Source organism: Nicotiana tabacum, chromosome 20 (assembly GCF_000715075.1).
Source record: "Nicotiana tabacum cultivar K326 chromosome 20, ASM71507v2, whole genome shotgun sequence".
Lineage (NCBI taxonomy): Eukaryota > Viridiplantae > Streptophyta > Magnoliopsida > Solanales > Solanaceae > Nicotiana > Nicotiana tabacum.
In genome coordinates this window covers 165,020,362-165,092,450 of record NC_134099.1, presented here as the reverse complement: position 1 = coordinate 165,092,450, position 72,089 = coordinate 165,020,362, and the positions used below count along the sequence as shown (strand labels likewise).

Sequence of the window (72,089 nt, the reverse complement as noted above, 5' to 3'; positions counted from 1 at the left end):
TCAAAAATAGTCACAGTTTCAAAAGTAATCGAAATTTAACCATTTTTCATATAAAGATAAATCTGAATGAAAACACTGAAAATCCGGAAAAATACTCCAGTATATACTTATGCTGGAACTCCAGTATAATATACTAGAGTTCCAGTATAATATACCGGTCCAGCATAATATACTGGAGATTGGAGCACCGGTGCTCCAATCACCGGTATATTATACTAGAACTTTCTGCGTGTTGGAGTTACAACATAGTATGCTGGAAGTTCATACACAAGTGCATCAATCTCCAATATATTATGCTGGAATTTTCCATGTTGCAGCAAAATAGTGGCTATTTTCAATGACTTTGCAAATGCTGGCTATTTTTGAATGACCAATCCGAAAATTGGCTAGTCCGTGCTATTTTTACATGCACTTATGGTGCAAAAATATATGCACAATTATATGTTTTAAATAATCTTGCAGGTAATTATGTTTAATCAATATTTGATTGATAAGTAATTAAATTATCTTAATAGTGTAAAAATTATATAGTAGCCACACCTAATGCCCATATCGAATTTGACCCGAGACAATGGAAGAAAAAACACAAGTTGGATTCAAATGCACACGCATTTTTTCAAAGTGATGACTTTAAATTTATTTATTTTTTATTTCTTACACTAAGGAGCAATTCCGAATTAGCCGGGTCCAAATTAGATACCGGACAACGGGTTGGATACCACCCCAAAAAAAAAAGACAATTGACAATTCTATTAGTAGAGAAACTGATTATGTCAAGAACTCCTGTAACTCCAAATTGTTGCAAAGATAAATAAATCTACTAGGTAATGACTTATCTTTTGTATATAAATTGTTTATACTTGTATAAAAGTATGAACAAAAGGGACTCTGATTGCCAAAAAACATTGCAATAGGGAGAAATGTCCTTAGTACATTAGACAATGGCAATGACATAGGAGCTTAGCCAACTAGCTTTAAATAATACAACCCAATAATCTGTAACTACTCTAATGTAGAAAAAGAATAATTGAAAATACTAATATAGTTTATCATATAATATGCCAGTTTCATCAATGGTTAAGTCACAAAATCCCAGTGCAACAAACATTCTTACTATCGTTGGCGTCTACTTCTTCAATGATCTTTGTATTTGACTCGTCGAACTCCATCAACTGCTTAACGAAAAAAACAAGAACACATTTTAGTCTTGAATCAAGAATGTAATCTTCAAATCTCGAGATGAAAATCCTTTCACTCCTTCGTATGCAAAAGATGTACTTATCCAAACGAGACTGTTATAGAGAGATTTGACTGTATATTTGTTGGGAATAAACCCCCACAGAAAAAATATTTACGGTAATAAAAGCGGAATAATAATGTAGCACCGAGATACGGTAATTAACAAGAATAAAAGAGTAACAACGACACCAAGAATTTTACGTGGAAAACTCTTTTAATAAGGGAAAAACCATGGTCCCGAGAGGAGCAACTGATATCACTATAGTAAGGAATTTTACACTTTGTAGGTCCGAGTAAAATACTTCAAAGACTACTTCAACACTCAAAAGAAATAACTCTCTTTTGATATTCTCACCTCACTACAATATCGCTCACTCTCTATTTTCCTCACAGACTATTTTCTTATACCCTGTCTGTGAAACCTCACTCTTTCTTTCTCTCTTTGTTGGTGTGAAGAAATGAAAGTTGAAGCTCTCCTTTTATAGTCAAAGCTTCACTCTCTAAAGCCTACAATATTTGACAATTTACACACACTTTTCACAATTCAACAAAGTTGGCTACCAAACTAAAGAAATTCAACAAGGTTGGCTACCAAACCAAACTAATTCAACAAGGTTGGCTACCTAACCAAACCAAGTCAACAAGGTTGGCTACCAAAGCAAAGAAACTTTTATTAGGCACATGCATAATACTTCTTCAATGAGATGGACATCATCAATCTCCCCCTCCAGTCTCATTCATCTAGAGGAGGTAGCATTGTCTTCTAGTTTGAGTGCATGTCGACAAGTTCTTTGCATAGCTCGAACTTGTTTCTTGGTACCACCTTGGTCAGCATATCTGCGGGATTCTCACTTGTAGAAATCTTCAAGACTTTTAGAGATTCATCATCTACCATTTCTCGAATCCAATGATATATCACATCAATGTGTTTGGTCCTTGAATGATACATAGAGTTCTTGCTAAGGTCTATTACACTTTGACTATCACAATAGACGACATATTCCTTCTGATGCAATCCAAGCTCTTGAAGGAACCGTTTGAGCCATACCATCTCCTTGCCAGTTTCTGTAGCGACAATGTACTCTGCTTCAGTTGTTGAAAGTGCAACACACTTCTGCAACTTAGACTGCCATGATATAGCTCCCCATGAAAATGTAAACAAATATCCAGTAGTGGATTTTCTGTTGCCAATGTCACCTGCCATATCAACATCTGTATAGCCCTTCAAGATTGGATCAGATCCTCCAAAGCAACAAACAATCTCCCGTGGTACCTCTCAGGTACCTGAGTATCCACTTGACTGCTTCCCAATGTTTCTTTCCAGGATTTTCAAGAAACTTGCTAACAACACCAACTGCGTGAGCAATATCATGTCTAGTACATACCATTGCATACATCAAGCTTCCGACTGCTGAAGAATAAAGAACTCTAGTCATGTTCCCTTTCTCTTCCACTGTTGTAGGATGCATCTTTTTGCTCAACTTTAGATGACTAGCAAGAGGTGTGCTGACTGGCTTAGCATTTTTCATGTTGAAGCGTTCTAGTACACATTCAATGTACTTCTCCTGAGATAGCCACAACTTTCTACTTGTTCTCTCTCGAACTATCTTCATCCCTAGAATTTGTTGTGCTGGGCCTAAGTCCTTCATATCAAATGACTTGGACAGATCTCCCTTCAACTTTGCTATCAGCCCCTTGTCTTTTCCTACAATTAACATGTCATCCACATACAACAACAATATAATAAAGTTATTCTCAGAAAATCTTTTGAAGTATACACATGGATCAAAATAGGTCTTTAGGTATGTTTGACTTTTCATGAATGAGTCAAACTTCATGTACCACTGCCTTGGTGCATGCTTCAATCTATAAAGACTCTTATTCAATTTACACACCATGTGTTTCTTTACAGCTACTTCAAATCCTTCTGGCTGCTCCATATAAATCTCCTCTTCCAAATCTCCATGAAGAAATGCAGTTTTCACATTCAACTGCCCCACTTCAAGATCTAAGCTAGCTGTTAAGCTCAAAATTGTTCAAATAGAAGTCATTTTGACAACAGGTGAGAAAATTTTGTCAAAATCAATACCTTTCTTCTGTTCGAAGCCTTTAACCACCAATCGAACTTTGTATCTGACCAGCTTGCCAAATCCATCTTTCTTGAGTTTAAAGACCCATTTGCATTTGAGTGGTTTTTTACCCTTTGGAAGTTCAACCAGCTTGTAAGTGTCATTTTTCTGTAGAGATTCCATCTCTTCTTGCATAGCTTTCATCCACTGGTTCTTTTCTTGATGGGACAACACCTCCTTAAGACTTTCTGGCTCCCCCTCATCACTGATGAGGACATACTCTGTGGAAGGGTACCTGCATGACTCTACCCTTGGCTGATCTCCTCAGAGGTTGAGGTTGTTCTTCTCCCTTAGTGGGGTGCTCCACTTCCTCGACACCTTCATCAAGTTGCTCCCCCTGCTCAATAACTTCACCAGGTTGCTCCCCCTGCTCGACAACCTCGTCGGTCGTACTTTCTGCACTTGTGGGATTGTTAGAAGTAGAAGGAATAGTAAATGTCATTCCTCCTTTTTACGCTCCCGCGAGGGGACAAGTGAGTTTTTTCCAATTAAAAGACAATCGAAACGGGATTTGTTTATTTATTTTCAGAGTCGCCACTTGGGAGATTTAGGGTGTCCCAAGTCACCAATTTTAATCCCGAATCGAGGAAAAGAATGACTCCATATTACAGTCTGCGTACCAGAAATCCGGATAAGGAATTTTGCTAACCCGGGAGAAGGTGTTAGGCATTCCCGAGTTACGTGGTTCTAGCACGGTCGCTCAACTGTTATATTCGGCTTGATTATCTGATTTTATACAAATGTGAACTTATATGCAAATTTTAACTTTTAACCGCTTTTGTCGTTATTATTATTTTACAAGAATTGCAACGTCGTGAAAACATATCTCGAACCACGTTACATCAATGCACCCGTGGTTGTTGACATATCTCGACTCGGTTGAGATTTAGATTTGGATCACATAAATGTGCACCCAAGTTTAGGGAGATAACATTATTAAACACGCGCCTAAAGGGACTATCACGTTATTATTTTGAGAAGGCCGTGAAATTCGCTAAACGGCCCTCCTGAATTCTAAGTAATTAACACATATATTTTGTGAGGGCCCCGCAATCTGTGTGTTTTATTTGGCGAGGCTCGTCTCGTTTTATTTAAAAGGATAAACCTATAGTGACTACATTTTTTCTATTAAGTTCGTCTCTAAAAATAAAAGAAAATCTCTTAATTAATTACATGCTGAAAAACGTAACTTATTAGTTATTAGTTTACGGCTAATGCGAATGGAAAATTGCGATCGAGTTTGTACAAAGAAAAACTGCTTTCATTCTATATTCTATTATTCAATAATATTAGAACATGAGATTGACACACCATAATATCAAAACAGATTAACTATTCTTCGATTAATTTAAACTAATCATTTATTATATGAAGAAATTATACATATGCAAGCTCATTACTCGTTAATCAATCAACTACATTTTTATACAAAGAGAGGAAAATTAATTCAAACACAAATTCAAACAGGAGGAATCAACAAGAACAAAGCCTGATTAATATTTCATTTCGCTTCAAGCCGAAAGTGTACAAATGTGTACCTGGAAATGGCAGTACAAGAACAAAAGAAGGAGAAGTCAGCAGCAATAATAACACAGCACCAGCAGGTTCAGCAACACCGCAAACCAGTAACAACCAGTAGAATAACCCAGCAACGGATTGAAAAAGCAGCAATGCCAAAGTGCAATCACAGTCAAAGCAGAAGAGAGAAAAGATACAAGATGCAGTAGTTTCCTGATTTTGAATAACACTCGAGAAAAGCAACCGGAAATTATTCAAGTAGAAGTTCAAGTTGTCTTTCTCTTTTACTCTCTAACACTCTTGAAATTTTTCAGAATCTCTTACTCTCAAAAATATTCTCCCAATAATAATCTCTAAGTCCTCTCCCCTCTCCCATTCAAGTCCCCTTTTATGTCAAGAATAACTCTTATTTATAGCAAGACCTTGTCTTGAATTGCCCAACCCGAAATTATTCTCCCAAGGCATGCTTTGTCCCACTTATTAATGTTTTCTTTATTTTAAACTTTGTCCCCCATGCCTACATTAAATAAAAACTTCCACCACAACCCATTACAATTTGTCCCCCATGCTTACATTAAATAAGTACAATATTTCTCCCCATTATGTTTTGTCTTGTCCCCCATTATATTAAACAAGTACATCAAAACCCCACCCCATTATATTTTGTCCCTCGTGCTTAACATAAAGAATCAAAATAATGTTCAATTACTAAACTACCCCTCCGACCTTATTGTAATTACAACTCTACCCCCGAATGCAATGCAATTTACCAAATTACCCCCATCAGCTCTAAACACTCAATTAATCATAACTTGACCAAAATATAATCAAGATGACCAATTTTTCAACAATCTTCGACAACAAATCACATGAACACGATGAACAACACAACTCAAAATTAATGGAACGAATCAACCATATCGGGAACCAATCCTGGTTAATTTAGACTATGAATGTATGAGTTAGGATACAACAATACAAACAACAAAAATATATGATTCAAATTAAATCAACAAATCAAAAACAAACATAAACTCACATTAAATCACTGGATTTAAACATGAACTTCAAACAAAGATGAACATGAACTAAATCAATTTTTTAAGCAACAAAATATGACGGATTCACATGACTCAACCAACACTAATAATTTCTGGAAAATACATAACAACATGAAACAAATTGAAGAAATAATTAATTAAATTTCAATTTGAATCTAACAAACATTAAACTAGCAAATATTTATCTAAACAATGATACAAACATGAAAAACAACTAATTAAACTTTCATTTGAAATCTGAAAAATTAATTTAACAAAGCACATGAACAAACTAAAAATTAATTCAAACGATAGACAAACAAAACAAGAATTGAATCAATTATCGATTTTTGATCCGAAAAACAACGAACAAAAATATGGACGAAATTTGAAACATAAACCAACTAACCGATTCAAAACAACGACGAAGAAACGAAGATGACGGAGCAGCATGAAGCAGTAGCAGCGACGTAGTAGAAACGAAGATGGGGGTGCTTTTGGTTTGGTCGCGCGAAGGAGATAAAAGCAGCCACAGCAGCGTGGCCTGCTTGGTTGCGACGCAGCAGCGGCGACGGGGGAGGGGGGCTTCGAACTAGCTGCTCGACGGGCAGCAGCAGTAGAAGTGTCTGGTCGTTTGGACGTGAGGTTGAGTATTGGCTCAGCAGTAGAAGCGACGGAGGAGCTAGAGCCTGGAAGGAGGGGTCGTCCATAGCGGCTGGTTGTTGGCCATCGGCAATGGCGGGAAGGCAGTGGTTGTTCGAGCTATTCGCAGTCGAAGACGAAGCAGTAACGGAGGTCGTTCTGATGGGGAAGATGAAGCAGAAGGCAGAAGCAGACATGGATGAAGATGAGAATGGAGCAGCTACGCGGGGAGGAGGAAGGCAGCCATGGACATAGAGCTCAAGCTCGAGCTTGACGCCGGACGACGAAGATGAAACAGAAACAGTCGCGTGGTCGCCTGGGCTGCTCATGGTCGAAGACTAAGCAGCTGCGACCTTGGTGATGGTGAAGCCGAAGGCAGCGGGGTGGGTCATCGACGGTGAGGGTGAAGGGCAGCCATGGTTGTGTGCTTGGAGTTTGGAGAGGATGAAGAGAGGGGGCGGATGAGTTAGTGTTTTAGGGTTTTTGGGTTTTTTTATTTTTTTGTTTTGTTTTGTGTTTTGACAAAATGAAGAACGGGTGTTGGGTATTTGGGTTAATGGGGCGGACCGGGTCGACCCGATCTGAAGTGGACTGGGTCGTGGGGAAGATTGGACAATTGTTTGGGCCTGGGGTTGAAATTTGAAAAAGTGGCCCAATCCGATTTTTCTTTGTATTTTTGTTATTTTTTCTTCTTTTATTTTTCTAAAACTAAATTATAAAAATACTTAAATGATTATTAAGAACTAAATTAAGTTATAAAAGCGCAAATTAACTACCAATAACAATTAACGCACAATTAAGTAATAATTAAGCATAAAATTGTATATTTGGACATTAAATGCTAAAAATGCAAAAGATGCCTATTTTTGTAATTTTATTTTTTGTAAAATTAATTTAATTACTAACAATTGTAGAATTAAATCCTACATGCAAAATGCGACATATTTTTGTATTTTTTATTAATTTAACAAATAAACAAACACAGACAAATACAAATAATTATCCAAAAATATCACAAAATCTCACAAAATTGCACACCAAGGAAAATCATTTTATTTTTGCATTTTTTGGGAGTATTTCTCATATAGGGAAAAAATCACGTGCTTACAACTGCCCCTCTTTGCCCGAAGACACGAAGGGTTTTCGCGCAAAGATAAAGCAAGCGATTTTTGCCCATCTGAGTACTCCGTGTGAAACATTTTTTGAAAAAGATTTAACCGAACCTTTGCTTCAAAGGTTTCCTACATATCCCTGGCTAAAGGGGAATCAGGTTAATGTAGTTCGGGAAGTTTTGGTAGCTGGGACTACCATGGGACTGCAATGTTACTGTTGTTGCCTGCTGTTATCACTGCTTACCGATCTCCTTGTTACACCGTGCTTAAAAGAAAACAAGAAACTAGGCTAGACTGAAATTTGTTCTTGTGGCCTTGCTTTCTTGTCGGCTTGTGTTTCCTCCGGTGCTTTTCTTCCGTGGACTTGGGAATAACACTGGCCTTTTGCTTTTCTGAATACCAGTTTTCATCATTTTGCTTGGTCCGCTAGGGACATGGCTTTCTTCATCAAGCTTTTCGGCGGTTCCTCTGGTGGGTACGGCTCTTCTTCATCATACTTGTTATGCTGGGCATGATTTAATGTTCACCAGCTGCTTCTTTCAAAACGCGTCCTTTCTTCTTTTTGACTCAGGCGTTTGAATTTGTGCTGGGACCTCTTGTTGCAACCGTCTGTTTCCCGGTGCTGGGGATTTTTATTGTTTCCTATTGGGGATTCCTGTTGTAACCCTCTGTTTTATTATCTTCTGACTTGATCTTGAAATGTATGCCTATGTTGTATGGGCGGGCTCCCAACTTCAATACTTGAAAATAAAAAGACTGAATGTATGCCTCTGTTATCTGGGCGGGCTCCTAACTTCAACACTTGAAAGTAAAGACTGAATGTATGCCTGTGTTATATGGGCAGGCTCCCAACTTCAACATTTGAAAGTAAAGACTGAATGTATTCCTCTGTTATTATGGGCGGGCTCCCAACTTCAACGCTTGAAATGTAAAGACTGAATGTATGCCTCTGTTATCTGGGCGGGCTCCCAACTTCAACACTTGAAAAGTAAAGACTGAATGTATTCCTCTGTTATTATGGGCGGGCTCCCAACTTCAACGCTTGAAAGGTAATGACTGGAATGTATTCCTCTGTTATTATGGGCGGGCTCCCAACTTCAACGAAATGTAAAGACTGGAATGTATTCCTCTGTTATTATGGGCGGGCTCCCAACTTCAACGCTTGAAAAGTAAAGACTGAAATGTATTCCTCTGTTATTATGGGCGGGCTCCCAACTTCAACGCTTGAAATGAAAAGACTGAATGTATGCCTCTGTTATCTGGGCGGGCTCCCAACTTCAACACTTGAAAAGTAAAGACTGAATATTCCTCTGTTATTATGGGCGGGCTCCCAACTTCAACGCTTGAAAAGTAAAGACTGAAATGTATTCCTCTGTTATTATGGGAGGGCTCCCAACTTCAACACTTGAAATGTAAAGATTGTAATGTATTCCTCTGTTATTATGGGTGGGCTCCCAACTTCAACACTTGAAGAGTAAAGACTGAATGTATTCCTCTGTTATTATGGGCGGGCTCCCAACTTCAACGCTTGAAATGAAAAGACTGAATGTATGCCTCTGTTATATGGGCGGGCTCCCAACTTTAACGCTTGAAAAGTAAAGACTGAATGTATGCCACTAGTTATGTAGGTGGGCGCCTAACATGAAAAGTAAAGACTGAATGTATTCCACTCGTTATGTAGGTGGGCGCCTGACAAGAAATTTAAAGACTAAAAAGTATTCCACTCGTTATGTAGGTGGGCGCCTGACATGAAATTTAAAGACCGAAAAGTATTCCACTCGTTATGTAGGTGGGCGCCTGACATGAAATTTAAAGACTGAAAAGTATTCCACTCGTTATGTAGGTGGGCGCCTGACATGAAATTTAAAGACTGAAAAGTATTCCACTCGTTATGTAGGTGGGCGCCTGACATGAAATTTAAAGACTGAAAAGTATTCCACTCGTTATGTAGGTGGGCGCCTGACATGAAATTTAAAGACTGAAAAGTATTCCACTCGTTATGTAGGTGGGCGCCTGACAAGAAATTTAAAGACTGAAAAGTATTCCACTCGTTATGTAGGTGGGCGCCTGACAAGAAATTTAAAGACTGAAAAGTATTCCACTCGTTATGTAGGTGGGCGCCTGACAAGAAATTTAAAGACTGGAATGTATGCCTCTGTTCTATGGGCGGGCTCCCAATTTCAACACTTGTAAAATAAAATGCCATTCCTTTCTTTAGGTCGGCGAGATTTCAACAATTTTTTAAAATAAAACGCCTTTCCTCTCTTCAGGCGGGCTCCTGATTTCAACAACAACTTAGGAGGAAATGCATCTCCTATGGGTAAAACTAAAACAAACTTAGGAGGAAATGTCTCTCCTATGGGTAAAATAAACTTTAGGGGGAAATGCGTCTCCTATGGGTAAAATAAACTTTAGGAGGAAATGCGTCTCCTATGGGTGAAACCAACTTAGGAAGTGCGTCTCCTATGGGCAAAACTAGACTTAGGAAGTGCGTCTCCCATTGGCAAAACTAGACTTAGGAAGTGCGTCTCCTATTGGAAAAGACGTGGAATGTATTCCCTTGTTATACAGGTGGGCGCCTGATGGTAAAGACACAAAATATATTCCCTTGTTATACAGGTGGGCGCCTAAAATATGAAATGAACAGACAAAAAGTATTCTTCTCGTTATTCAGGTGGGCGCCTGTCTCAAACAACAACTTTGAAAATAAGATCCTATTTGAGGGTGGATGAACCCGACATATCCTATTTGAGGGCGGATGAACCCGACATATCCTATTCGAGGGTGGATGAACCCGACATATCCTATTCGAGGGCGGATGAACCCGACATATCTTGTTCGAGGGCGGATGAACCCGACATATCCTGTTTGAGGGCGGATGAACCCGACATATCCTGTTTGAGGGCGGATGAACCCGACATATCCTGTTTGAGGGAGGATGAACCCGACATATCCTGTTTGAGGGCGGATGAACCCGACATATCCTGTTCGAGGGCGGATGAACCCGACATATCATGTTCGAGGGCGGATGAACCCGACATATCCTGTTCGAGGGCGGATGAACCCGACATATCCTGTTCGAGGGCGGATGAACCCGACATATCCTATTCGAGGGCGGATGAACCCGACATATCCTATTCGAGGGCGGATGAACCCGACATATCCTATTCGAGGGCGGATGAACCCGACATATCCTATTCGAGGGCGGATGAACCCGAAATATCCTATTCGAGGGCGGATGAACCCGACATATCCTATTCGAGGGCGGATGAACCCGGCATATCCTATTCGAGGGCGGATGAACCCGACATATCCTATTCGAGGGCGGATGAACCCGACATATCCTATTCGAGGGCGGATGAACCCGAAATATCCTATTCGAGGGCGGATGAACCCGAAATATCCTTAAGACTTGAAAATGTCTTACCTCAAATACTTGCTGGGGATTATTTTGCTTGGGATGAATTTTCCCTTTCTACCTTCCCCATTATGGGTTGTCCGACCCTCTTGAAATTTGGTCGAAAATCAGTCGAAGATGCTTCTACATCTCGATGATCCGCTGGGGATAACTTTGCTTGAAGATAACTCTGCTGAGTAAATATGTTATCTTACTCCTTCCAGAACTACTTCCTTTTGAGTAGGATGCTTCATTCTCCTGCAAACTACTTCCCCTTTTTATTTTTTTATTTTTCATTATTTTTATTATTATTATTATTATTATTATTAGCTTCTTCCTTTGAAGACTAACTCCTTTGAGACTCGTTTTGCCTTTCCCCGAAAGGAACCGCTGAGGATACCGATTTTCACCAAACTTGTGTTGGACTCCTCGAAACTGCTAGGGATAACACTGTTGGGGAATTATTTACTTACCTGTTGGGGGGTAAAATGTTATCAGCTGGGGATAACGCTGTCGTGGATAACACTGCTGGGGGATTCTGATTCCTTCAGAACTAGTGCTTCACTGAGCTCAAGTTTCATCTCTTTGCTGGGGGACAACTTCCTCCATTTGAAACTTATTATGTTGGGTCAACACTGGTTCTAAGACCACTTCCCTTGAGACTGGTGTTATCTTTATTTTTCCCCCGCATGGGTACCTGACTTCCAGAAAATTTTCTAAATGGAAGGAAAATTTTCTGCCCCAGTTTGATAATATCCCTTGCGGCACGCATTTTTGTCATCAATGCCATTTCCTTTACCTGTTTCAAATCAAACAAAATTTGTTAGTTTAAAACATGGTGGTTGGTTGTGATACTCCTACTGGGATGGCTTTTCCCTTTTTCCTTCCCTGCTCTGCGTTCCAAAACTTGTTGGGATGATATTATTTGCTGGGGATAATCCCTTTTTGCTGGGGATATCCCTCTTCTTTTGTGGCATAGCTCGGAAACTGGCATTTCCCCGACCTTTTAGTCTAGTATGAATTTCCCCAAATCATGCTCACTGCTCACCTTTCTTTGTTCAACGGGCCTTAGCCTTGAGGTTTATAACCTTTGATTTCGGCAAGGGTATCCCTCTTGACACTTGTCAATCCTTTTGTCAATTCCCTTTTGCTGGGGATATCTTTTTTGACACTGGCCTCACATTTGTTCCTCGCTGACTATACCACTTGGATGTACTAGTCAGATCTTATTTTGCATAATTGGAAAGCTGATGGCATATTTTGAAGTCAATTCACTTGTTCTGACCAGACAGACTCTATTGGGGAGTTTTTCTATGAAAGAAAAAGGATAAAAGGGAACAGAATAAAAAGACAAAGGAAAAAAATGACTCTTTAACAAAAGAAACTATAAATAAAAACCTATCAAATGCAGATACCGACTCTAATGGTCATGACATGCGTATGTGGCCTATCCTCCGCTGTCAATCATCTTTCAAGATCTTCAATTGGCAATTCCCCATCTGATTCTCAATCTTATTCGACTTGTAGTGCCCGAAGGGTTTTCGCTATCAAGCCTCTCTCATTTTGGTTTTTCTCTCAACTTCCATCGCCTTATGGCGCTTGTGAAGGTTTTCACCAATAAGACTCTCTCGTTTTATATCTCTCTCCAGCTGGGGATTTGGAGTGTTGTCGGTATGACTCTTTCTGTTGGAGATTAGAGTCCTTTCTGCTGTGGAACAGAATGTTATGTTCGCCGGTAAGACTCTCATTTGTCTGACTTGGCATCTTTTGAAGACTGATCAGAAGGTCTTTCTTTGGACCGTAATGTGGGTTTTGGATAGGGCTAGAAAGAAAGGGTATTAAAGGCTCAAAAGTGCATTGATTCTGGGTTATTAATTACAACCTTCGGAACCAGATTTATTTACAACGAGCGCAACCTCTGCCCCAGTTTCTTGCTTGGGGATATTTTAATTGATTTTTTTTCATTTTTTCAAAACTATGACCGAGCCGTGAAGCGCCTACGTATCCTCTTTGAGGAATCAGGTCAAACGTAGTTCCCAATTCCTCGGTTTCATTTGACTTTTTTTTTCTTTGTTATCATTTTTTTTCTTTTTTTTTCTTCTCTTTTTCGTTTTGTTGTTTTCTTTTCTTTCTTTCTTTTTCTTTTTTTTGTTTTTGTTTTATGCCATGCTTGCGTTTTCTAGTCGTTTTTACTGATTCCGAACGAGGGGTACGAAAGAAAATAAATAAGGCTCAAAAGGGGTTAACGAAGGATAAAGTGTTTAGGTAGCAGAACAAAATGCCTTCGTCATTCCAGTCTTCAAACATGCCAAGTGCAAACAACACAATTTAAATTTGTAGTCTCTTCTGATGGTGCCGGACTTGACAATTATATTCAACATCTGTTTGTTCATTCGTCACTCCTAACACACCGTTGGGCGACACTCTAACTCTCATTATCTTGAACGACCCTCATGTCAATTTGGCGAATCTTTCTTTTAACGGTTTTCTTTGGGTTTTACTTGCCCCAGTTCCATATGACTCGGGCTCTGAATAATCTCAAACCGTCCTTATTTTCTTTAAATGCTTTGATCACCTTCTCGGGGTTTTATGATTAACTTTTAAGATTATGCCCAAACTGTGTGCGCATGTCATGTCACTAGAATCGGCGCTGAACAAAATGACAAAAGGACTAAACAAAAGATGACTGAAAATAATAAAAGACCGGATCTTGCGTTAGTCTACCGGTGAAATGGTTTGAATAACAAAACAAACAAAACAAACCAGAACAAAATCCTGAAACAAACTGGACAAAATTTAAACAACCGCTATGACAAAACGGAAAGTTAAGACAGTTTGACACAAGACAATATCCGGCTTATAACCCTAATAATCCGAACAACAGAAATGACAACAAAATAAGCCACCACAAGCTTCTCTCTTGCTGACCAAGGAAACGAAGCGTCCTCCCACTTTATCAAAAACTGGCATCTTAGCCACTGAGCTTTGCATCAATACTGTCAAGACTATTGCCAGCTTCAACATCATCAACCTCTGTCGACAAGCTCTCGATAGGGTTCGAGTGCTCCATGTCACTGTTATTGATCACAATCCGCCCTTCTTGGATCATTTTCTCCACTTCCCTTTTCAAAGTACGACAGCTCTCAATGTTGTGCCCTACGACATTGGAGTGGTATGCGCATCGCGCTGCCGGATCAAAGTTCCTTGCAAGCGGATCTGGAGTACATGCGGGGAGTGGCTCAATCAAGCCAGCATGCCTTAGCCTTCCAAACAGACTGGCATAAGATACTCCGATAGGGGTGAGAGTCTTTCCTCGTTTCAATAGCCTCTTCATTCTTGCATGTTGACAGGGCCGGAAACCTGATCCAGGTGGCTTTTGGTAGGCTTGTGTAGGTGGGTAGGCATTTCGTGGAGCCGGGTACCTGGAAAGTGAAGTATGGCGGGGAAAGAAGTGGTGTTGGGGAGCGGAGAAGCATTGAGGAGTGACGGAGCTACTCGGGTAGCTGGGAAAGCCGCCATAAGTGGGTTGAGATGGAGAGTATGGGGGATCTTCCGTTATGGTGTTGGGTGCTTGGGAAATGACAGAGTTCAAGAGGCTTGGCGGTGGAGGGGGTGGTGCTTTTCCAGTTATCCATGCCTGATACATATCTGCCACATGTTGTCTCAGCATTTTCACTTCCTCTACCAACCCGTTGTTCCGTTCGACCAATTGTTGTCGGTCATCAATACCGACCCACTCGGTTCTGCGGTTCTGAGCCATTGTCCTTTGATTTTGCTTTGCAGGGAGGAGTTACCACAACCAACCACTTTTCTATATATGAACACAGCAAAGGGAAGCCATCACGTTAGTGTTAGGGCATTTGACAGACAATCATATATCAGAGATACAATGCACCTAAGCAGTCAGACAATTGTGCCCCTCTGAAAATCTCCCACACTTTCCTTTATTTATTTATTCTTTTATTATTATTATTATTATTATTATTATTTTTTAGTGGTGGTCGAATCTTATGGAGATTGCCTACGTATCATGACCCCGCATGAATCAGACCGAGCGTAGTTCGTGAGAATAAAAGATAAACAGTAAATAGACATTTTTTGTTTTTTTGGAATTTCCAACTTTCAAATTAAAACAAACTTGATTGCAAAACTTTAAAAACTAACCATACTAACAGACTTTTGACGAGAGACAACAAACGGCCTCGAAAATCAAATAACTCGCATACTCTTAATCAAAGAATTACAAATTTAAAAACAAACGGCCAGTTCCTTTCCCCGTTTGCCAAATGCAACCAAACAGTTATTTTTTGCAAATGTGGCCCCTTCCAAATTTCACATAAATTTTGAGGCCGGGGAGGATTATTTTATGACACTTTACAAACCTATCCGTTCTTTTACGAAAATAGCCTTTCGACAACTGAAAGATACTCTAAGGCTATTTTGGCAAGAACGGTTTAAGACGTGGCCGAAGCTGACTTGGCTTATTATGACAAAATTCAAACGGTATTCACCCGACCGCTGACTCTTTATTTTTTTTCTTTTTCAAATTACAATAAAAACCTGGTGTTGCAAACACGGCCCTTCAGCGCCTCGGGGACGAAGATTTATAGGGCTGTGTGGGTCAACTAGACCAAAAATCCTAAACATGACCCAAAAGGTGGCTGTTTATGCAAAGTCAGCCTTCCGGCGTCCCTTTCGGGAACATTCGGCTATTTATGACAAAACAACATCACCTGACTTATTTATGACTCTTTTTATCGTTTTTGAATTTAGAAAAGTCAATATTGCAAACACGGCCTTTCCTTGTCTCGGGGACAAGGATTTTTAAGGCTGTGTGGGTAAACTGGACCAAATCTTAAAAAATAACCCAAAAGTGGCTATTTATGCAAAGTCAGCCTTCCGGCGTCCCTCTCGGGAACATTCGGCTGTGTCTTGATAAAATAGCGTCACCCGACTTCTTTAGGACAAAATTAAAATTTTGACATATTTTTTTTATTATTATTTATTTATTTGCTTTTGGCTATTTTAGCAAAAGGTGAGGTTGGACATCACCCGACTTATTTATGACATGTTTTTTTTTATTTATTTATTTGTTTGTTTTTGGCTTTTTTAGCAAAAGGGGGATTGGACCCGATGAGGGTTGCCTACGTAACTCACATCCGGTGAGAATCAAACCCGCGTAGTTCGGGCAGGTCACGAATAAAGTAAAATAAACTAATTTTAAATTTTTTTTTTTTGAATTTGTAAAAGGACTGCTTAAAAAGAAGAAAGGAAGTATATATATATATTTTTTTGATTGATTTCTTATTGAAAGAAAGACTTGTAAAAAAAATTCCTTTTCTTTTGATTTGAACTTTGAGAATTTCAACAGTAAAAGGAAGATATATTTTTTTCTGAATTTTCATTTGTTTTTTTTTCTTATTCTAAAGAAAAAAAAGAAAATATTTTTGGAATTTTACTTTTAATAAAAGAAATACTTCCAAAAAATACTTTTTTGAATTTTGAATTTTCTTTTTAATTTTGAAAGAAGAATCAAAATATTTCGGATTTTTTTTTTAAAAAAAGAAAACATTTTTATTATTTTTGTTTTATCAACAATGGAAAATAAAGATATTTATATTATTTTTGCAAGACATATCTTTTTGGAATTTTACTTTGAATTTTCTTGGCAAGACAAATACTCTTTGCAACAAATAAAGATATATATATCTTTTTGGAAAAAAAAACTTTTCGGATTTATATATACATATCTGCGACAAATAATGAAAGATATATATATATATATATTTGCGACAAATAATGAAAGACTCTTTTTCATTATTTTTTTTATTTTGCATTTTCATAAGCAAATAAATAATAAAAAAAACATTTTAAAAATAAGACTCTTTTTCATTTTCATTTTCGTGGCAAGACAAACTATATATTTTTTCTATTTTTTTTTTTGAAAAACAAAACAGAACAACGACTTTTTTTTTTCTTTTCTTAGCTTTTAATAAAACAAACTAATAAGATATTTTTTTTTCATTTTCTTAAGATTTCGGCAGAGTTTTGACAGTATTTGGGCATTTGTTTTCTTTTCAAAAATAAACAATCAATTCCCTAACCGCTATTTCTTTTTTTTCAATTTCAAAATATTATTCCTGATATTCACAAGTCAGTCAACACACAAGTCCGAATCAAATAAATGCGCAAGTAGTAGCAAGTAAGATGCATCAGGATGGTCATTTTCATTTTTTGGTACACATGTCCTAGACAGACCCTACCCCTGCGTTGAGCCTCCAAAGTCAGATGCACATGATGCAGATAAGCGTTCCTACTAGGGATCCGGCATGAAGCTGAGTTATTCTAAGTTCATAACCTGGGCATTTGTTCTAGACCTGGCTTACCCAAGCGGACAACTCGAGCCGAGGATGGGAGCTGTGTATCGGTAACCAAAAGGTCATCCGGTTTTGCAACTCCTCCGAATCCTCGTTCTATTTTGGTATATGACACTAACAGAAAGAAGTCACGACCAGCGTGCACTCCTCAAGAGAGAAAAGAGAGGGGTTTCAGCACAGTTTATATATACAGTCCAAGTAATATCAAAGCGGTAAGAGCAACATTTTGCACATTTAGGCTAAAACATATAATAAAATCAGATAATAAATAAAGCCAAATAATAACAATTATTCTAAGCTCGAATTCTTAACCCTGAACCAGTGGTTCTGGGTTATAGTCCCCAGCAGAGTCGCCAGAGCTGTCACACCTCCTTTTTACGCCCCCGCGAGGGGACAAGGGAGTTTTTTCCAATTAAAGGACAATCGAAACGGGATTTGTTTATTTATTTTCAGAGTCGCCACTTGGGAGATTTAGGGTGTCCCAAGTCACCAATTTTAATCTCGAATCGAGGAAAAGAATGACTCCATATTACAGTCTGCGTACCAGAAATCCGGATAAGGAATTCTGTTAACCCGGGAGAAGGTGTTAGGCATTCCCGAGTTCCGTGGTTCTAGCACGGTCACTCAACTGTTATATTCGGCTTGATTATCTGATTTTATACAAATGTGAACTTATGTGCAAATTTTAACTTTTAACCGCTTTTGTCGTTATTATTATTTTACAAGAATTGCAACGTCGTGAAAACATATCTTGAACCACGTTACATCAATGCACCCGTGGTTGTTGACATATCTCGACTCGGTTGAGATTTAGATTTGGATCACATAAATGTGCACCCAAGTTTAGGGAGATAACATTATTAAACACGCGCCTAAAGGGACTATCGCGTTATTATTTTGAGAAGACCGTGAAATTCGCTAAACGACCCTCCTGAATTCTAAGTAATTAACACATATATTTTGTGAGGGCCCCGCAATCTGTGTGTTTTATTTGGCGAGGCTCGTCTCGTTTTATTTAAAAGGATAAACCTATAGTGACTACATTTTTTCTATTAAGTTCGTCTCTAAAAATAAAAGAAAATCTCTTAATTAATTACATGCTGAAAAACGTAACTTATTAGTTATTAGTTTAAGGCTAATGCGAATGGAAAATTGCGATCGAGTTTGTACAAAGAAAAACTGCTTTCATTCTATATTCTATTATTCAATAATATTAGAACATGAGATTGACACACCATAATATCAAAACAGATTAACTATTCTTCGATTAATTTAAACTAATCATTTATTATATGAAGAAATTATACATATGCAAGCTCATTACTCGTTAATCAATCAACTACATTTTTATACAAAGAGAGGAAAATTAATTCAAACACAAATCCAAACAGGAGGAATTCAACAGGAACAAAGCCTGATTAATATTTCATTTCGCTTCAAGCCGAAAGTGTACAAATATGTACCTGGAAATGGCAGTACAAGAACAAAAGAAGGAGAAGTCAGCAGCAATAATAACACAGCAACAACAGGTTCAGCAACACCGCAAACCAGTAACAACCAGTAGAATAACCCAGCAACGGATTGAAAAATCAGCAATGCCAAAGTGCAATCACAGTCAAAGCAGAAGAGAGAAAAGATCAAGATGCAGTAGTTTCCTGATTTTGAATAACACTCGAGAAAAGCAACCGGAAATTATTCAAGTAGAAGTTCAAGTTGTCTTTCTCTTTTACTCTCTAACACTCTTGAAATTTTTCAGAATCTCCTACTCTCAAAAATATTCTCCCAATAATAATCTCTAAGTCCTCTCCCCTCTCCCATTCAAGTCCCCTTTTATGTCAAGAATAACTCTTATTTATAGCAAGACCTTGTCTTGAATTTCCCAACCCGAAATTATTCTCCCAAGGCATGCTTTGTCCCACTTATTAATGTTTTCTTTATTTTAAACTTTGTCCCTCATGCCTACATTAAATAAATACTTCCACCACAACCCATTACAATTTGTCCTCCATGCTTACATTAAATAAGTACAATATTCCTCCCCATTATGTTTTGTCTTGTCCCCCATTATATTAAACAAGTACATCAAAACCCCACCCCATTATATTTTGTCCCACATGCTTAACATAAAGAATCAAAATAATGTTCAATTACCAAACTACCCCTCCGACCTTATTGTAATTACAACTCTACCCCCGAATGCAATGCAATTTACCAAATTACCCCCATCAGCTCTAAACACTCAATTAATCATAACTTGACCAAAATATAATCAAGATGACCAATTTTTCAACAATCTTCAACAATAATTATATGAACACGATGAACAACACAACTCAAAATTAATGGAATGAATTAACCATATCGGGAACCAATCCTGGTTAATTTAGACTATGAATGTATGAGTTAGGATACAACAATACAAACAACAAAAATATATGATTCAAATTAAATCAACAAATCAAAAACAAACATAAACTCACATTAAATCACTGGATTTAAACATGAACTTCAAACAAAGATGAACATGAACTAAATCTATTTTTTAAGCAACAAAACATGACGGATTCACATGACTCAACCAACACTAATAATTTCTGGAAAATACATAACAACATGAAACAAATTGAAGAAATAATTAATTAAAGTTCAATTTGAATCTAACAAACATTAAACTAGCAAATATTTATCTAAACAATGATACAAACATGAAAAACAACTAATTAAACTTTCATTTGAAATCTGAAAAATTAATTTAACAAAGCACATGAACAAACTAAAAATTAATTCAAACGATAGACAAACAAAACAAGAATTGAATCAATTATCGATTTTTGATCCGAAAAACAACGAACAAAAATATGGACGAAATTTGAAACATAAACCAACTAACCGATTCAAAATAACGACGAAGAAACGAAGATGACGGAGCAGCATGAAGCAGTAGCAGCGACGTAGTAGAAACGAAGATGGGGGTGCTTTTGGTTTGGTCGCGCGAAGGAGATAAAAGCAGCCACAGCAGCGTGGCCTGCTTGGTTGCGACGCAGCAGCGGCGACGGGGGAGGGGGGCTTCGAACCAGCTGCTCGACGGGCAGCAGCAGTAGAAGTGTCTGGTCGTTTGGACGTGAGGTTGAGGATTGGCTCAGCAGTAGAAGTGACGGAGGAGCTAGAGCCTGGAAGGAGGGGTCGTCCATGGCGACTGGTTGTTGGCCATCGACAATGGCGGGAAGGCAGTGGTTGTTCGAGCTATTCGCAGTCGAAGACGAAGCAGTAACAGAGGTCGTTCTGATGGGGAAGACGAAGCAGAAGGCAGAAGCAGACACAGATGAAGATGAGAATAGAGCAGCTACGCGGGGAGGAGGAAGGCAGCCATGGACGTCGAGCTCAAGCTCGAGCTTGACGCCGGACGACGAAGATGAAACAGAAACAGTCGCGTGGTCGCCTGGGCTGCTCATGGTCGAAGACTAAGCAGCTGCGACCTTGGTGATGGTGAAGCCGAAGGCAGCGGGGTGGGTCATCGACGGTGAGGGTGAAGGGCAGCCATGGTTGTGTGCTTGGAGTTTGGAGAGGATGAAGAGAGGGGGCAGATGAGTTAGTGTTTTAGGGTTTTTGGGTTTTTTTATTTTTTTGTTTTGTTTTGTGTTTTGACAAAATGAAGAAGGGATGTTGGGTATTTGGGTTAATGGGGCGGACCGGGTCGACCCGGTCTGAAGTGGACTGGGTCGTGGGGAAGATTGGACAATTGTTTGGGCCTGGGGTTGAAATTTGAAAAAGTGGCCCAATCCGATTTTTCTTTGTATTTTTGTTATTTTTTCTTCTTTTATTTTTCTAAAACTAAATTATAAAAATACTTAAATAATTATTAAGAACTAAATTAAGTTATAAAAGCGCAAATTAACTACCAATAACAATTAACGCACAATTAAGTAATAATTAAGCATAAAATTGTATATTTGGACATTAAATGCTAAAAATGCAAAAGATGCCTATTTTTGTAATTTTTATTTTTTGTAAAACTAATTTAATTACTAACAATTGTAGAATTAAATCCTACATGCAAAATGCGACATATTTTTGTATTTTTTATTAATTTAACAAATAAGCAAACACAGACAAATACAAATAATTATCCAAAAATATCACAAAATCTCACAAAATTGCACACCACGGAAAATCATTTTATTTTTGCATTTTTTGGGAGTATTTCTCATATAGGTCAAAAATCACGTGCTTACAGTAAAAAGTTAGGAATTATACCATTCTTCGCCTTTTCTAACATATCGGCAGCAGTTCCAACTTCACTTTCTCGGAAGACTACATCTCTGCTTCTGATGACCTTCTTCTTTACAAGATCCCATAATCTGTACCCGAACGCTTCATCTCCATATCCGATAAATATGCAGGGAACAGATTTATCATGTAGCTTTGTTCTCTGCTCATTTGGTACATGTGCAAAAGCTCTGCAACCAAACACCTTCAAGTGCGAGTAGGACACCTCCTTGTTGGTCCAAACTCTCTCTGGGATGTCAAACACCAACGGATTTGATGGACTCCTATTGATCAGGTAACAGTTTGTCTGAACTGCTTCACCCCAGAATGACTTAGGCAGTTTAGCCATTCTAAGCATGCTTCTCACCTTCTCCACAATGGTTGCGGTTCATCCTCTCGGCTATGCCATTGTGTTGTGGGGTTCCAGGAACTGTCTTTTCATGTCTGATCCCATGACTTGAACAATACTCTTCAAATTCCCTTGAAGTGTACTCACCTCCATTGTCACTTCGAAGACGCTTTAGCTTTCGACCCGTCTCCCTTTCTACTAGAGCATGAAACTTCTGGAAAACTTGCAACACCTGATCTTTGGTTTTCAAAATATAAACCCATAATTTTCGTGAAGCATCATCAATAAAAGTAACAAAATATTTGTTACCGCCCATTGATTCAATTTCCATTGGGCCACAAACATCAGAATATACTAAATCAAGTATATTCAATTTTCTTTCAGACGATGTCTGAAATGAGACTCTATGTTGCTTACCAAATAAACAGTAGTCACAAGGTTTTACCGTTGTACCTTTGGCATAAGAAATAAGTGATTTCTTGGCAAGAATCTGCAATCCCTTCTCGCTCATATGACCCATTCTTTTGTGCCACAAATCTACAAAAATCTTATCTTGTGTCGCGTTCAATTCACCTTGGCATATTTCTGCATTTGTCCTGTACAACGTGCCACGAGCAACTCCCTTTGCAATCACCAATGATCCCTTAGTGAGTCTCCACTTTTGATTTGCAAAATAGCTCTCGTATCTATCTCGGTCTAAAGCAATTCCCGAGATCAAGTTCATCCGCAAATCAGGTACATGCCGCACATCATTTAGAACCAATGTGCATCCGGCATTTATCTTGATACAAATGTCACCAATCCCCGCAATCTTTGAGTAACTTGTGTTACCCATTCTCACTGTGCTGAAATCACCTGCTACATATCTGTAAAAAAGATCTCTTACCGGTGTGGCATGGTAAGATGTTGTTGTGTCAACCACCCATTCCGACTCTGGACCTAACAGGTGCATGCATTCCTCTTCCTCATTTATAAAGAGGACAACATTATCATTATTTTGCACCATGGCGGTTGTGTTGTCGTCATTCTTCTGGCCACTGGTTTCACCTTTGCCCTTCCTTGGATTTGGGCAATCTCTTTTGAAGTGACCTGGTTGATCACAGTTGTAGCAATTTCTGGCTCTTGATTTGGATCGGTTCTTTGACTTCCCACGAGCTCCGGATCTACCATAGTTGTTCGAACTCCTTTGATAACTCCTGTCTCTACCTTTTGTGATGAGAGCATGTCCTTGATTTTCAGGCCTCTTTCTCATCTTATCATTGAGTAAAAGAGCCGATGTGACATCTTTCAACTCAATAGTAGTGTTACCGTGCAGGATGGTTGTTGCCAAATTATCGTACGAAGATGGCAACGAGTTCAATAGCAAGATGGCTTTATCTTCTTCCTCGATTTTCACTCCGAGGTTGGAAAGCTGTGTGATTAATCCGTTAAACACATTTAAATGTGACAAAAAATTCATACATTCACCCATGTGTAGGGCATATAACTGCTTCTTCAGGTACAATTTATTTGTCAGCGTTTTAGACATGTATAGGCTTTCCAACCTTGTCCAAATTCCACGTGCAGTGTCTTCATCAATGATGTTATTTACTATATCATCTGATAAGTGTAACTTGATTGCACTAGCAGCTCTTTCATCCAAGTCATCCCAATCCCCAGCTTTCAGGGAATCAGGTGTTTTGGCATCAGCATCTAGTACCTTGTGTAATCCTTGTTGGATGAGCAGATCCCTCATCCTTCTTTGCCATGTTGAGAAATTGTTATCTCCGTTGAATTTTGCTACCTCGTACTTTACTCCGGACATTTTTATTTTTCACCGAGTATAGTACTACTGATAGTGAATGGTATTTTAGTGAACGAGCAGAACCTGTGCTCTGATACCAGTTGTTGGAAATAAACCCCCACAGAAATAATATTCACGGTAATAAAAGCGGAATAATAATGTAGCACCGAGATACGGTAATTAACAAAAATAAAAGAGTAACAACGACATCAAGAATTTTACATGGAAAACCCTTTTAATAAGGTAAAAACCACGGCCCCGAGAGGAACAACTGATATCACTATAGTAAGGAATTTTACACTTTGTAGGTCCGAGTAAAATACTCCAAAGACCACTACAACACTCAAAAGAAATAACCCTCTTTTGATATTTCCACCTCACTACAATATCGCTCACTCTATATTTTCCTCACAGACTATTTTCTTATACCCTGTCTGTGAAACATCACTCTTTCTTTCTCTCTTTGTTGGTGTGAAGAAATGAGAGTTGAAGCTCTCCTTTTATAGCCAAAGCTTTACTCTCTAAAGCCTACAATATTTGACAATTTACACACACTTTTCATAATTCAACAAAGTTGGCTACCAAACCAAAGAAATTCAACAAGGTCGGCTACCAAACCAAACTAATTCAACAAGGTTGGCTACCTAACCAAACCAAGTCAACAAGGTTGACTACCAAACCAAAGGAACTTTTATTAGGCACATGCCTAATACTTCTTTAATGAGATGGAAATCATCAATATTGACATTTAAACGTTACTAAACAAGTTGTTCCCAGACTTCAGGATAGACTAAACCTTAATCTATTGACAGAATTACAATCTGAAACAAATAATATGCTTCTCATTATAACTATTAACATGTTATACAGAGCTGCTCCTCATTAACTGCCTGCTACTTCTTTTTACTCTTTGACTCTGATGTGTTATCTGAATATGCCTTAAGCCTTGCTGCAGATAACTTATACTCAGCTTTTTTCTTTCACCACCTACTTCGCCTCGATTGTTTGCTTGCACCATCTGTTTCACCAGCAAATTTTTCCTTGTTATCAAACTTAGGCTTCTTTTCAGCTTTTGCCACATCTGATATTTTTCCTTTAAGTGTCTTTTTCACTTTCCATTCCTTTTCTCTATAAGGTACTAACTTCTTCAAAGAGACATACTGGTTTAAATCTTTATCCTCAATTGTTAACAACTCCTCTGGTGTTAGCCCAAATCTCTTCGCCTTAACCGGCCTATACTTGAATCTTGTCTTCATGTCACCAATAGTATCCTCATAGTCCAACTTGTAATACTCTTCCATTAGTTGTTCTTTGACTATCTTCATTCTTGTACTAGGCCGCTTTCTCTTCTTCTTCGTCCGCTTACCTTCTTCAGCCGCATCATCATCATCACGAGGTTCATCCACATTGTATCTAAGTAATTCATCTTCCTTGTTAAATTCTGGCTTCTCAAGTTCGACATCATCTTCATCCTTATCACTTCCAAATTCAGGATCCATATAATTTGCCTCATAGTAGGCATCGTCGTAAGCCTTGTTCATCTTTCTGTCATGATCATCCAGATCAAATTCCTCCTCCAAATCATCGACATCAAACAAGCATACCTCGTCCTCTCCCATCCCGGCAGTCTCCTTAATCTTCTCAAGCTTCTCCTTCATCTTTTTCTTCTTCAAGTTCTTTAATCGTTTCAACTCCTCTTTTCTTTCCTCTTCCGCTTGAACCATCCTCTCTTCCTTTCTCTCCCTCTGCAACTTCCTTGCGTTCGCCTTCTTTCTCACCGATCCCTCCACTTTCCTCGAATGTCCCCACACTTGATCACCCCCATTTTCCTCAAATCTAAAATTAAAATCTCTCTCGTAATCCTCTTGCCTCTCAATCTCCTCCTCATCCTTCGAAAACTCCACCTCCTCCACATCCCATTCCTCAAATAATCCTTTAAAAACTTGTCATCCTCCCCAAAAGCCTCATCCCATTTCTTAGCAACTCCATAGGGACCTCCGCGTCATCACCTAACTCATCCCCTCTTTTCTCATTTACTTTCAACTTAAACAAGTCCTCATCATCCTCCTTATCAGCATTCAAAAATTCCTTTCTCAAATCCTCTTGCTCCTCAAAATATGTCTTGACTTTCTTCTCATCTTCTTTTTCGTCGTCTTCTTTATCTCCAAACTCCGGACCCTCCTCCATCAAATGCTTAAAAACTACATCCTTCAAGTACTTCGGCTTTTTCTTTTTCTTCTCGTCCTTAGACTTCTCCTTCGACTCAGAATTTGTTTCAGATTTAGATTCAGAATTGAATAACTTAGCATCTTAATTATTCAAAATTGGATCACCTTTCTTTATCTTAAGAAAAGCATCAATGAACTTTAAATTACTCGAAGGGTTCAAATACTCCTCCTCTTCTTCTTCTTCGTCGTCTTCAGAGGAGTCTTCCTTGTTAGAGTCATCGACGAGGCCTTTCTTCTTCAGCTCTTCCAGCCTTTGCAAGTCCTCTCTCTTCTTATTATGCTCGTATCGACGGGCAAATTCCTCATTGATCTCGATCTTGTCCAACTTCTCGATGTCATCATCATTACCCTCGAATAGCTTCAACCCCATATTTCATTAGTGTTTACAAAGAACTTCAAAATAACAACCTTTCACCAAACTAACAACTCTCACCAAAATAACAGCTTTCACAAGAAAACTACAGAAACTGAAAGGTCACTATTTTGCCTGCAATTCAACATATAAACAGAAAGTTAACATTAACATATAATGAAACCTATCATGTGTTGCATAAAGAAAAACAAATATACTAAAAAAATGCCAATTTGAATCAACAATATAGTTTAAAAGCTCACATTTTTATTCAGATTAAACTCATAACCATCAAGTCTTTGGACCATATGAGAAATAATAGGGAAGAGCATGTGAGAGCAAACACCAAGAGGAAAAAAAATCCAGATTTTTATTCAGTTTAATCACATTTCTCTTTTTTCACCCTTTATATATATCTGAATTCTATGTTGCTCGGACTCTACGAAAATACTAACAGGTGCGTATCGGATCCTCCAAAGGTAGTGCATTTTTGAAGGATCCGACACGGGTGCGACAACATATTTGGAGAGTCCGCACAACATAGACTGAATTAGAGTGAGAGTGTGTGTGTGTGTGTTTTGGAGGGGTAGATTCACATTACTGTCTTCTCAGATACTTCTTTGCAGCAAGTTTCAGAATTTCAGACAGTCATGTTTTGCATAAAAAACAACAAATATACTAAAGAATGTGAAATGGAATCAATAATATAGTAAAGCAAATCACGTTTTTATTCAGTTTAATCTTATAACCAAAGCCAAGTCTTTGAACCATATGAAAAAAAGATCACATTTTTATTCAGTAATAATCACAATTCTCTCTTTTCAACCTTTTTATATGACTCTCTCTGTGTGTGCGCGTGTTCTTTTTCATAGAAGCTTTCATAAATTCAAACTCTTTTTTCCATTCAGTTTACATAATCAAGTTATTAAACAACAACAACAACAACTAACCTAGTAAAATCCTACGAGTGGGGAGTGGGTAGGGTAGTGTGTACGCAAATCCTACGCTTATTGTGTAGAGAGTCTGTTTCCAATAAACCCTAAGACGGAAAAAAAATTGGAAATTGTAAACGAAAAAAGTATATTAAGCAAAGTGCAATATTTTCAGAAGGCAGAAGATATGGAAACACAAATATATTCGAATAAAATTGAGAAAATACATTGTAGGGATCCATAGAGAAAGAAGAAGAGAAACAGGATTTAGAGAGAGAGACTGTGTATATTTTACCTGTGTAGTTGAATTGCGCAGTCAACAGTGTTGTGGTGGTAGTAGAACACACATATAGTATCTCTCCACCTTTAATTAAATTAGATCTGGGGTTCAGGGCAGCCCGGTGATCAAGGTATCTTGCATTCATGCATGGTCCAAAGTATATGACATAGATAATTTACCCTAATGCTTGCATAAGGAGTGCTTGCTCGGCCCAAAACCATAACCTCGGGGCGTATCTATACTAGAAAACATGGGGCACATGCACCCATACTCTTGCCAAGTAAAAACAGATTTTTTTGTATAAATTTTTAATTGTTTAATCATATAGAGTAGATGCCACCCACGTTCAAATTTTGGCATTGGTGTGGACACACAATAATATAATATTACATATTTAATTTGTACTTCGTAGCTCTTTTTTGGTTTTAATTCTATTTTTATTCTGTTCTTATTATTTTTTTTATCTCCTTCTCCAAGTATTCATGGGATACAAGAACTTGAGGAGTCAGAGATATAAACTAGTAATTAAGTCCATTGAAATTTATCTTTATCTTGAACCACTATAAATTAATTTTATTTTAAATAGTTTATGTGACGATAAGACCTAAGTTCATGATGAGGCTTGTTTACATATTTTATCCCAAATTATTGCTTAAACATATTTGAATTCCAATCAAATTATTGAATTCTTTTCCAAATTTTTAGGATATAAAATATACTTTTCTTTTTCTGGATAAGCAAGTCACGTATAAAGATGTAACGACCCGGCCGGTCGTTTGAGCTTTTGCACTTTGCTCGCCAGTTCTCGGGCATGACGTGCCCCGTGTGATATATTATGACTTATGTAAATCGTTGGTTTTGGTTTTCAGCGTAATCAGAATGAATTTGGAAGAACAGTTCTCAGTTTGAAGCTTGAAATTTGAAAGGTTTGACCAAGAGTTGACTTGTTTGTATATGATCTCGGATTGGAATTTTTATGATTTGATTAGCTCCATTAGGTGATTTGGGACTTAGGAGCGTGATCGGAATGTATTTTGGAGGTCTGTGGAAGGTTTAGGCTTGAATTGGCGAAATTGAGAATTTGACATTTTCCGGTTGATAGGTGAGATTTTGATATAGAGGTCAGAATAAAATTCTGGAAGTTGCAGTAATTCCGTTGTGTCATTTGGGATGTGTGTGCGAAATTTCAGGTCATTCGAACTTGGTTTGGTCGGGTTTTTGATTGAAAGCGTAATTTAGAAGGTTTTGGAATTCTTAAGCTTGAATCCGATGCAAATTTGGTATTTTGATGTTGTTTTGAGCGTTTCGAAGGTTGGAACAAGTTTGAATGAGGTTATGGGATATGTTAGTATGTTTGGATGAGGTCCCGAGGGCCTTGGGTGAGTTTCGGGTGGTCAATCGGACCATTTCTTGTTTTGAAAAGTTGCAGAAAACTACTGAAGGATTTCAGGAAAATTGGCCTTCGCGTTCAGAAGGGTTAGCTGGTGAGGTTGAAGAATTGGTCTTTGCGATCGCGATGAAGGCTACGCATACGCGAAGGGCTGGAGTCTTGTGCATCGCGTTCACGTGACTCATGCCGTGTTCGCATAGAAGGAAAGTGGTCATCTGGGTTTAAGGTCAAGTTATTCATCGCGTTCACGAGCATTGGGCCGTGTTCGCGTAGTTTAGTATCAAGTGTGTATCGCGTTCGCGAGGCTAGTGCCGGAACGCATAGAGAAATTTTTGGATGGCTGGTTTCATCGCAAACGCGATGATCATCCCGCGTTCGCGAAGAAGGCTTTTAAAGCCTGGGCAGAATGTTTAGCCCTTGTCCGCGATTTTGGAGCTTCTTGAGGGGATTTGGAGAGAGATTCAAGATATAACACCTGGATGTAAGATTTTTGAACTCAATACTTGATTCTTGTGTGAATTCTACCTTATTAATCATGGAAATTAAGCCTAAAATTGAGGAATTACGGCTTGAATTTGAAGAGTGTAAAATTGGGATTTGAAGGGCCATTAGATGTGCGATTTTGATGTTCTTGATATGTATAGACTCGTGAGAGGATGAGGATTTCCTTTGATGCTAATTTTGTCGGATTCCGAGAACGTGTGCCCGGGTGCCGGGTTTGAGCAATTTCGGGATGTTTGATGTAAATTAGATATTTTCGAGTGAGCTTCGTTCCCTTTGCATATTTTAATGATCATGTACTGATTGTGACTAGCTTTGGAGCATCGGGAAGTCGATTCGTGAGGGAAAAGGCATCGCGGGCTAGAGTTTGGATCGGATCGAGGTAAGTAATGATTGTAAATACTGTCCTAAGGGTTTGAAACCCCGGATTACACATCGTTGTGTTACTTTGAGGTGACGTACACGTTAGATGACGAGCATGGAGTTGTGCACCATTGGGGGTTGTGACTTAGTCCGTCCCCGTACGACTGTTAAGTCGCGTATTTGATTTAAAATCTTATGATATTCCATGTTCTAGAGACTGACATTATATTTTTGGGTTGTACACCATGTTTGGGGCATTGTCCCAACCTGCTGAGACCCTTAGGGGCACTTTCACTATTTTTTCTCACTCCATTTGTTTTGAAAGCATATCATCAGTCATGTTTCACTTGTTTATTATTGAAATATGGTTTTATCACTTTATTTCTTAAAAAAGTGAAAACTGTTTGGGCTAAGTTCCATGTTTTACTGATGGTCCGAGTGATCGTAAGGCTGATGACTGAGATAGACTGAGGGTCTGATTGTGAGGCTGATTACTGAGAGAGGTCGAGGCCTGGTTGTGAGGATTATATATTTATGGATCGGGCTGCAAGCCGCAACAATATATATGTATATATGTATATGGATCGGGCTGCACGCCGCAGCGATATATTGGATCGGGCTGCACGCCGCAACGATATAGCGCTTGGACTGTAGGAGCCCCTTCGGAGTCTGCACACCCCCAGTGAGCGCAGTCGACTATATATATGGATCGGGATGCACGCCGCAACGATATATGGATCGGGCTGCACGCCGCAGCGATATATGGTGCCTATTGAGCGTGAGTGCTGAGTATGAGCGCTGATTGGTAAGAGTTGAGTCACGAGTGACTGAGAGGCTAGCCCGAGGGGCGATAGATATATACATACACACGGGTGATGCTTTGCCCGAGGGGCCTGTTTATGAACTTATTGATTTTTACTCCTCTTTAAGTGAGTTTCTATCGAATATGTTGATTTATTTACTGCTTTCACTCATCTTTATACTGAACCTTTGTCGAAAACGTTGATTAAATGTTTAAAACCACTTTTATTTAAGTTGGGGTTTATGAAATATTTAGAATTAAATCACTGATTTGGCTTTTGTTACTTCCACTGAGATTTTTCTTGTTACGAGGTGTTTATGACTCATGTTTTGCCCGAGGGGCTGTTTACAAACTATGTTTTGCCCGAGGGGCTGTTTACGAACTATATTTTGCCCGATGGGCCGATTATGGTTTTCATCTCTTTTATTACAAATGATATTGAACCCATACTGAAATTGTTGGTAGGTATTTTTAAATGATTTTTATCAAAAGTTGGATTTTAAATGAGACGATTGACTCGTATTATGAGTTGGAAGCATGTTGTGCTTATTGAGTTTAACATAAATGTGGATTCATTGTTTCCTACTGCCCAGTCTTTATTTACTCTTATTACTTACTGGGTTGGAGTACTCACATTACTCCTTGCACCTCGTGTGCAGATTCAGGTATTTCGTAACCCGGTAGCGGGTGTTGGTTGCTCAGACCCGGAGTCATCAGAGTTAGCAAGACGCGGAGTCATCAGAGTTAGCAAGGTGGATGCACGACGTTCGCAACACTGTTTCCTTCCTCTCATTTTTATGTATTTAGTACATCTTTAGTCTCTTGTTGTATTCAAAGCGTACCCAATCAAACACATTTTGCACTACTTAAAAATACATCAAGCTCGTGTCTATAAGCGCTTCTTAGGTGAACAATTAGCCTAATCATTTTAGTGTTTAGTGTGAAAGATTAACCTAAGAAAGAAGTATGAAAAGTTGAAAATGACATATTTCAAGTGTAATTAATGATTTAATTTGCTAATTATTACACAAATGACTGTAGGAGACGTAACCTAAGGCATAAATATCAAATATGGGGTGGGAAACAAAAAAAAAAGTATAATCCAGTTTTATGAGAAGCACATCTTTATTATTACTAACAATGCCATATTGAATATATAATCAAAATTGTTAGTTATATAACAATTAATTCTAAAATTACACTTAGATGAGATAATTCAATCAAACACAAAATAGCAAAATATCAGTATATCACGTTGTATCTTGAATTATATTTCTTTATTCCTAATTCCAAACGACAGCTAAAAGCAGCAAAAATATTAGCCCTGCCACTTGGTTTAACCGCATGCCTCACTACTCTCCTTTTAAAATAACTAGTATTAGTACCCGCGCAATGCGCGGATAAAAATTATGTCAAATTGTGATGTAGGTTATTTGAATCATGTGCGAATAACCTTAAATATAAACCTCTGAGATAAAAATTATATAACATTAGATATTAATTATGAAGCAGGATACGAAATTATTGTTCAAATCTCGTAGCGGACAATCTATTTTTTATATATATATTTGTAGTAGCATAACCCTTAATTTTAGTAATTGTATTTCGTTTCCCTGTCAATATTAAAGAATACTAAACATGTCATATTGTGATCTGTCTTGTTTGAGCACTTGCATTTCGTTTCGCTGTCAATATTAAAGAATACTAAACATGTCATATTGTGATTTGTCTTGTTTGAGCACATTAGATAATATTATTTTAATAAAATTCTTACTATCACTTTCTTTTTATTTTAAAGTCAAATATGTCTTATTTATCACATTATTTTTATGCATTTTTTTGTTCTTTTCTTATAGTTATTGTAATATTTAATTTTATTATACTATCATATAATTTTTTATTAGCTTAATAATTAAATTAATGTCTTGCTTATTATCCTTTAATAGTCTTTAATAAATATAAATGTTTTATTCTTGAAATCTAGTATATTTTTATGCTTGTAACCTCTTATTCGAAAATTTTTAATCATTTAAATTTATAAGTAATATTTAAAATATATCTTAATTGTACTCAATATTTTTGTGAATTATAAAAAAGCAATACGGAACTAAAACATCAAAATACAAAAATTTGAATATCCAAAAAAAATTATTTTGGTTTGATATTTCAGTTTTTAAGTGCAATGTTTAACATATTTTAATTTTATTTATTTTTTTAAAATTTTAATTATATTTGACGATACAACAACAACACCATCCCAGTAGAATCCCGAGCATATTTGACCATATTATTTAAAATTATTGAATGAACTGCCAAAGTTTAATTTCAAACGCGAAAATATGAATTTGAACAACCAAATTTAAACTTCAGTCCTTTTAAAACTTGGACAAAGTGACTAAGTTTTAAACACTCCACAAATTTACGCTATGGTTTAAACATCTGTCCTAAAAGTGGCTACTTTTGTCACTCGCCCCTAATCAACTGTACTCCACTAATGACAGAGCCGACGATCATTGTTTATGACAGCATTATGCCTAAGCTTTTCCCCATTCGTCGTCCCTCAAAGCTAGTTTCTGCTATTTCCATCAAATCCTTCAGTTCATCTCCATTTCTATACCAAGAACAACAAATCACTACTGCTACTACTAAAACCAATGAAAATCCCACAAATTCCTCATCCCAAAACCTCGAAGAACAGCTTCGTAAACTCCGAATTTTGCTACAACAACATCGTACTGAAACTGCAAAGTCAATCTTGGGTACCCTTATTCACAAAAACTCAGTTTCACAACTCTATACTCTTTTTTCACCTTCCCCTACAAAACCCATTTTTTCGAACTTGCTATTATCACTTTATTCAGAGTCAAAACTCATCAATGAAGCTAAAGAACTTTACTTTATGATAAGGGAAGACAAAAAGTTTCCATCTTTATCAGCTTTTAATGTTTTTCTTGAATCTTTGAATAGTTTGAGACATTACAAAGTGACCCTTGAAGTGTTTGATGATGTAGTGAGTTGGGGTATAAGGGTTGATAGGTTTAGTTATGGTAAAGCTATTCAATCAGCTGTGAAATTGGGGGATTTAGGTAAAGCTTTGGAGTTGTTGAATTGTATGAGAAAGGATAAGTTGAGTTTAAATGAGTTTGTGTATAATGTAGTGATGGGTGGGTTGTGTAAAGAGAGGAGAGTTGGGGAAGCCCGGAAACTGTTTGATGAAATGCTTGAGAGAAGAGTGTCGCCAAGTAAGGTGACTTATAATATTCTTATGGATGGGTATTGTAAAACGGGGAAGTTGGAAGAGGCTTTTAAGTTGAGAGAAAAGATGAAGAATGATAATGTGGAGCTGAATATTGTGACGTTTAATACATTGCTTAGTGGACTTTGTAAGTTGGGGAAGATGGAGGAAGCTGATTGCGTTGTGGAGGAAATGAAGGGTTATGGATTTGTACCTGATGGGTTTACTTATAGTATACTTTTCGATGGGCATTCACGACGTGATGATGTTAGTTCTTCGTTGGCGTTGTATGAAGAAGCGGTTAAGAAAGGGGTACATATGAATGAGTACACGTGTAGCGTTTTGTTGAATGGCTTGTGCAAGAAAGGGAAGACAAATAAGGCTGCAGAGATTTTGACGAAGTTGATGGAAAATGGGCTTTCTCCTACTGAGGTGTTGTTTAATACCATTTTGAGTGGCTATTGCAAAGAAGGCAACATGGAGAAGGCTTATTCAACTATTGACGAAATGGAAATTTCCGGGGTGAAGCCAAGCTGCATCACATTTAATACTCTGATCACGAAATTCTGTGAATTGGGTATGATGGATGAGGCAAAAGAATGGTTAAGGAAAATGCTTGAGAAGCCAGTTTCCCCTAATGTACATACATATAACATCTTAATTGATGGATACGGGCGCAAACGGGAATTCACGAGGTGTTTTGAGATTCTTGAGGAGATGGAAGATAATGGATTGAAGCCTAATGTTATTACATATGGTTCGCTAATCAATTCTTTGTGCAAGGATGGTAGGCTTCTTGAAGCTGATGTAGTCCTAAATGATATGATCAGTAGAGGGGTTAAACCAAATGCACAGGTCTATAATATGCTTATAGATGGACATTGTAAGAGAGGAACTATGAGTAATGCTTTTGTATGTTTCGAGAAGATGGTAGAAAGTGATATAGAAACAACACTGGTTACATACAACACTCTATTAAATGGGCTTTGCAAAAAGGGTATGATCAAAGAAGCCGAGGATTTGGTTGTGCATATTTTACTCAAAGGTTTAAATCCAGATGTTATCATGTACAATTCTTTGTTGTCTGCATATTCAGATGCAGGGGACACTGGAAAGTGTTTCCAAATGTATGAGAAGATGAAAACCTCTGGCATAAAACCTACAATGAACACAATTCATCCTCTAATTAGAGTGTGCAAAAAGGAAAAGAGTGAACTGGTGCTGATCGACAAAATTGTTCAAGAAATGGCCGAGATGGATCTTTCTCCCGACCGAATGGTATATAACGAGCTCATCCATTGCTATGCGCTGCATGGAGAGGTTCAAAAGGCAGTTGCCATGCACATAGAGATGGTGGAACGAGGAATTCCTTCTGACAAGAAGACGTACAATAGCTTGGTTATGGTGCATTTGAAAGAGGGAGAATGTGAAGAAGCAAAGAATATTATTGATCAGATGAAGGCTAACAATATTGTTCCCAATGATGAAACTTATAATATTCTGATAGAAGGGCATTGCAAACTTAAAGATTTTCTTGGCGCATACATGTGGTACAGAGAGATGCTTGACAATGGTCTTCTCCCGGTAGCCAATATCTGTAATGAGCTAGTATCTGGCCTTAGAGAGGAAGGAAGATTGCAAGAGGCACAAATTATATGCTCAGAAATGAGTTCTAAAGGAATTGAAGAGTGCAATACAAATGAGGATCTTTCTGCTGTTGGGAGAGCGTAGGACAAAAAAGACATTGTTCTCCAGCTCTTCAGTTAAAAACGTCGGCAGCAAATGAAAAGCTTGTAATATATTCAAGAATCTGTGTATTCTTGTAATTTATTTCCTCATTGATACTCATTAACATATGTATTCTCGATACTGGATGAGATGAATTTCATAGTTGTATAAGTTATTCATGTCAAATTCAACCTTATCATTGTCTTTTCTGAGATATCTCTATTTTTGGCTCCCATTCATTGTCTTCCGAAATTACTTTTGGATCCTGTGGAAATTAATTGAAGTGTATATTAGATGTTTTACATAACAATAAGAGAATCTCTGTCATGAAGAGAAGTTCTACTAAATCAAAAGTTTATTTGTATATGCGCAAGTCCCAAGCAGGACACAGTCATCTTGACTTAAAAACCAAGTGATATGCAATCTGGCTCTGAATGTGTTGGCGAGAAAGATGAGAAAGTATCAGATCAGCATGAAGAGCTGGGTAAAGTTGCTGAAGATTCAACTGACAATGTTGATGGCCCTGTGGATCTTTATGCCAGAGGTGCTGCATGGCGACAAAAATTATCGTGGACACAGTTGGTTCGTGATACCACCAGTTCTTTTAGCATTTCACAGGTTTTGCCTGGTGTAAGTTATCCAAAATCAGAGTTTTGCCTGGTGTAAGTTAAATTCTAGGTAGTAATAGCAATCTATGAATAAAAGGATATCATGCTAACACTAATGCTAGCGAACTAGGAAAGGATAAGAGGTTTGTTCCAGTTGTGCCATGTCCCGCCTAATAACTTCCCCCAAGACTTCTTAGGCCTGCTTCTAGCCCTCCTGATATCCACTACAGATTATTAGATTAGATGTGCTTCATCATTTTTGCCAATCAAAAATGATAATTTCGTCTGAAAACTATATAGATTAAACTATCTGGAATCAAACCAAAGAATACTCCTACATAAAATTGAAGGTTTGGAGCGAAGAGTTATGTTTTGCTACATTAATCTCATAACTTAATTCATTGACATCTTTAAATACTGTGGATGACTATGACTAATTGTCTAATAAAAATTTATATGCTTAAATTGGAGTTTAAGCCGCGTTTAAAATCAATACAATCACGAACAATGATATTAATAATAATCGAAGGGGTCATTTGATTACAAAGATAAGGGATAATAATCGTGAAATAAAATGTAAGATTATCTTATCCCACGTTTGATTGAACTTTTGATTATGGTAACCCGATATTCTTTATACTATAATTATGGTATTATTTTTATATCACACTCAATGTGGGATAATAATATAAAAATTACTAATTTCGAAATAAACAATCAAATGACACATTAGCCCTTCTTAAGTCCCCCAAAGTAAAGATAATGTTACAATTAAAAATAATTTTTTTATCCAAGTTTACCTATTTATAAAATCAAATACATATTTTATATTATACCCATATATCTCATTTTTAATTTAATAAACCAAACAACTATAAAAATGTACTATTTACTAAATAATTTCGTTATTATTTAATTTCATTATTATAATTCCAATATAATTTGTCCACAAATGAAAGGACCTACTAAGAGACAACAGTTTATAAGGAAAAAAATGAAAGGACTGCGTTTGATAAAGAGAATTCAGTAGATAATGGAGTTGGGAGCCATAATTGACCAACTAGGATAGTACTAAACAACTTTTCTTATTTTAAAAAGAGAAAGGGATCTGTACAATCACATTTCTCATTCTATCCATCTTCTCTATAATCATTAATAAGTACTAGTATTAGTACCCGCGCGATGCGCGGATAATTACAAAGAACGATCTACACCATAAAGTTTAATATGTTAGTGTTAATACCATAATTTCCTAATGCTTGTATTGAAAGTACGAAAATCCCAATAGTTGCATGAATTCGATCTCCCTAAAATAAAAAATTCAAAAAGAAATTTAAGTTAGTAAGGCGCATAAGTTGAAGAAAATACATCACAACTCGAAAAAAATAACATGTAAAAGAGTATGTACCTTTTCATCTTGAATAATTAATTCAATTAAATTAGAATTTTTTAGTTTCTCGCGATCTGGAATGTGTCATAATCTAACAACACGGCCCTTTAAATTCCAACTCATTTTGGACATTAATATTTCACTGATATAGTTATAGTTTGGAGCTATACTTTGCAGAAGTTTGTGTGGAAGCTAAACCCTAAGTAATGTAGAGAAGCCAAACATAAGCAAAAGTTGTTTAAATAAAGATTCCGAAGGAAAGACAATCTAGTAAATCAATTTTTAAGTATATGAAATCCTAATTTTTAAAAAGGTATGTGTAAATCAATTTGTACGAGTGAGTGCGCAAAAAATGATATGGATCTTCATTTTTTAGCTTTTGGCTTATTTTAATTTTCAACATTTTTTTTGTGGTTAATTAAAATTTGTTAACCACCAAGCCTTAATTTTTCTTGTCTTTTTCCTTTGTCCTCTTGTTCATTTTTCAATATTATTTCCTTTAATATAATATAGATGTAAGATACAAAATGTTTATTTAATTATTTCTCTCTTAAAAAAGAATACCTACAATAACTGAATTATACACAAAATTTAATTAAAAATATCTATAATAATGTATATTGTTCGTAAATAAGGTCAGATACAAAACTTGTACTAAATATAGAATTATTATTTCAACTTAAAATTAATGTGTAAGATACAAAACAAAATTTTAATTGATTCTTTCTAAAAAAAAAGATACCTACCATAACTGAATTATACACAAAATTTAATTAAAGATACCTATAATTATAGTATATTGGTCTGCTTAATGAAAATTGTGTCTTTTTTTTTGTATGTACGACCAAAAGATTCTACTTTGGTCATTAAAAAGAGAACATTTTAGTTTAATTAATTCTTTCTTAAATTTTTCAGTCTATTTTTAGCATAATATAGACGTAAGACAAAATATTTATTTAATTAATTCTTTCTTGAAAAAGGATACGCACCATATTTGAATTATACACAAAATTTAATTAAAGATACTTATAGTAATGTATATGATACCTATATTAATATATATTGTTCGCAAATAAGGTCAGATACAAAGCTTGTACTAAATATAGATTTATTATTTCAACTTAAAATTAATGTGTAAGATCCAAAATAAAATTATAATTGATTCTTTCTCGAAAAAGGATGCCTACCATAAAAGAAATCCTTAATAGTACTAGAAATCGACGATCCTGTAATTTTGTATGGCAAGTGTGAGTAATCATATATTGTCATGTCACAATGATCTTTTTCTTTTACTTATTTTTGGACTTGGGTCTATAACACGTTTTTGGAAAGAATTTTTTCTTTCCATTTTTATGTCAGCAGAATATTTCATACCTTTTTTTCTTACCCATATTAACTCAAAGTATTAATTTCATATTTCAACAGAATATTTGTCATATGTAATATTACTCCAAATATGGTTATATATATTCACGGACAACTCTATTTCATATTTCATTCCCACAAAAAAAAATCAATTATTAATTAGATACAAAAGAACATCAAATAATAATTTTTTGACGGAAACCATGAACTTATATATAATATAATTTAGATATGGTAATATATGTTCATGGATAGCTCGATTTCATCTTTCTTTCCCAACAGATTTTTTATCCAATTAATAATTAGATACAAAAGAATATCAAATAATATTTTTTTCAATGTTATACAAATAGAATCCAACAAATAGATTTCATAAAAGTGCCAAGTGCCTTTTTCTCAATACACCACTTGGCTTAACTTCATGCTTCATTACTCTCCTTTTAATATAATATAGATAGATTGAGTAAGATCTTATTTTGCTGCTTGACTTTATTTAATTTTTATACTCAATAAATTTTTAATATCATAAATAAATTTTAATTTTATTTTATATTTTAACATACTCCAAAATATAAATAGTCATAGATTATCTCAATTTACGTATTTCTGTATTTTTTATTTTTTTATTATAGTTTTTTAATGTTTAATTAATTTTTCACTTCCATATTTCTAGCTAATATAGAAAAAAGCTATGAGTGGATCAATATATAGATATAAATATAGATATACATATAGATACAAATATACATGTATAGCTTAGATTTGTCTAAGATCTATTTAGATTATGTATAAGATTCATTAAACTAATTTCATTAATTATATTTTTATTTATAATTTTTAATAATTAATGTTGTCTTAAAATTGCCAAGTGGCTTCATTTTAGCTTGTCACTTGGCTTAATCACATGCTTCACTACTCTCTTTTTAATATAATATAGATTATTAATAATAAGATACAAAAGAATATCGAATAATATTTTTTTCAATGTTATACAAATAGAATCCAACAAATAGATTTCATAAAAGTGCCAAGTGGCTTTTTCTCAATACGCCACTTGGCTTAACTTCATGCTTCATTACTCTCCTTTTAATATAATATAGATAGATTGAGTAAGATCTTATTTTGCTGCTTGACTTTATTTAATTTTTATACTCAATAAATTTTTAATATCATAAATAAATTTTAATTTTATTTTATATTTTAACATACTCCAAAATATAAATAGTCATAGATTATCTCAATTTACGTATTTCTGTATTTTTTATTTTTTTCTATTATAGTTTTTAATGTTTAATTAATTTTTCACTTCCATATTTCTAGCTAATATAGAAAAAAAGCTATGAATGGATCAATATATATACATATAAATATAGATATACATATAGATACAAATATACATATATAGCTTAGATTTGTCTAAGATCTATTTAAATTATGTATAAGATTCATTAAACTACTTTCATTAATTATATTTTTATTTATAATTTTTAATAATTAATATTATCTTAAGTGGCTCTACTATTCTCCTTATTCTCAACTTCAGCAGCTGACTCTTTCCTCTTTCTTCTCCTCTGTTAGAAGCAACTTTTATTGGGTTAGTTTCTCTCCATTTCTTAACTTATATATTGATACTTGTATATATGCATATGGGTTGTTGTTGTTTTGTGTTTTGTATGTGGGGTTTGGTGCATTAAGCCTGGAGCTTTAATTTTTGACCTGGGTTGAAAAATGAATCAAGAATTCATTTTTATTGCTCTTTTGTCATCTATTTCTTCAGCTATATGTATATGGGTTCTTGTTTTTTAAGTATTTTGTATGTGGGGTTTGGCGCATTAAGCTTCAAGCTTTAATTTTTGACTTGGGTTGAAAAAAGAATCAAGAATTCATTTTTATTGCTCTTTCTCATCTATTTCATAATTTTTGACTTGGGTTTCTTGAGTTATCTATAAATACATGTATATGTGTATATGGGGTTTTTATTGGTTGTGTGTTTTCATGTGGATTTTTGATGCATTAAGCTTTGATTTTGACTTGGGTTGACCTATATGACTTTAGGTTGTGTTGAACTTTTTTGGTTGATTCAGAAAAAGGAAGCTTTTTGGTGGGGGCAGAATTGGTTGCTTTGCAGAGGAAGTTTGTGTTTCCTATTGCTGCTAAAGGTACCTTTTTTTGTTGATTCTGAACCTTATGCTATTTGCTTGATTTAATAAAATGTACATGGTCTTGTACTGATTTTGGAATAAAATTGGCCTGAATAAAGTGGAATGGAAATAGAGGATTCATATAGCCGACTCTTACTAGTTTATTATTGAGATGTATTTGAATGATTGATATTCTAGTTTGGTATTGCATATCTTCTTTTTAACACATAGGGACACAGCTTTGACTATGAAATTTCTATGCAGTTCTTTGAGTTTTGGATTTGAAAAAGTGCTGTCGTACAGTTTCTGTTGCGTATATGAGGAAGCATTTGGAGATTCCAAAAGGAATTATTAATAGGTGAAAATTTTGTTGCACTTCTTTAAAACTTGACTATCTTTCTATTTCTAGTTTCAATAACTCGGATATCTTCTAAGCATGGGCAGAGCTAGTGGCCGAAGGAGGTTCATCTGAGCCCTCTTCGCTGGAAAATTACACTATATATATAAGGTTAAAAATCATTTTTGTGTATATATAATAGATGTTGAATCCCCTTGACCTATTCGTGTATTTACTTCTTTATATTTTTAATCCCCTTAGTGAAAATCCTGGCTCCGCCATGCTTCTAAGAAGTGGAATACACTTGAATTGACCGTCTGGTTCTTGCAGCCAACTGCAGATTTTGGAGCTGCAGAAGGTGTGATTAGTTGGGTTGTGCTACAAGCTCTAAGCTACCATTGGCCTTAAGGCTTTAAACCAGTTGGTAGCATCATGGGCTGTGAATGTTCTAAATTTGCCTTGTATTACTGGACAGGACAGAGTGGCCCCATTTACGAGGCTCAAAATCCTGGTATGTATATCTTTTATTATAAGCTTTTCTGTAGCACTTTCCTCCTGCAGTGTTTAATGTACGTGCTATTTTTATCTGGTTTCATGCTGCAAATAGATGAAGAAAAAGATGAAGTTAGCGATTTGCCTGCATTCCGAGAGTTTACATTTGAGCAGCTCAGGATAGCTACATCTGCATTTGCTGTAGAGAATATAGTTTCGGAACATGGTGAGAAAGCTCCAAATGTTGTTTATAAAGGAAAGCTGGAGAACCAGAGGCCGGTTGCTATTAAACGCTTCAACAGATCTGCGTGGCCTGATACCCGGCAGTTTTTAGTAAGTGTTTGGCTGGCATTGTTCCAATTCCAAAAATTATTGGTTCCTTCTTATATTATGTACCTGATGCATCAACAACAAAATGGAAATAGAGAAATGAATGCATGCCATAAGCTCTGCTTTTTTAGTGCTCGCACTCTTTTGAATATATATGTAGCCTGTAGTTAACTCGTGTTTCATCTACTGACAAATGCTTAACTTAGTTAAGCTATAGATTCGAACTTGATTTTCTCTCTTCATATGGGAAATTTCAGGAAGAAGCAAGGGCCGTCGGTCAACTCCGCAACAATAGGTTTGTGAATCTTCTTGGCTGTTGCTGCGAGGGTGATGAGAGGTTGCTAGTTGCAGACTTCATTCCCAATGAGACACTTGCGAAGCATCTTTTTCATTGTAAGTGCGTCCACACAGATACTTTTGTTTCCCTACATCAGGAGTGGTTTCACTCCGGGTGGGGGGTGGGGGGGCTGGGGGGGGGGGCTGGGAGTGAAACAAATTCAGATTTATTTCGCTCACGGAGAAACATGCTCATAAACATGTATCACCATTTCTTTTGATTTTTTTACTTTCTCCACTTGTTCTTTGGTAAAACATATTTTGTGTACTGATAATATGTTTGATATATAGTTGAATACTAGATTTGCTGAACTAATTTTTGAAGGGATTTTTGGCTTAACTGATAACTTCAAGCGGGATGAGACTGCACCTCGACTTTCTTTTTCAATTCTAGCCAGACAAAAAGAGCAGATCCAATATGTGACCTTGTTCTGAAATTCCCAAACAAAGCCTTCGGTTCATGCACTGTTCTGTTTTAGAGACTGACTTACTGTTTCCTTTTTATGGTTTTCTCTGTTAGTATCCATCATAGAGAATGACTTACTATTTGCACACAAGGGTGTGGTCTAGTGGTCAATGAATGGGAGGAGAACGTGAGGTCTCAGGTTCAAACCCCAGCGCATGCCAAAAATACTAGGTGAGCCTTAGTGGGCACAATTATCTTGTACCTTGGCACCTGTGTTGGTGGGAGGTAGCAGGCACCCGGTGGAATAGTTGAGATGCGCACAAGCTGGGCCCAGACACCACTTCCCATTTCTTTTACTTTATAAAAGAGTTACCCTTTGGTTTCTAATTTTGTTCTCAGGTATATTTGCTTAGATTCTGAAGCGAGATTTTGTTTGCTTGCTTGCATGTCCATACATGGAGTTCCTTATACAGTCCACAAGAATCATCACTTTTCTTGTTTAACCGCAAATTCAAATGCTCACAGACCAATTCACTGCCATTGCTAGTCTGCTATTGCTGTTGCTTTCTCTTTCCGCTAGGGTTAGTTTAAGAAGAGAGGGAAGAAGAGAGAGTAGGAAGCAATGACTATGATAATGAAATCAAAGAAACAGATGAGGTTAATCAATTTGGAAAAGTTAAACTTGGTATCTTTCCTTTTTTTTCTCCATTTTTTTACTTTTTCGCATGGTTAGTAATTGTGAAGAATTTGAAGAGTAGAACCTGACCATGAGCTTTATCCAAACTTCACGTAGAGAGAAATTATGGCAAGTGGAAAATGAGATTTGATGATGGGATACCTATTTGATTTAATTGCTTTAAGGAAGACTGAAAAGTCATGAATTTCCTTCAAAAGATAACATATTCTTCGATAATGATTAATGAAATTCAATCGACTCATCTGTGAGAGCTTAACTCAGGGGACACACAACCAATGAAGTGGGCAATGCGGTTAAGGGTGGCCTTGTATATTGCACAGGCTCTTGAGTTTTGTACAAGAGCAGGGCGTGCTCTTTATCATGTTACAGGCAAAGGGCTTGCTCTTTATCATGATCTTAATGCTTATAGAATATTTTTCGATGAAGTAAGTTGATTGTTACATCTTCATTCTTTTCATTGTTTGTTTCACAATTCAAGTACTCAAATGCCTATTACGGTCTCCTCTGAATATTTCACAGGATGGTGATCCCCGACTCTCTTGTTTTGCTTTGATGAAGAACAGTCGAGATGGAAAAAGTTATAGCACAAACTTGGCATCTCCTGAATATTTGAGAATGGGTAAGAGCTACCTTAATAAACAAACGCGGCTATCTTAAGGCACAGTTGTTCTTTCATGTCTAATGATTCACACTCTAAACAACCACAGCCAGCTGAGCTACTTGATGTTCTGCTTTTGTAACACTTTAGTTGTTAACACTTTTCTATTTACAAGATTAAGGGGAATGTTTCGTATGAGCTACTTTCACTTATTAAAAAAAAGGATCCACTTTGACCATTATGGTGTTCGTGTACCTTGTTGCGATCCATTCAGTGTGGAGGGTTCATTGAATTCATGGTGTTAATTACATTTTTCCTTTCTTGAATTATTGAACTTGTTATAGTTCACTCAGTTATTTGAACTTTTGTAGGAATAATCACCCAGGAGAGTGTGATATTTAGCTTCGGGACACTTTTGCTTGACCTTCTCAGTGGAAAACACATCCCTCCTAGCCATGTATGGTTTTCCTGCTAAATTTATTTATTTATTTCTTAATTAAGTGACCCCTACAACCATATTGCTCACACTTAATCGTGACGAGAAAACATGACGATAAGTGTGCTACAAAATCTTGGCAAAATTGTTAAAATCGGACATCAAATTTAAAAAGGCTGGGGTGGCTTCCATCTTACTTAAGATGTGTACTGAAACCGAAGATATTGTGATTTATATTTTTCAAGAGTTTAGGTGAAATATATCAAATAATTACTGAGGATGAAAGATGGTTATCAAAATACAAGCATTCATGAATTAACACAATTATTTTCGGTGCTCTTGTTCCTTCTAATATGTATCTGCTTATGTCAGGCACTGGATCTCATAAAAGACCGGAATCTTGAGATGCTAACTGATTCTTGCTTGGAAGGTCAATTTTCTACAGATGACGGAACTGAATTGGTGCGGATTGCTTCAATATGTCTTCAATACGAGCCTGAGCGGCCGGATTTCAAGTCCTTAGTTGCTGCATTATATCCTCTTCAAAAAGAAGCTGAGGTTTGTGCCTTCCTTATATGCGTTGTGCCTACGCATTTTTCTTCCAGCAATATCTTTTTCCTAAATACTTCTATAATACGGTAGTTATCCAAAATTAGTGAAAGCAATAACTAAAATTTGGTGAGAAGCATCTAGATTACATTTAATTTCCATAAACTTGATTTCACTTATCTACATCGGCTGATAGTAAGATGACTTAAATCATCTATTAGACTATTACATGACAAAATTTAGCTGGATTGAAGTTTTAGTAAATTGTTTTTCAGGTTCCCTCTCATGTATTGATGGGTATATCACGTGATGGCGAAACTATGTCTCTGTCTCCACTTGGTGAAGCTTGTTTGAAAACCGACTTGACTGCCATCCATGAGATTTTAGACACGCTTGGGTACAAAGATGATGACGGAGCAGCTACTGAGGTTTGTCTATCAATTATTATTCTTGGAGCTGATGTTCTGGTCTTGTAAATGCATGTTTTCTGAACTACTGTAACTTGTTCCCATTCTATAGAACTAAAGCCGTTTCTTAATATAGTGCACTTGAGCATGATAACATAAATTATTAATTCAGAACCCAGTAGCTTTGGGGAGGAGCTAGAGTGTCGGGCTACGGGAGGAGCTAGAGTGTCGGGCTACACTTTGGTTCAAACTATATTTATCTTAAAAAATCCACTAAATATTTATAAATTATTAATTCAGAACCCATTAACTTAAAGGGATTAGAATCCCGAACCCATACTTCAAATCCTGGCTCCGCCATGCATGTGATTCGTGTGTTTCAACTTGTTGATCATTCATATTGTGATCATATCCAAGCTTATATGTTTTCGAAAGCGAACCCATACTTTTTTTCTTGCTTGCAGCTTTCATTTCAGATGTGGACAGATCAGATGCTGGAAACATTGAACTCAAAGAAAAAGGGTGATGCTGCTTTCAAGAACAAAGATTTTAGAGCTGCCATTGAATGCTATACGAAGGTTGGAATCCGCCATAATGTTTATGCTACATCGTACCATATAATGTGGATTATCTATTTTTGAACTTATATCTTTATTTAATTACTTTGGGTTGGTCTTGCAGTTTATTGAAGTTGGAACCATGGTTTCACCAACTGTGTACGCTCATCGGAGTCTGTCTTATCTCATGAGTGATATGCCACAAGAAGCCCTCAACGATGCAGTACAAGCACAGGTAATATCTCCTGTTTGGCATATCACATCGTATTTGCAAGCTGCTTCTCTTTTCACATTGGGGAGGGAAAACGAGGCACTAGTCGCACTTAGAGAGGCTGCCATACTCGAAGAAGAGAAGAACGCCGCTTCTTGAAATTGGCGAGTGGAGCTTGTATGTATGATCATCATTACATTATAGATTGCTCCCTTATTTACTTGACACATAAATCACAAAAGTATTCTTCTTCTTTTTCAGCAGAAATCTAGAGACGATGTCGATCTGTCACCTACATGCATGCAACAACAACAACATATGCAGTATATTCCCACAAGTGGGGTAAGGGGAGGGTAGTGTGTACGACCCCTACCTAATGAAGGTAGAGAGGGTCGCCTACATGCATGCAATGGTTAGTAAATTGTGTTATAGTTAGAGGGATTTCTTTTGCAATAATTCAGTGACATTGGTTCCTAAAGATACAAGATCTATGGAAAAAGATGGAGAGAGATTAGCATGTTGTAATTTATGTACAGTGATATATGGTTGTTCAACTGAGTTTTTCTTTTTTCTTTCCCTCTTGTGGGCACTGAATTTATGTACAGTGATATATGTACAGTAATTTATGTACAGTGATATATTAGCATGTTGTAATTTACTGTGGGGCTAATTTTAAATTTATTTATTTTAATTATTTCCAACTGATACAACTGAAATAAGGGGTTTGGAGCATTCATTGCCACGGTTATACATACATAGATTATTGATAACGCCAAACTATGCCTTATACAAAGACACACACGGACATAGCAAATATAATCTGAGTACTTTTGCCCAGAGTCGAACCACAGAGAATTAACCTATCAATTACTTTTGACTGATTTACTAAATTCACAGAATCAATTTTCCCCAAACTTTGTAATTCACAATTGATGATATTTCTAACAACTAAAGTCTAAAAATAATTAACAGCTGAAAATTAACTATGCTTGATGTGTAAACAGTTGGAATAAGGTCTAAGGTAATGGTTTCTCCCATTGGTGATTTCCTTGGTTGTACGTTTCTTATAGCGTTGCCTTAGTTGTCTCTATCAATCAAGAACTCTCCGGCTATCATAAATCTCTCTCAAGCAATTATGATAATTTACTAGACGCACTCTCTCAAGCTACGCTAGCTAGATTCACATTACCGTTCTTTTAGATTGCACCCGAGATATCGTTATCTCTAATCCAAGCTCTAAACCCTCGGTTATGACTCTCGTCTATACTCCGGGAGTGATGTTGTTCAAATAACTACCTAAATATGCACTCTCTCTCAAGAAGATACATAATAAATAGGAACGGATAATTGAGGGCCCTTTCAACTAACCACAATCAAAACGTAGATGAACAAATAGAGATTAACAACCAATTTAAACTATATTAATATAACAACCAAGTTCATCCCCAAGGGTTTCACCAAAACCTTAGATTAGAGTATTTAGCTACTCATGACAACGTAAGAATAAACTACGAAAATATTCATAATGGAAAAATTGCAAGAAAATTAGAAGAGAATAAGATCGACAATCCGGAGGGACGTGATTTCAACCTCTACTGGTATTACTGCTTCAGTTTCATATACCAACGAATAAGGAGTTGCACCTACTGAAGTACGAACAGTAAGTGCGTTCCAACAGAGAGTACCGTGCTTCATAAGGTGTGAACTTCTTATTCAGGTAGTATATGGCCTACTCCTTTCTATCTTTGTAGCTGATGCTAGTCTAGGCCAGTTCTTAACTGCCTCAATCTTCTTCGAATCTACCTGAATACCCTCCGTTGATACAACATGACCCAAGAATGCAACTGAACTCAACCAGAACTCACACTTCGAAAGTAGTCTTTGAAGGAGTAAGCTAACATATTTTTGAAAAATGTTATCCCCAACAGTTCGCATAGGCAGGGCCTAGGGCTAGTTTTTATATATATAGAAAGTAAAACAAAACAATGTCATGATGTCTTAAGGAATGTAAAAACAATAGACTTTGTAACCTACGTTGGTCCTATTATCAAGGTTGAGTGGTGAATTCAACCATGATAGTACATGAGTATAGCTAACAAAATCCAGCGCAATTGTTATATTAATTATGAATTCTAAACCAAAAATGATAATTTGAGTTGAAAGTGGTTGAAAGTTTTATTTATAAATAATTAATTGGTTAAAATTTAATAACAAACAAAAAACTCCTAAACCTAAAAGAAGCTGAAAGTACTCCAAAGTTTCCTAACAGGAAAACTAATGTGAAGTACTGTAATAAGGAAAACTATCGTGTTAATTTTTTCCTTTTACAAATCTGGTATATTACCAACTTCTAATAAGGAAAATTTTAATAATTGTATTTATATTTTTTAAGTTAATTTGCATATATTTGCAATACTAGCCCTATTAGTGCATAATTATGTTATTAATACATAAAATGGTCTTTTATATTTTTAAAATGTTAAATGACTATTTCTAATCATTTTAGTACACGAAATATTTTTGAAAATCATTTTATTATTTTTTATAAAAACCGTTCCACAAAAGGAGGCTGCTTTATCGTCACGGGCGGCCAGCGAGGAACCGACAGCGGAGCCACGCCCTGAAGAGTTTTCTTTGGAGGGTGTGCAACACTTTGTTGTGACTTAACCCTTCTGGTGGCAGCTCATCTTCATGAAAAGTAATCTTGTGACTTTTCAATACCTGACCACTAGTTCTGGGTTAAGTCCCCAGCAGAGTCGCCAGAGCTGTCACACCTCCTTTTTCCGCACCGCGAGGTGCGTAGGGAGTTTTTCCAATTAAAGGACAGTCGAAACGGGATTTGTTTATTTATTTCAGAGTCGCCACTTGGGAGATTTAGGGTGTCCCAAGTCACCAGTTTAATCCCGAATCGAGGAAAAGAATGACTTTGTATTACAGTCCACGAACCAGAAATCCGGATAAGGAATTCTGTTAACCCGGGAGAAGGTGTTAGGCATTCCCGAGTTCCGTGGTTCTAGCACGGTCGCTCAACTGTTATATTTGGCTTGATTTTCTGATATAATACGTATTATAAACTTATGTGCAAATTTTATCCCTTAGCCGCTTTTATTATTATTACTATATTTTTTTTATTTGTTATTATTTTACGAAGAATTGCAACATTGTGAAAACGTATTTCAAATCACGTCGCAATCAATGCACCCGTAATTATCGACACATTTTGACTCCGTTGAGATTTAGATTTGGGTTACATAAATGCACACCCGTATTTAAGAAAATAACATTATTAAATACGCGCCTAGAGCGATTAGCGTATTATTATTTTGGGTAGGGCCGTGAAATTTGCTAAAACGGCTCCTCCCTGATTCTAAGCGATTAAATGTACATTTATTGAGGGTCCCGCAATCTATACATTTCATTAAGCGAGGCTCATCTTATTTATTTTAAATGGACAAATCCTAAAGCGACTACATTTTTCTATAAAAATTAGTCTCTAAAATAAAGAAAGAAAATCCTAATTAATTACTAGCTTTTTATTATTTTAAGAAAACATGACATGCTAATTGCTTGATTAATACAAATATTGATGAAAAAGGAATTTTACTCTTAATTTCGAAATTATAAATAAAATAAAAATTCAACAACTAATATCCAAAATAAACAAATATAGCTAGATTAAAACTCAGCATTGTTATTTTTTTAAAAAAATATTATTGAGATTAATTATTCACAATCATTTGAAACTAGATTTAACCATAATTACTAAAGCTTAGTAGAAAGTTTATTAGACTTGAACGTTCTTTTAATCTTGCTTAAGCTCAAGTCATGCCTTAATGCCCAATTTATGATGTTTAATTTAAATTCGTGTCTTAGCTAAATTTAGCTACTTGTTCATGATCAACCTATAATCTTGAAGCCTTCATGACTAGTGAATTAACCTATTTTGCCGAACTGATTTATTACAGACTAACTTATGATATTATTTTCTTATTCCAGTTATTATTTAGTAATTCATGAAATAGCTTAAATACAATCAACAAAAGGAACAACGAAAAAACGAAATTAAAACTTCAAATTTTCATTCTTCATATGTATTCACGCTTCATATTTCGGATTACAATAAACAACTTTTCAGTTGTGTACCTGATATTGGAAGCAAAAGAAAATGAATATGAGAATCAGCAGCAGCAGTAAAATCAGTACAACACAGCAACAATAGCCCAGCAACAGTAACAAACCAGTAACAGACCGGTGGAGTAGTAATCCCAAAAAAAACAAAAGCTTCCAGCTTTGATGAAACAACAATTAATTCTGATTTCAAACAACAAAAGAAAGCAGAATATTTTTTTTAGTTTTTTTTTTATTTGAAAGCTTAAATATTTTTCGGAATTTTCTATCTCTTAAATGTTCAGCCCTTTTCTCTCTCTTATTTTCAGATTTGCTTCTCTCTCCCGTTTTTTTTTCTTCTGTCTGTGTATATCCTTCCATTTTTCTTTTGTGTTTCAAGACTTCTACTTATATAACCCATCCCATAAATCTTTCAATTAATTAAAATCAATACTTTTCTCTACCCAACCCATTATCTTCCCACTCATCCCCATTACATTAAATAAACATATCACACCACCCCATTATATTTTGTCCCCCATGCCTAACATAAAATAATACAAGATTCCTCCACTAAATTTTGTCTTGTCCCCCCTTTATATTAAATAACCATATCATAACCCACCCCATTTCATTTTGTCCCCCATGCTTCATATAAACAATTACAAAATGTACAATTCCTAAACTACCCCTCCGACCCTATTGCAAATTATTATTTTACCCCCGAAAGTACTATAAATTACCAAACTACCCATCAGCTATAACACATCAATTAATCAAACTTAACCAAAATATAGACAATATGATTAATTTCTAACAATGTTCAAACAACAAATTTCATGAACATGATTTCTTCAACATTTCAACAACAAATCACATGAACATGATTTCTTCAACATTTCAACAACAAATCACATGAACACAAATTGAACAACAAAGAACAACTAAAATTTGATTGAACAATATTTTAGAAACAAACAATCCTATTTTCGGATTCAACAACAACAACAAACAAGTATATTTAGATTTCTAAATTCAATAATATTGAACTTAAAATCAACTACTCTAAAAACATTACAACAAACAATTCCTATATTAAACTTAAACAAGATTATGAGACAAATTCAAGAAATAATCATAAATGATAAACAAGAAATCAAACTATACAAAATTCGGATTCAAGATCACCCAAACAAAGTATGAACATGAATGAATCTATTTTAACACAACAAACATGACGGATTAAAACGATTAAATCAATATATTTCCTTTAACACAACTAAATTTTTTTAGACAAATAACAAGATCGACGAATAAACAATTATGAACTTAAGCTTGAACTTAACAATATTAACAATTTCTAACAATACATAAACACATGAAACAAATTGAAGAAATAGTTAATTAAATTTCAATTTGAATCTAACAAACATCAAACTAACAAATATTCACTTAAACAATAATACAAACATGAAATGAATATGAAAACAACTAATTAAACTTCTATTTTGAAATCTGAAAATTAATTTTAACAAATCACATGAACATGAACAAACTAGAAAAATGATTTCAACGATGAACAACGAACAAAACAAGAATTGAATTCTTTAACGATTTTGGATCCGGAAAATATCAAACAAAAATATGGACAAAAATAAAACTCAAAAACAACTAACCGGAGATGAATCAACGACGAACTTTGATTGTAAACAAATCTGTCCGAGCCTCGACCAAAGCTCGAACGAAGGACGACGAAGACGAAGAAGAAGTAGAAGCAGCCCGCAGCTACTGCCGCGACGAGCAGCAGCAACATTCCGTCCAACACCTGCTGCGACGAGCAGCAGCAGCACGCCGTCGAGAAGCAGAAGCAGCGGCGGAGGAAGGAGGAGCAGCGGCAACGGCTGGCAGTGTTCGCGGCAACGGAGGAGCTGGAGCAGTTGGAACGATGAAGTGAGCAGCTTGATGGGTCTGTTTGGCTCGAACGGGACGTCGAGGAGCTGTTCGTCAAGGAGGAAGATGAAGCAGCAGCTCGGATGACGACGTCCATGGCGGAACGGGCTGGACGACGAGGTTTGTTTGGGTCTGTTTGGTGGTGATGTTGAAGCTTCGAGCAGAAGCAACTGGCCATGGCGAGAAATGGACGCAGCAGTGGAAAGCTCAACTGTGGGCTTTCATGGTGGAGCTCGACGGACTGGTTGTTGGTTGTCGAAGACGAAGCAACGACGGGGTTGGGGAAGGTTGCTGGTTCGGTCGAGTTCGGAGGTCGTTTGGTTGAGCCGGGGTCGCGAGGGTGACGTGCGTGTGTGTGTGTGTATCCATGGCTTCTTGACGTTGAAGGCAAAGGGAAGCCATGGGAGGTGGAGAAGCTTGAGGAAGAAGAAGAAGATAGGAGGGGTGGGGGGCGGATGACTTAAGTTTTTAGGGTTTTTGGTTTTTTTTTTCTTTTGTTTTGTTTTACAAGATAGGGGGGTGTTGGGTTATGGACTGGGTCGACCCAGTTTGAAATGGACTGGGTCGTAGGGAAGATTGGGCCATTTTTGGGCCTGTGGCTTGAAATCGAAGAAGAGGCCCAATTTCGACTTTCCTTATATTTTTGCTCTCTTTTCTTCTTTTATTTTTCTAAAACTAAATTATAAAAATACTTAAACTATTATTAAGAACTAAATTAAGTTATAAAAGCGCAAATTAACTTCCAATAACAATTAACGCACAATTAAGTAATAATTAAGCATAAAATTGTATATTTGGACATTAAATGCTAAAAATGCAAACGATGCCTATTTTTGTAATTTTTATTTTTTTGTAAAACAAATTTAATTACTAATAATTGTAGAATTAAATCCTACATGCAAAATGCGACATATTTTTTGTATTTTTATTAATTTAACAAATAAACATGCACAGACAAATACAAATAATTATTCAAAATATCACAAAATTGCACACCAAAGAAAAATCATTTTATTTTTGGATTTTTTTTGGGAGTAATTCTCATTTTAGGCAAAAATCACGTGCTTACAGCTGCCCCTCTTTGCCCGAAGACACAAAGGGTTTTCGTGCAAAGATAAAGCGAGCGATTTTTGCCCATCCGAGTACTCTGTTGAAGCATTTTTTGAAAAAGATTTGACCGAACCTTTGCTTCAAAGGTTTCCTACATATCCTGGGCTAAACAAGAATCAGGTCAATGTAGTTCGGGAAGTTTTGGTAGCTGGGACTACCGTGGGACCGCAATGTTACTGTTTGTTGCATGCTATTACCACTGCTTACCGATCTCCTTGTTACACCGTGCTTAAAAGAAAACAAGAAGCTAGGCTAGACTGCAATTTTTCTTGTTGCCTTGCTTTCTTTTCTGCTTGCATTTTTCCCCGGTGCTTTTCTTCTTTTTGACACATGCACTTGAGTTTATGCTGGGGCCTTTTGTTGCAACCTTCTGCTTCCCGGTGCCGGGGAATTTTATTGTTTCCTGCTGGGGATTCCTATTGTAACCCTCATGTTTTATTTTCCTCTGACTTGATCTTGAAATGTATGACTCTGTTCTATGGGTGGGCTCCCAACTTCAATACTTGAAATTAAAGACTGAAATGTATGCCTCTGTTATCTGGGCGGGCTCCCAACTTCAATGCTTGAAATGTAAAGACTGAAATGTATGCCTCTGTTATCTGGGCGGGCTCCCAACTTCAATGTTTGAAATGTAAAGACTGAAAGTATGCCTCTGTTCTATGGGCGGGCTCCCAACTTCAACAACTGAAATGTAAAGACTGAAATGTATGCCTCTGTTCTATGGGCGGGCTCCCAACTTCAACAACTGAAATGTAAAGACTGAAATGTATGCCTCTGTTATCTGGGCGGGCTCCCAACTTCAATGCTTGAAATATAAAGACTGAAATGTATGCCTCTGTTATCTGGGCGGGCTCCCAACTTCAACGCTTGAAATAATAAAGACCGAAATGTATGCCTCTGTTCTATGGGCGGGCTCCCAACTCCAACAACAACTTTAAAAATAAACGCCATTCCTCTCTTCAGGCGGGCTCCTGACTTCGACCAATAAATCGTCATTATGTTATTCAAGGGGGGCTCCTGACTTCAACCAATACTTGAACTGTGTGTCTCTGTTCTTCAGGCGGACTCCTGATTTCTAAATTTAAAATTAAATGTCTCTATTCTCCAGGCGGACTCCTGACTTTTGAAATTTAAACTGTATGTCTCTGTTCTTCAGGCGGACTCCTGACATCAAACTTGAAAAGTATGTCTCTGTTCTCCAGGCGGACTCCTGATTGCTAAATTTGAAATTGAATGTCTCTATTCTCCAGGCGGACTCCTGACTTTTAAAATTTAAACTGTATGTCTCCGTTCTTCAGGCGGACTCCTGACATCAAACTTGAAAAGTACGTCTCCGTTCTTCAGGCGGACTCCTGACGTCAAACTTGAAAAGTATGTCTCTATTCTCCAGGCGTACTCCTGATTGCTAAATTTAAAATTGAATGTCTCTATTCTCCAGGCGGACTCCTGACTTTTAAAATTTAAACTGTATGTCTCCGTTCTTCAGGCGGACTCCTGACATCAAACTTGAAAAGTACGTCTCCGTTCTTCAGGCGGACTCCTGACGTCAAACTTGAAAAGTATGTCTCTATTCTCTAGGCGGACTCCTGATTGCTAAATTTAAAATTGAATGTCTCTATTCTCCAGGCAGACTCCTGACTTTTAAAATTTAAACTATATGTCTCTGTTCTTCAGGCGGACTCCTGACTTTTGAAATTTAAACTGTATGTCTCTGTTCTTCAGGCGGACTCCTGACATCAAACTTGAAAAGTATGTCTCTGTTCTCCAGGCGGACTCCTGATTTCAACCAACTTTTCAAAAATGCCATTCCTTTCTTTGGATGGCGAGATTTTAACAACTTTTAAAAATAAAATGCCTTTCCTTTCTTCAGGCGAGCTTCTGATTTTAAACTTAGGAGGAAATGCCTCTCCTATGGGTAAAACTAAATTTAGGAGGAAATGCCTCTCCCATGGGTAAAACTAAACTTAGGAGGAAATGCATCTCCTATGGGTGAAACTAAACTTAGGAGGAAATGCCTCTCCTATTGGTTCAACAACAACTTAGGAGGAAATGCCTCTCCTATGGGTAAAAACAAACTTAGGAGGAAATGCATCTCCTATGAATGAAGCTAAACTAAGGAGGAAATGCCTCTCCTATGGGTGAAACAAAACTTAGGAGGAAATGCATCTCCTATGGGTGAAACTAAAACAAACTTAGGAGGAAATGCGTCTCCTATGGGTAAAACAAACTTAGGAGAAAATGCCTCTCCTATGGGTAAATCATTTCCTTATTCCTAAATTATTTACTTACCTGTTGTCTTCCCTCGAAACTGCTGGGGATTATTTTGCTAGGGATGAATTTCCTTTTCTTCCTTACCCATTCTAGGTTTTCCGACCCTCTTGAAACTTGGTCGAAACTCTGTCGAGGATGCTTCTACATCTCGATGATCCACTGGGGATAACACTGCTGTGGATAACTCTACTGAGTAAATATGTTATCTTACTTCTTCGAAAATTACTTCCTTTTGAGTAGGATGTTTCATTCCTCTGCAAACTACTTCCCCCTTTTTCTCTTTTTCTCTTTTTTTTTTCTTTTTTTTTCTTTTTTTACATAGCTTCTTCCTTCGAAGACTACTTCCCTTACGACTCATTTTGCCTTTCCCCGAAAGGAACTGCTGAGGATACCGATTTTCACTAAACTTGTGTTGGACTCCTCGAGACTGTTGGGGATAACACTGTTGGGGAATTATTTACTTACCTGTTGGGGGATAAAATGTTATCAGCTGTGGATAACACTGTCGAGGATAACACTGCTGGGGGATTCTGATTCTTTCAGAACCAGGGCTTCACTCTTCAAAAGGCTGTTGGGAATGATGCTGACCTCCTGCTTTTTCTGAGCTCAAGTTTCATCCCTTTGCTGGGGAACAACTTCCTCCTGAAACTTATTATGTTGGGGGAAACACTGGTTCTTAAGACCACTTCCCTTGAGACTGGTGTTATTTTTCTTCTTCCTCGAATGGGTACCTGACTTCCAGAAAATTTTCTAAATGAAAGGAAAATTTTCTGCCCCAGTTTGACAGTCTCCCTTATGGCCGCTTTTTTGTCATCAATGCATTTCCTTTACCTGTTTCAAATCAAACAAAATTTGTTAGTTTAAAACATGGTGGTTGGTTGTGATACTCCTACTGGGATGGTTTTCCCTTTCTCCTTCCTTGCTCTGTGTTCCACAACTTGTTGGGGATGATATTATTTGCTGGGGATAATCCCTTTCTGTTGGGGATATCCCTCTTCTTTTGTGGCATAGTTCGGAAACTGTCATTTTCCCGACCTTTTAGTCTCGCATGAATTTCCCAAATCATGCTCATTGCTCTCCTTGATTTGTCCACGGGCCTTGGTCTTGAGGTTTAACAACCTTTGATTTCAGTTGGGATATCCCTCTTGACACTCGTCAATCCTTTTGTCAACTCCCTTTTGCTGGGGATATTTTTTTTTGACACTGGCCTCGCGCTTGTTCCTTGCTGACTATACCACTTGGATGTACTAGTCAGATCTCATCTTGCATGATTGGGGAGTTGATGGCCTATTTTGAAGTCATTTCCCACTGGTTTTGACCAAACATGCTCTACTGGGGAATTTTTCTATGAAAGGAAAAAGATAAAAGGAACAGAATAAAAGACAAAGGAAAACGATGACTCTTTAACAAAAGAAACTATAAATAAAAACCTATCAAATGCAGATACTGACTCTAATGGTCATGACATGCACATGTGGCCTATCCTCCGCCGTCAATCATTTTTCAAGACCTTCAATTGGCAATTCCTCATCTGGTTCTCAATCTTATTCGACTTGTAGTGCCCGAAGGGTTTTCACTATCAAGCCTCTCTCATTTTGGTTTTTCTCTCAGCTTTCATCGCCTTATGGTGCCTGTGAAGGTTTTCACCGATAAGCCTCTCTCATTTGTATCACTTTCCAGCTGGGGATTTGGAGTGTTGCCGGTATGACTCTCTCTGCTGAAGATTAGAGTCCTTTCTGGTGTGGAACAGAGTTGTTATGTTCACCGGTGAGATTCTCATTTGTCTGACTTGACATCTTTTGCAGACTGGTCAGAAGGTCTTTCTTTGGACCGTAATGTGGGTTTTGGATAGGCTAGAAAGAAAGGGTATTAAAGGCTAAAAAAAAACAAAATAAATTTGGGGTTCAAAATTACAACCTTCGAAATCATATTTGTTTACAACAAGCGCAACCCTTGCCCCAGTTTTTTTTTGCTTGGGGATTATTTATTTTAATTTTTATTACACCATGCACACTGTGACCATTGTGGCCATTATGCACCCTATGACCGAGCCGTGAAGCGCCTACGTATCCTCTTTGAGGAATCAGGTCAAACGTAGTTCCCAATTCCTCTTTTTCATTTGACTCTCCTTTTTTCTCTTTTTTCTCTTTTCCCTTTTTCGTTTTGTTGTTTTCTTTTCTTTCTCTTTTTTTTTCTTTTTATCTTCCATGTTTTGTGTTTCTAACCTGTTGTTACCGATTCCGAATGAGGGGTATGAAAGAAAAATAAATAAGGCTCAAAAGGGGTAACGAGGGATAGAGTGTTTAGGTAGCAGAACAAATGCCTTCGTCATTCCAGTCTTCAAAAAATGCCAAGTGCAAACAACACAATTGATCATAGATTTATAGTCTCTTCCGATGGTGCTGGACTTGACAATTGTGTTAAACACTTGCTTTTTCATTTGTCATTTCTAAAGCACTACTGGGCGACACTCTCATTCTCATGAACGACCCTCATGCCAATTTGGTGAATCTTGCATTTGACGGTTTTCTTTATGTTTTACTTGCCCCAGTTCCACATGACTCGGGCTTCAAATAATCTCAAACCGTTCTTATTTCCTTTAAATGCTTTGATCACCTTCCGAGGGTTTTATGATTAACTTTTAAGATTAGGCCCAAACTGCGTGCGCATGTCATGTCACGAGAATCGGCGCTTGAACAAAAATGATAAAAGGACTAAACAAAAAAGATGACTGAAAATAATAAAGACCGGCTTTTGTTTTAGACTACCGGCGAAATGGTTTGAATAATAAAACAAACAAAACAAACCAGAATAAAATCCTAAAATAGCCTGGACAAAACTTAAACAAACTGATATGACAAAATGGAAAGATAAGAAGGTTTGACACAAGACCATATTCGGATTACAACCCTAAGAATAATCCGGACAACAGAAATGACAACAAAATAAGCCACCACCAGCTTCTCTTTTGCTAACCAAGGAACAGAGCGTCCTCCCACTTTATCAAAATTGGCATCTTTAGCCACTGAGCTTTGCATCAGTATTGTTCAGACCATTTCCAACTTTGATATCATCAACCTTAGTCAACAAGTCCCCAATAGGATTTGAGTGCTTCTGTTATCATGTCTGATCCCCGCAAAGTGTGCTTCTGGGTCTTGTATTTCCGGCTTACCACAAACCAATCACCTTCTTTCTTTGCGATTCAAAACAAAACAGGTTAGAATGGACTCAGTCGGTCCCCATTATTAACGACATCTTTTCCCTTTTTTTTTTCTTTTTTTTCATTTTTCTTTCTTTCTTTTTTTCGATTTTTTTTTTCTTTTTTTTTTTTCATTTTTCTTCTTTTTTTTTTTGCTTTTTGTTGTGGTCGAATCTTATGGAGATTGCCTACGTATCATGACCCCGCATGAATCAGACCTTGCGTAGTTCGGACCAGTAAAAGATAAACAATACTAAACATTTTTTCAATTTTCATGTTAAAACCAAAATGGATTTCAAAGGTTTGAAGATGACCTACAAACTCGAAAATCAAACAACTCACATATTCTAATTAAAAGATTTACAAACTCCAAAACAAATGGCCAGCTTCCTTTCTCCGTTTGACAAATGCAACCAAACGGTTATTTTTGCAAATGTGGCCCCTTCCAAATCTCACATGAATTTGAGGCCGGGGAGGATTATTTTATGACACTTTACAAACTTGTCCGTTCTTTTACGAAAACAACCTTTCGACAACTGAAAGATACTCTAAGGCTATTTCGGCAAGAATGGTTTAAGACGCGGCCGAAGCTGGCTCGGCTTATTTTTGACAAAAAATCCAAACGGTATTCACCTGACCACTGACTCTTTTTTTTTCTTTTCAAATTAAAATAAAAACCTGGTGTTGCAAACAAGGCCCTTCAGCGTCTCGGGGACGAAGATTTTTAAGGCTGTGTGGGTCAACTGGACAAAAAAAAAAATCCTAAACATGACCCAAAAGGTGGCTGCTTATGCAAAGTCAACCTTCCGGCGTCCCTTTCGGGAACATTCGGCTATTTATGACAAAACAACATCACCTGACTTATTTATGACTCTTTTTATCATTTTTCACAAATAGAAAACTCAATATTGCAAACACGGCCTTTCAACTCCTCGGGGACGAATATTTTTAAGGCTGTGTGGGTCAACTGGACCAAAATCCTAAAACAATGACCCAAAGGTGGCTGTTTATGCAAAGTCAGCCTTCCGGCGTCCCTTTTGGGAATATTCGGCTATGTCTTGATAAAACAGCGTCACCAGACTTCTTTATGACAGAATTAAAATTTTGACATGTTTTTTTTTATTAGTTATTTGTTTTTGGCTATTTTAGCAAAAGGTGGGGTTGGACCCGATGAGGGTTGCCTACGTATCTCACATCCGGTGAGAATCAAACCCGCGTAGTTCGGGTAAATTAACCGAACTATTTTAAAACATGACTCTTTTCCATTTTTATTTTTGGCATTTCATAAGCGAATAAAAACTATTTTTAGAAACAAGACTCTTTTTTTTTTCTTTTCAACAAGTAGAACAGCCTATTTTTCCAAGCTAAAAATAATAGACTTTTTTTTTTATTTTCACAAATAATAAAACAACCTATTTTCCAAACTAAAATAAAAGACTTTTTTTTTTCTTTCCTTTTTCAACAAATAATGAAACAACTTATGTTTTTCAAACTAGAACAAAAACTTTTCTTATCCTTTTCTTTATCAACAACCAACTTTTCAAAAATAAAAAGGCTCTTTTTCTATTTTCTTTGTTTTTTTAGTAAAACAAAATAAAACATTTTCCTTTTTTTCAAAAATTCGGCAGAGTTTCGCCAGTAATTGGTCATTGATTTTTTTTTATTTCTAAGATAATCAATTAACTCCCTAACTGATATTTCTCTTTTTTTCACCCTTTTTTTTTCAATTTTCCAACATTCCCGAGATTCAGAAGCCGGTCAACATGCAAGTTCGAAACAAATATATGTACAGAGCAAGTAGGATGCATCAGAATGGTCTTTTCATTTCAGGTTGCTAGTCCTAGACGGACCCAACCCCTGTGTTGAGTCCCCTAAGTCAAATGCAACGTGATGCAAATAAGCGTTCCTACTAGGGATCCGGCATGAAGTCACGTTATTCTATATTCAAAACCTGGGTCAGTGTACTAGACTGTGTACCCGAGTGGACAACTCGAGTCGAGGAGGGGGCAACTTACCGGGAACCAAAAGGCCATCCGGCTTCGTAACTTGTCCGACCCTCTTTCTTATTTCAAGGTATGACACTAATAGAATAGGGAGTCTCAACCAGTAAGCACATCCCCGGAGGTGAAGAGAGAAGGGTTCGGCACAGTTTATATATACAGTCAAATAATATCAAAGCGGTAAAAGCAACATTTAGCACATTAGACTCAAACATGTAAAAATCAGATAAAGCCAAATATAACAATTTATCTAAGCTCGAATTTCTAACCCTGAACCAGTGGTTCTGGGTTTAAATCCCCAGCAGAGTCGCCAGAGCTGTCACACCTCCTTTTTCCGCCCCCGCGAGGGTGCGTAGGGGTTTTTTCTAATTAAAGGACAGTCGAAACGGGATTTGTTTATTTATTTCAGAGTCGCCACTTGGGAGATTTAGGGTGTCCCAAGTCACCAGTTTAATCCCGAATCGAGGAAAAGAATGACTCTGTATTACAGTCCGCGAACCAGAAATCCGGATAAGGAATTCTGTTAACCCGGGAGAAGGTGTTAGGCATTCCCGAGTTCCGTGGTTCTAGCACGGTCGCTCAACTGTTATATTTGGCTTGATTTTCTGATATAATACGTATTATAAACTTATGTGCAAATTTTATCCCTTAGCCGCTTTTATTATTATTACTATATTTTTTTTATTTGTTATTATTTTACGAAGAATTGCAACATTGTGAAAACGTATTTCAAATCACGTCGCAATCAATGCACCCGTAATTATCGACACATTTCGACTCCGTTGAGATTTAGATTTGGGTTACATAAATGCACACCCGTATTTAAGAAAATAACATTATTAAATACGCGCCTAGAGCGATTAGCGTATTATTATTTTGGGTAGGGCCGTGAAATTTGCTAAAACGGCTCCTCCCTGATTCTAAGCGATTAAATGTACATTTATTGAGGGTCCCGCAATCTATACATTTCATTAAGCGAGGCTCATCTTATTTATTTTAAATGGACAAATCCTAAAGCGACTACATTTTTCTATAAAAATTAGTCTCTAAAATAAAGAAAGAAAATCCTAATTAATTACTAGCTTTTTATTATTTTAAGAAAACATGACATGCTAATTGTTTGATTAATACAAATATTGATGAAAAAGGAATTTTACTCTTAATTTCGAAATTATAAATAAAATAAAAATTCAACAACTAATATTCAAAATAAACAAATATAGCTAGATTAAAACTCAGCATTGTTATTTTTTTTAAAAAAATATTATTGAGATTAATTATTCACAATCATTTGAAACTAGATTTAACCATAATTACTAAAGCTTAGTAGAAAGTTTATTAGACTTGAACGTTCTTTTAATCTTGCTTAAGCTCAAGTCATGCCTTAATGCCCAATTTACGATGTTTAATTTAAATTCGTGTCTTAGCTAAATTTAGCTACTTGTTCATGATCAACCTATAATCTTGAAGCCTTTATGACTAGTGAATTAACCTATTTTGCCGAACTGATTTATTACAGACTAACTTATGATATTATTTTCTTATTCCAGTTATTATTTAGTAATTCATGAAATAGCTTAAATACAATCAACAAAAGGAACAACGAAAAAACGAAATTAAAACTTCAAATTTTCATTCTTCATATGTATTCACGCTTCATATTTCGGATTACAATAAACAGCTTTTCAGTTGTGTACCTGATATTGGAAGCAAAAGAAAATGAATATGAGAATCAGCAGCAACAGTAAAATCAGTACAACACAGCAACAATAGCCCAGCAACAGTAACAAACCAGTAACAGACCGGTGGAGTAGTAATCCCAAAAAAAACAAAAGCTTCCAGCTTTGATGAAACAACAATTAATTCTGATTTCAAACAACAAAAGAAAGCAGAATATTTTTTTTTTAGTTTTTTTTTATTTGAAAGCTTAAATATTTTTCGGAATTTTCTATCTCTTAAAAGTTCAGCCCTTTTCTCTCTTTTATTTTCAGATTTGCTTCTCTCTCCCGTTTTTTTTTTCTTCTGTCTGTGTATATCCTTCCTTTTTTCTTTTGTGTTTCAAGACTTCTACTTATATAACCCATCCCATAAATCTTTCAATTAATTAAAATCAATACTTTTCTCTATCCAACCCATTATCTTCCCACTCATCCCCATTACATTAAATAAACATATCACACCACCCCATTATATTTTGTCCCCCATGCCTAACATAAAATAATACAAGATTCCTCCACTAAATTTTGTCTTGTCCCCCCTTTATATTAAATAACCATATCACAACCCACCCCATTTCATTTTGTCCCCCATACTTCATATAAACAATTACAAAATGTACAATTCCTAAACTACCCCTCCGACCCTATTACAAATTACTATTTTACCCCCGAAAGTACTATAAATTACCAAACTACCCATCAGCTATAACATATCAATTAATCAAACTTAACCAAAATATAGACAATATGATTAATTTCTAACAATGTTCAAACAACAAATTTCATGAACATGATTTCTTCAACATTTCAACAACAAATCACATGAACATGATTTCTTCAACATTTCAACAACAAATCACATGAACACAAATTGAACAACAAAGAACAACTAAAATTTGATTGAACAATATTTTAGAAACAAACAATCTTATTTTCGGATTCAACAACAACAACAAACAAGTATATTTAGATTTCTAAATTCAATAATATTGAACTTAAAATCAACTACTCTAAAAACATTACAACAAACAATTCCTATATTAAACTTAAACAAGATTATGAGACAAATTCAAGAAATAATCATAAATGATAAACAAGAAATCAAACTATACAAAATTCGGATTCAAGATCATCCAAACAAAGTATGAACATGAATGAATCTATTTTAACACAACAAACATGATGGATTAAAACGATTAAATCAATATATTTCCTTTAACACAACTAAATTCTTTTTAGACAAATAACAAGATCGACGAATAAACAATTATGAACTTAAGCTTGAACTTAACAATATTAACAATTTCTAACAATACATAAACACATGAAACAAATTGAAGAAATAGTTAATTAAATTTCAATTTGAATCTAACAAACATCAAACTAACAAATATTCACTTAAACAATAATACAAACATGAAATGAATATGAAAACAACTAATTAAACTTCTATTTTGAAATCTGAAAATTAATTTTAACAAATCACATGAACATGAACAAACTAGAAAAATGATTTCAACGATGAACAACGAACAAAACAAGAATTGAATTCTTTAACGATTTTGGATCCGGAAAATATCAAACAAAAATATGGACAAAAATAAAACTCAAAAACAACTAACCGAAGATGAATCAACGACGAACTTTGATTGTAAACAAATCTGTCCGAGCCTCGACCAAAGCTCAAATGAAGGACGACGAAGACGAAGAAGAAGTAGAAGCAGCCTGCAGCTACTGCCGAGCCTGGAACCCATAGATAATTACTCAGTCCAATTGAATAATTAATTATTTAATTTAGCTAGGGTTGTGGCTCAACCCTACTGTGGGTAATTAATGGGTGTTGTCATTTATTGTTAGATTGACTATGGCTGTTTGTTATTTAGGTCAATTATGGTTTAATCTATGAATTGGTGGTTGCAAATACTAGTTTGTGAAAATTTTATCATTTGGTGAAGGGTGGATGGCACTGCTCTCATGCAGTGTATCAACGGCCGCCCAAATAAGGCATTATACCTCATGTCTCCTTCGATGACATGGAATTTGGTGTCTTGGGTCGTGCCGGCCATGGTAACCGGGAGGTTGATTTCTCCTTTCATTGTTTCGCTTGACATGTTGAATCTGTTAAGGAACCGAGTGGCAGGCACAATTTGATTGAGCAATCCAAGTTGCTCTATCACCCTCAACTTGATGAAGGTCGTCTGGACCCGTCTCAATGAGGGGCAGCCGATTGGAGACCGATGCGAGAAGGAAAGGCAAGGTCGGGATTGAAGAAACTGTCACAACACAGGGTATGACAAGAACTGGTAGAGTTTATACCCCTAAACATCTAGATGAATCAAGCAAGCAGGCTAGAGCCAACTTACTTTGGTCACTTGGTGATGTCAGTTGGAAAATCTTTCAACGAGGTGGTGAAAATGGGCGGTATGATTGAAGAGGGACTTAAGTCCAACAAAATCCTAAGCTATTCAGCAATCAAATGTTACTGTTACATTGGAGAAAAAGCAGATGCAGCTGTTAAAACGAGGAGAAGAGAATATGATGTTTTGGGTGATCTCTCACACTTGTTATTCTTGCCAAAATAATCTCAAAATAAGCTCCCTTTTCTTGGGCGAGTTTCCTACATCTTATAAGGGTTTTACAAAAGTTTTCCCGAATTGACACTTTGGCCCCTTAAATTCTGGGATGTGAACATGCCGCTACGGCCGCGGCGTCGACCGCAGCGCTGACTGCGGAGAACATTGCCTCCAACCACGGCACGGACCTCGGTGGCAACCGCGGTTCGTGTGCTGGGCCTTTTTGTCTCCGCGTTCCTTCTCTTTTTGCTCTTTTGTGTTTGAGTACTTCTTGAGTGGGTGTTTTCTTCACGTTATTGCCTCTAAACACTTCATGTTGCTTCCTCACATCTTATATTCCCTGTGAAACCAAATAGCATTAATTAAAGCATTTTATTGACAACTTACATTATAAAACAACAACAAAGCATGGGCAATTATGGTGTAAATAACAACTATATAGCCTATTATTAACACCCCACACTTAAATTATTGCTAGTCCTCGAGCAATTCACCACACTCCATAAAAATTCATTTCCTATGCTTTTCCCTCAACGACTCACGCCATGAACATTTCACAAGAATTACACCTAGTAGTGAACAACTTTTACCTCAAGAATCAAGTTTTTCGTACCCTGTAACATTTGAATTTACTCAAACCACTCTACACAATAGTCAAGATGCACATTTCCTTTGTGAATCACATGCCCTCACATCACACAAGAGAGTAGTTCCATATATATAATGATAGTGATAACAATTAGGAACTCAAATAGACAGAATTCGCTCATTCTCCAAAAAGAACATTCACATGCCACAAAGATACACCATAGGCTTGCACCTAGTGTAGTACTCGACTAATCGAGCCCCACTCGGTCTAAGATCAATAGGACTTTATTTGATTGTAATGTAGGTTAAGGGACAGGTAGGATACATTTGGATATAGTGACTAACCTCCCTAAGCACTTTTAATACAATTACGTTGAATTTAAAAATGATCATTTTGTAAGCCAACACTCCCCCACATTTATTTAAACATCCTCATGCATTAGGTGCAATTTGTACAAGCTACCACTTATTAATCACTACAAAATATATATGAACTTTTTTTTTCGTGGTGCTTTTCTTTTTACGCTTCACATTCTGCACCTTTTCTCTATTTTCATGGTTCCACTTCAAAAATCAAACCACCACCCCACACTTTTGTTTTCACATAATCTCAATACCAATCTAGTGCTTAGTGAGAGGGAGGAAAATTGGCTCAAACAGCAGGCTATTCAAACAAATGGTTAAGGTTCACATTGTGGTTGCCAAAGAAACAGGCTTATAGGCTTAATGGGATTAACTAAGATATAATGCATTCAGGTGAGTTCACTTTATATGTCTGGCTCAACAAAGAAATGCCTATATCACTTCTAAAATCGAATGAAGCTACTATTTCGCTTTGCAAACACATAGGGTAAGTTCTAGGCATCAAATGTACAACATGGAATACAATGATACTCACACCCACATGACACATGACTCACTCCGGATTAGTTTATCAAAACATTCTCTTTTGAGTGTTCAAGTTAGGTACAAACATACAATTTTTAAGGCACTTAAACAAGATTCAACCCTTGAAGCTAAGCACTGCACTCTAGCGTCTATCGTGTTTGGGTGTAAGAATGCTAAGGGTTTTTCTTCTTCAATCTTAAGCTCATCACCCATTAATCCTAACCTAAAACAAACAAAACAAAAAAAATCTACCTATACCCGGTTCAAGCTAAACCCTTGGAAAAGAACCGTGGCCCAAAGAAAAATCAAGGGGGAGTTACTACACTACCTAAGAAATAAAAAATCTTTTTGGTGTTTTCTATAGACTAGCTTCCCTCAAGAAAATTTGTCTAAAGAATCCGTCATTAGGAAGAGTCTTTATATTTCAATTTTTTTTTTCTCGACTTAGTCCCTCAAGAACCCCGCCGAAAGAGATCCATCGTCGGGACAAGTCGCTTCTATTTTAACTTCCTAAAAAAATTATTACTCTATTTCTAAAGCAATTAACACAAAACAAAAACAAACAGATAATATTCACAAGTACAACATACAATGAAGTTTCCCCCACCCCACACTTAAAATTAAGACATGTCCCCATGGCTTGACAATATAAAGAGCAGTGAGGTAAAGAAACTTCCCTGAAGGGTCACTCTTGATCTGAAACTGTGTCTAGGTTAATGTTGCAGGCGCTACCCAGTGCTCTCAACCAACCCATGAATTTCTTTTCCGACTTCACCTGTCGGTCAGCCACAACATCCATGCGGGACCCCAAGTCAGTGATGGAGGTTCGCAGTCCAGTCATTTACCGCTCCAAAGCATCCATCCGAGTGCTCCGGCGTGGCTGTGACGATCCTGCCTTGTCCCCTCTAAGAGGGGCTGTGATCTCAACAGCTTCAGCAATATCAGAATCATCCTCAGGCTCAGACTCATCAGACGAGTCATCATTGCGTCGTACTGGCTCTCGTCCCTCTTGCCCAATTTTTCTCGCCTGGAAAGGGGTTTTATAGGTAATTTCCCATCAACTCGGGAGTTCTCAGGAACATTAGCAAGGTGGCATATACGGGTGACAAGCGAAGGGAAGTAGTGGCCTTTGCTTAGTTCGGGCGATCGGATGAACATTTCTTCAGAGAGGACTCGGGTGACATCAAACCCTTGGTGAGTCATGAAGCAGTAGATCATAGCGGCCCGTGGCCCATTTACATTGGTGGTATTGCTGGATAGTAGTAACCGAGTGGTGATGACAGTGAGCCAACATTTGGCCTCCTAAGTAAGAAACTTGGAATGCAGAGTCGTCGGTTGTGCTACCCATTTGGGTTGTCTGCCCGGTATACAAATGACCTCCAGAATTCTGCCCCAGTCAACCATCGGGCGACTAGCCATGATGTAATGATCATCACCCGTGAATGTGGGGAGGCGATACACTCTGCGGATGACCTCTATAGCAGCATTAACTGGGGTGTTGTACACAGTCACAACCTTGTCCTCGTGTTCTGGAAGGTTTGCATAGAATTCCCTCACTAGCTGAATATTTTCTTCCTCGGGCGCCTCAAAGAAGATGTCCAGCTGACACCTCCATAACTCATCAAACATATTGGGGCATTCCTTCACTAAAGCCTTCCTGTCAATATGGACCTCATGGAGTAACTTCTTGGCAAGTTTCTAATTGTACCGTGCCTCTGCTTCTGCAGAGACGAACCGAGTGCTATAAAACCATGGTGCACTGGTTTGGCCCCTAGATCGTGAGGAGCCTCCTGGGACACTAGTAGAGGACTCGGTGTTTCGTCTCTTACGGGATGAACTCATAATACCTGTCAAAACAGAGAAACACGTATTAGGATGAGCCTAAAATGTGTGACTATGGGTGGTTACTCAGACTTCACCACAACCATGTCACAACATCTCCTTATATCACCATTGAGGCAATTTCTCAAACACATTGTGGGCAAGGCATTATCTTCATATTCATGGCCCCAAGGGAATCAAGAAAACTTTCCCAATTCAACTATCTACTACACCCACACATTCCACACTCTTTGTTAACCATCACCCACCAACAACACCATTCCAAACATTCAAAACATAGCCCTTTCACCAGATATATGCTAAAAATGAAATTACACTAAAAAGAAGAAGAACTAAACAAAACAAAATCGTATTAGTAATACTACATTAGAACAACATGAACTAGCATAAAACAACAAAAACAATAGAAGAAAAGGAGAAGGGGGGGTCAGAAACATACCTTAGGGGGAAGAAGATGAGGGGTGTTGTGAAGGAGGAAGAAGAAAAGAGTATGGAGGGGAGGGTTTTGAGGGGAGGGTTAGAGCGAGAGAGAGAGAAGTGGGGATTTTAGGGGGGGGGGGGAATTGTTTATTTTGATATAGGGAAGGGTTTTAAAATTAAAAAGAAAAGTGTGAAAATAAAAAAAAAAATTACAATTCAGCGGACGTCGCCGCGGTGAAAAATTGAATTGTCCAGTGATTTCCGCGGTCGACGCCGCGGTCGCGGCTGGCAATTTTTTTTTGTTTTTTTACACGAAGTTACATACTACACTTACACACATTCGTGAGTTGCCTCCCACGCAGTGCCTGATTTAATGTCGCGGCACGACGCAAGTGGTTGAGCCTTCACTCCTCATTCGCGTACTGAGGTTCTTTCAAATTGATCACCACTGTATTCCCGTTTTCTTCAGCTATTCCAAGGTAATGTTTCAAACTTTGCCCATTTACTGAGAACTTGTTTGTCCCATCTTCTGACTCAATCTCGACAACTCCACTTGCGAACATTTGCACCACTCTAAATGGTCCTGACCATCGGGACTTTAACTTACCCGAAAACAATCTCAGCCTTGAATTATACAATAATACCTTATCACCGGGTTTGAAATTTCTGTCCACAATGTGCTTATCATGCATCTTATTCATTCTTTCCTTGTAGAGCCTCATGCTCTCAAAGGCTTGATATCTAAATTCTTCCAACTCATGCAACTCTGTCAGTCGATTTTGTCCAGCTGCTTTGGGATCCATGTTCAATTGTTTCAGTGCCCACCAAGCTCGATGTTCTAGATCCACAGGCAGGTGACAGGCATTCCCAAATACCAACTTGTATGGTGACATACCTATTGGTGTTTTGAACGCAATTCTATAGGCCCAAAGTGCGTCATCAAGCTTCTTTGCCCAATCAGTTCGTGTGACATTCACCGCCTTGGTTAGTACACTTTTTATCTCCATATTGGACACTTCAACCTGCCCACTGGTTTGTGGATGGTAAGGGGTAGCCACCTTGTGGCTTACATCATACTTTGCAAGCAATTTCTCGAAGGCTCTGTTACAGAAGTGAGTGTCTCCATCACTGATGATCGCTCTTGGTATCCCAAAACGGGTGAATATATTCTTTTTCACAAAACCTATCACCACTATTGCATCATTAGTGGGCAACGGTGCAGCTTCCACCTATTTAGACACGTAATACACAGCAACAAGTATGTATTTATTGCCAAATGAGCTGACGAAGGGGCCCATGAAGTCAATTCCCCAAACATCAAACACCTCTACCTCTTGAATCGAGTTCATGGGCATCTCGTGGCGACGGGACGTGTTCCCGGTTCGCTGACATTCGCCGCAGCCCTTCACCCATAGGTGTGCATCTCTAAACACTGTTGGCCAAAAGAACTCGGCCTCTAGCACTTTCGCAGCTGTCCTGGATCCTCCAAAATGTCCTCTATATGCTGATGCGTGACAAGCCTGCAAAACAGAAGATTGTTCTATCTCGGGGACACACCTCTGGATCATATTATCAACACAGATTCTAAACAAATAAGGCTCGTCCCAATAATACATGCGGCAATCATGATAAAACCTTTTCTTTTGGACATATGAAAGGTCATAGGGAACAATATCGTAGGCCAGGTAGTTTGCAAAATCTGCATACCATGGCGCTTCCTCAAGACTGGCTGCGAGCAGCTGCTCGTCTGGAAAGGTTTCCAGGATCTCTTCGACCTCGACTGATTTTTCTGCTCCTTCAAGTCGCGATACATGATCAGCAACTTGATTTTATGTGCCCTTACGGTCACGAATTTTGAGGTCAAATTCTTGCAACAGTAGCACCGAACGAATCAGGTGCGGCTTAGACTCCTTTTTCTCAATTAGGTACTTGAGTGCTGCATGGTTAGTGTATAAAATTATCTTGGAACCAATCAGATATGATCGGAACTTGTCAAACGCAAACACCACCGCCAACATCTCCTTCTCTGTCACTGTGTAATTGAGTTGTGCACCGCTTAGTGTTCTACTTGCATAGTAAATCGGGTGCATCAACTTGTCTTTTCGCTGCCCCAAGACTGCTCCTATAGCATAGTCGTTGGCATCACACATAAGCTCAAATGGTTTCTCCCAGTTGGGTGCAACAATGATGGGTGCAGTGATCAATCTCTTCTTCAGTTCCTTAAATGCCAACCTGCAATCATTAGAAAACATAAAGGGCTGATCCTTTTCAATGAGTTTGCATAATGGGTTAGCAATTTTGGAAAAATCTTTTATGAAACGCCGGTAGAATCCAGCGTGTCCAAGAAAACTTCTCACCGCCTTAACTGAAGTGGGCGTTGGTAACTTCTCAATCACATCAACCTTAGCATGGTTGACCTCAATTCCTACTATACCTTCTTGTACCATAAAATGGCACTTCTCCCAGTTTAGCACTAAGTTTGTCTCCACACATCTTTTAAGCACTCTCCTTAAGTTGTGAAGACAGTCTTCAAATGAATCTCCCACCACGGAGAAATCATCCATAAAAACCTCCATAATATCCTCCACCATGTCTGTGAAGATGGCTAACATGCACCGTTGAAAAGTCGTGGGGTGCATTGCAAAGCCCAAAAGGCATTCTCCGAAAGGCAACGATTCCATACGAACAGGTGAACGATGTTTTCTCTCTATCTTCGGGGGCTATTGATATCTGATTGTACCTCGAATATCCATCTAAGAAACAAAAGTGTGATCGCCCAGCCAGCCTATCCAACATTTGGTCAATGAAAGGTAGGGGAAATGGTCCTTCCGGGTGGCTGTGTTCAATTTCCTATAATCCATGCAGATACGCCACCCTGTGATTGTACGAGTTGAGATCAA

At 37.1% G+C, this 72,089-nt stretch overlaps 2 protein-coding genes and 1 pseudogene across 12 annotated transcripts; 2 read left to right on the top strand and 1 right to left on the bottom strand.

Moving 5' to 3' along the window:
* Nucleotides 1–23,980: 23,980 nt before the first annotated feature.
* Nucleotides 23,981–27,902, bottom strand: LOC107788583 (uncharacterized; annotated as a pseudogene).
* Nucleotides 27,903–33,158: 5,256 nt separating this feature from the next.
* Nucleotides 33,159–35,872, top strand: LOC107798438 (uncharacterized). The gene has a single exon (XM_016621430.2). The coding sequence runs from the start codon at nt 33,195–33,197 to the stop codon at nt 35,664–35,666; it is 2,472 nt and encodes an 823-aa protein (XP_016476916.2). The 5' UTR covers nt 33,159–33,194; the 3' UTR covers nt 35,667–35,872.
* A 4,611-nt stretch (nt 35,873–40,483) lies between these two features.
* On the top strand, nt 40,484–47,181 carry LOC107798439 (serine/threonine-protein kinase BSK7). 11 transcript variants are annotated; one of them, XM_075241131.1, is made up of 14 exons: nt 40,484–40,620; nt 41,111–41,185; nt 41,432–41,525; nt 41,845–42,015; nt 42,112–42,329; nt 42,584–42,719; nt 44,027–44,190; nt 44,285–44,384; nt 44,735–44,820; nt 45,172–45,357; nt 45,624–45,776; nt 46,220–46,333; nt 46,437–46,700; nt 46,785–47,181. In XM_075241131.1, the coding sequence occupies exons 4-13, from the start codon at nt 41,937–41,939 to the stop codon at nt 46,680–46,682; spliced, it is 1,482 nt and encodes a 493-aa protein (XP_075097232.1). In that variant the 5' UTR covers nt 40,484–40,620; nt 41,111–41,185; nt 41,432–41,525; nt 41,845–41,936; the 3' UTR covers nt 46,683–46,700; nt 46,785–47,181. The 11 variants fall into 11 exon arrangements, with proteins under 11 accessions (XP_075097232.1, XP_075097231.1, XP_016476918.1 ...); XM_075241130.1 differs by having other exon boundaries at nt 41,835–42,015; nt 46,788–47,181; XM_016621432.2 differs by having other exon boundaries at nt 41,835–42,015.
* Nucleotides 47,182–72,089: the final 24,908 nt, after the last annotated feature.

Excerpts from the sequence above, each read along its gene's own strand:
- LOC107798439 (XM_016621436.2), top strand. The coding sequence starts at position 41,937 with ATGGGCTGTGAATGTTCTAAATTTGCCTTGTATTACTGGACAGGACAG. Across the intron at positions 42,330-42,583 it reads CTGATACCCGGCAGTTTTTA|GAAGAAGCAAGGGCCGTCGG; the intron begins GTAAGTGTTTGG and ends GGGAAATTTCAG. Across the intron at positions 44,191-44,284 it reads ATAGAATATTTTTCGATGAA|GATGGTGATCCCCGACTCTC; the intron begins GTAAGTTGATTG and ends AATATTTCACAG.
- LOC107798438 (XM_016621430.2), top strand. The coding sequence starts at position 33,195 with ATGACAGAGCCGACGATCATTGTTTATGACAGCATTATGCCTAAGCTT.